Source organism: Helianthus annuus, chromosome 4 (genome assembly GCF_002127325.2).
Source record: "Helianthus annuus cultivar XRQ/B chromosome 4, HanXRQr2.0-SUNRISE, whole genome shotgun sequence".
NCBI classification, from domain to species: domain Eukaryota; kingdom Viridiplantae; phylum Streptophyta; class Magnoliopsida; order Asterales; family Asteraceae; genus Helianthus; species Helianthus annuus.
This window is the reverse complement of record NC_035436.2, coordinates 200988844-201060932: the sequence shown is the minus strand read 5'-3', so window position 1 is coordinate 201060932 and position 72089 is coordinate 200988844. Positions and strand designations below refer to the sequence as shown.

General features: G+C 36.0%; 6 protein-coding genes across 14 annotated transcripts in view; 2 read left to right on the top strand and 4 right to left on the bottom strand.

Moving 5' to 3' along the window:
• The window catches only part of LOC110937965 (nuclear pore complex protein NUP93A), a 7111-nt gene extending 2139 nt beyond the window's left edge, over positions 1-4972 (top strand). The window contains exons 4-15 of the mRNA XM_022180432.2: positions 53-112; positions 248-337; positions 415-684; positions 771-866; positions 990-1124; positions 1259-1312; positions 1396-1479; positions 2175-2261; positions 2343-3233; positions 4082-4263; positions 4357-4648; positions 4738-4972. Of these exons, the coding sequence (XP_022036124.1) occupies positions 53-112; positions 248-337; positions 415-684; positions 771-866; positions 990-1124; positions 1259-1312; positions 1396-1479; positions 2175-2261; positions 2343-3233; positions 4082-4263; positions 4357-4648; positions 4738-4815 (2319 nt within the window). The 3' untranslated portion in view covers positions 4816-4972. The remainder of the gene's footprint in view (positions 1-52; positions 113-247; positions 338-414; positions 685-770; positions 867-989; positions 1125-1258; positions 1313-1395; positions 1480-2174; positions 2262-2342; positions 3234-4081; positions 4264-4356; positions 4649-4737) is intronic.
• A 6425-nt stretch (positions 4973-11397) lies between these two features.
• Positions 11398-22603, top strand: LOC110937966 (E3 ubiquitin-protein ligase PRT6). Of its 6 annotated transcripts, none has more exons than XR_002591137.2 (19): positions 11398-11712; positions 12856-13941; positions 14452-15527; positions 15603-15743; positions 15926-16169; positions 16238-16948; positions 17461-17658; positions 17774-18417; positions 18921-18972; positions 19052-19661; positions 19750-19958; positions 20053-20576; positions 20661-20765; positions 20854-20920; positions 21009-21086; positions 21235-21303; positions 21481-21587; positions 21937-22035; positions 22331-22603. XR_002591137.2 is itself a non-coding variant. In XM_022180436.2 (19 exons), exons 1-18 carry the CDS (start codon positions 11635-11637, stop codon positions 21553-21555), a joined length of 5859 nt encoding a protein of 1952 aa, XP_022036128.1. In that variant the 5' UTR covers positions 11398-11634; the 3' UTR covers positions 21556-21587; positions 22331-22603. The 6 variants fall into 6 exon arrangements, 5 of the variants coding, with proteins under 5 accessions (XP_022036128.1, XP_035844685.1, XP_022036127.1 ...); XM_022180436.2 differs by lacking the exon at positions 21937-22035 and having other exon boundaries at positions 14452-14998; positions 15107-15527; XM_035988792.1 differs by lacking the exon at positions 21937-22035 and having other exon boundaries at positions 14452-15040; positions 15146-15527; positions 22335-22603.
• Positions 22604-28830: 6227 nt separating this feature from the next.
• On the bottom strand, positions 28831-29727 carry LOC110934190. Its single transcript, XM_022177375.1, has one exon. The coding sequence runs from the start codon at positions 29725-29727 to the stop codon at positions 28831-28833; it is 897 nt and encodes a 298-aa protein (XP_022033067.1).
• A 9681-nt stretch (positions 29728-39408) lies between these two features.
• LOC110937969 (probable glutathione S-transferase) lies at positions 39409-40338 on the bottom strand. The gene is made up of 2 exons (XM_022180439.2): positions 40027-40338; positions 39409-39753 (listed from the first exon to the last, which is right to left on the bottom strand). Exons 1-2 carry the CDS (start codon positions 40336-40338, stop codon positions 39409-39411), a joined length of 657 nt encoding a protein of 218 aa, XP_022036131.1.
• A 934-nt stretch (positions 40339-41272) lies between these two features.
• Positions 41273-45605, bottom strand: LOC110937967 (probable glutathione S-transferase). Its single transcript, XM_022180438.2, has 2 exons — positions 45233-45605; positions 41273-41861 (listed from the first exon to the last, which is right to left on the bottom strand). The coding sequence occupies exons 1-2, from the start codon at positions 45542-45544 to the stop codon at positions 41511-41513; spliced, it is 663 nt and encodes a 220-aa protein (XP_022036130.1). The 5' UTR covers positions 45545-45605; the 3' UTR covers positions 41273-41510.
• A 4050-nt stretch (positions 45606-49655) lies between these two features.
• LOC110937970 (probable glutathione S-transferase) lies at positions 49656-57250 on the bottom strand. Of its 4 annotated transcripts, XM_035988790.1 has the most exons (3): positions 56976-57240; positions 50332-50385; positions 49656-50224 (listed from the first exon to the last, which is right to left on the bottom strand). In XM_035988790.1, the coding sequence occupies exons 1-3, from the start codon at positions 57219-57221 to the stop codon at positions 49868-49870; spliced, it is 657 nt and encodes a 218-aa protein (XP_035844683.1). In that variant the 5' UTR covers positions 57222-57240; the 3' UTR covers positions 49656-49867. The 4 variants fall into 4 exon arrangements, with proteins under 4 accessions (XP_035844683.1, XP_022036133.1, XP_022036132.1 ...); XM_022180441.2 differs by lacking the exon at positions 56976-57240 and having other exon boundaries at positions 49656-50203; positions 50332-50727; XM_022180440.2 differs by lacking the exon at positions 56976-57240 and having other exon boundaries at positions 50332-50725.
• Between the last annotated feature and the right edge of the window lie 14839 nt (positions 57251-72089).

Here is a 72089-nt window from a genome sequence, read left to right as displayed (position 1 = left end):
GTTACTTATTCACTCATTCTTACTTTGTTAAATCTTGTAACTCTGTTTGTAGACTACTTTTGAGGATGTTTTTCCGGCTGAGGCTACAAGCGTTGAAGAATACTTGCAGCAGGTACTTAACACCTCTACTTCTGCAAATCATTGAACTAAATACGCAGTTACGCACGACTGTTTCACAGCCATGAATGAAATGACAAGCAACTGTTACTTAATTCTCAATATTCGTGTCACAATTTCATAATCTCAGGTTCATGAAATGGCAATGGTCTCCGCCGTTCAGGAAGCTCAGAAAGATAATCTCAGAAATTTTAGTGACTACATGATGACAGTTTTAGAGGTTAGTTTCTACAAGGAATATTTTGTATTATCGTTGATGAATTTATTTTAAATGACTTTTTGTTTTATATATTTTAGGATGACTGGCAAAAGGAAAAAAGGGATTTTCTTCACAGTATGAGCCGCATTTCAACGTTACCACGGACCAACGTAAACGAGTCAAGCTTCGGGGCTAGCCGTTCAGGACCGATATTATCTCTAACATCTAGCCCTCATGTTTCATCTGGTCCTTCTAGCATGGAGCTTGTACCAATAGCTGATAAGCCAGCCATAGATAAAAAGGCTGAAGCATACGCTGAGGTTGTTAGGACTCTCAATGATGCCCGACAACGTGGTTTAACATTTAAAGTAAGTTCGTGAATAATCTATCACTCAGTTTTTACGTTTGCGGATTCAATAAACAGTTTTAATGTGTAATATATTCTATTTGCCAGCCGGCTACCGCTTTCAAAAGTGCATATGAAAGTCTTGGTTTGGATTCTTCTAGCGGTAAATCTGTTACCATGGGTAAGATTTGGCATTTAGTTCAGGTACACACTTACTATGCAATCTTGTTCATACGACTTGTAATTTTATTATTGTAATTTGTAAATGCAGAAACATGTTATATAATCGTAACTCATGTATCTTCTCACAATAATATGCTATTTCAGACTTTGTTGGGCGAGAATTCAAGCGTTCCACGAAATGTTTCAAAGAAAATGTCACTAGTAATTGGCGCAAGGAGACATTTGGAATTGGGGCATGAGAAGTATATCATGGAAATGATACAAAGTCATCCCGCACAGGTAATATAGTTATATAGGATATTTTCACTTTGTTTTCTTTAGCTTAGTGTTTTCATTTAATCTCACATTTTTTGCTTTATGTTTTTCAATGTCTAATGTTTGATTTTTCTGGTCTTTTACTTTTCTTATTGTAGGCTGCTCTTGGTGGAGTAGTTGGAAACTTGCAGCGGATTCATGCTTTTCTTAGGGTTTGTGGTCACTCACTTTTATCGACATATTATATAATACTCAATGCGTCTCTATCTTTACTAACTCAATTTTTCTAATGCAGATCCGTTTAAGAGACTATGGTGTTCTCGATTTTGATGCAGGTGATGCTCGTAGGCAGCCTCCTGTTGATACCACGTGGCAGCAGGTGTATTTCGATCTACTTGTTATAACTATCTTAAACTCAAAGGTCGGTGGGGTTTCCCACCCACAAACTAACCCCCCAACTTTCACAATTAACATTCTAACCCCTAGACTACTACATCATTTAAAAGTTTTAGTTTTTTCACTTCACACCTTCAAACTTTTGACATGAAACAGTATTAACCCTCATCTTTAAGTAAGTTACACATTCACTTCTAACTTTTGGTAATTTACAACTTTGACCTGCCAACCTTTTCTACTTAATAACTTGACACCTCATTTCATTTAAATTAATTTTACGATTTTACACTGTAAAGTGCGACACAATCTTATACTTTTTTTTATCTATGCCTATCCACGTTAATGTCTAAATTACTTTTACGACTTTTTAACCTTTACGACTTTTTCACCGCTGTCTAAATTACTTTTACAACTTTACGCCGCAACGTCTGAGAAATTATACTATTTTTAATCTATGTCTAATGACGTTAATGTCACAAACGTAACGGTGTGTAACAAAGTCAAAAACGCGTAACGTCATGTGCGGCCACCACACGTGAATGTCATCATCGTTACGCGAGTAACGAAGTCACAAACGTGATGTTGCCACCGCAGCTCGCGACACGGGTCAAAATTCTTGTTATTTATTAACTTTCATTAGTTCATTAATCAAGTTACTAATGTTCGTTTCTGATACAGATCTATTTCTGCTTAAGAACTGGGTACTATGATGATGCAAGGGATGTTGCTTCACGCTCTCGTGTTTCTTACCAATTTGCATCACAGGTACTAAACTTGTGATCACATGGTATGTTATTTTTCAAGTCTTTAAATTAAACCGTTGTTAACTCATTCTTAATTTGACAGCTGGCAGAATGGATCACAAATGGAGGCATGGTATCAGTGGAGACGGCTTCTATCGCTGCAGAAGAATGTGAAAAAATGTTTAGAATGGGTGATCGAGCAGGCCGAGGTGCTTTCGACAAGAAAAAGTTACTTCTGTACGCACTCATATCCGGGTCCCGCCGACAGATCGATCGCTTACTTCGAGAACAGCCTACACTTTTCAACACCATAGAGGATTTCTTGTGGTTCAAGTTATGCGCCGTTCGAGACTCGACTTCCGTCGTTTTAAACGACGGCGTATCACCTTACAGCCTGGACGATTTGCAGGCTTATCTGAACAAGTTTGAACCATCGTACTATACAAAGAACGGAAAAGACCCATTAGTATATCCATACGTGTTACTATTGAGCATACAGTTGGTTCCAGCTGTCCTATATCTGTCAAAGGATATCGGAGATGAGGGGTATAACATCGATGCTGCTCATATCGCAATCGTGTTAGCAGACCACGGTGTGTTATCTGATGTTGGCGGGACCGGTCATAAAATAGGGGTGATGGATGCTTTTGCTGAGTCAGCTAGCATTATTAGACAGTACGGTTCACTTTACTTGAGGCACAATAATCTTTCTGTGGCGTTGGAATATTACGCGCAAGCTGCTGCTACGGTGGGCGGTGGACACCTGTCATGGTCTGGACGGGGAAACGTAGATCAGCAAAGGCAGCGGACGTTGATGATGCAGCAACTTCTTATGGAAGTATTGTTACGTGACGGTGGAATTCTTCTGTTACTTGGGCCGAGAGGTGCGGGTGAAGAAGGTGAGTTAGTGCGGTTTTTGAGTAATCAAAAAGATAGGCACCAGTTTTTGGTTGAAGCCGCTCGCCAGTGTCAGGAAGCCGGTCTTACCGACAAAGTAAACTTTCTTCTTTCTGCTTTAGCAATAACTAATCATCTTAATTACACTGTGTTCCCGAGTTTCATTAAATGAGAGAAAAGAAAAGATTTGGAAGGAAATAATTTTTAGTTGTGTTCCACAGTTTCATTAAAGGAGAGAAGAGAAAATGAGAGGTTTTTTGCCTAAATTTAATCTTTCCAATTTGGAAAGAAACGGAGAGAAGAGAAAAGAAAATGAGAGAATCATTTCTTTTCTCCCCTTAGCTGCAAACGAACTGAACAAACACGAACAAGATCTTGTTTGTTTGTTAAGAAATATATGTGTTCACGAACTATTCATGAACACTTACCAAACACGATTTTATGTTCGTGTTTGTTTGTTAAGGAAATGAACTTGTTCGTGTTCGTTTGTGTTTGTTTGTTAATTTTAGGCAATGAACGAAAACGAACGTTGATGAACACAAACTAATGTTCATGAACACAAATAGAAACAAACAAACACAAACAAACGCTCATGAACAAAATATATAATACACCGACACTTATTAAATATTTTATTTATCGGAATTTTGAAGTATTTAAATAAAATATAAAAACTAAAAACACGAATGAACTATCGAACACAAACGAACACGTTACTGGATGTTCACCAACATAAATGAACGAACGCGGCTTCTGTTCATACTCGTTCATTTAACTAAACAAACGTTCGTGCTCGTTTGTTTAATAAACGAACAAATACAAACACGAACTGATCGCCGAACGGTTCTCGAACTGGTCGCTGAACGTTTGGTTCTCAGCCCTAGTTTTAATCATTCTTAATCATTATTAATCACTGACTTCTGTAATGTTTGTCTTGATTTTCAGTCTATAGAAATTCAGAAGAGAATCGGGGCTTTTTCAGCAGCATTGGATATCATAAACAAGGGTCTCTCTGAAGCTATCTGTTCGTTATCACGCGGTAGACTGGACGGTGAGAGCCGAACAGCTGGGCTTGTTCATTCGGGAAACGAGTTGCTTGAGACGTTTAAATACTATCCGCATGTCAGGTCAGATCTTAACCTTAACTTCGGTCCTGAACTTCATCATTATAATTGTGATGATTTTAGTTTTATAAACTATTGCATAACCGAATTGTGCAGTCTGCAAGAGAGAGAATACGTGTTAGAGCAAGAAACATTGCTAAGACAACTTGAGACAATTTTGTCTATTCATAAATTAGCAAGACAAGAACATTATCTAGATGCTTTAAGGGAGGTCGCAAAGCTTCCGTTTCTTCCATTTGATCCCGTAGCACCTGACACGTCAGCAGACATGTTCCAAAATTTGTCTCCCTATGTTCAAGCATGTGTTCCGGATCTTCTTAAGGTTGCTCTTCAGTGTATAGACAATGTCAGGGATTCCGATGGGTCACTTCGTGCATTGAGGACCAAGGTATGCTTGTTGTCATAAATGTAAAAATATTACCCATTCGCTCTACACTTTATATAAAAGAGTTTAACTTATTTACATTTCTTGCGCAGATCGTCAATTTCCTTGCTAATAATTTGAATCGCAACTGGCCACGTGACTTGTATGAGAGAGTGGCGCGTACCTTGTGAAACCAAAGTTGCGAGATTTGTTTTGGTGAGTGAGTTAAGCAAGAAACTTAGTTTTATGCAACTATGAATGTATGGTTTATTATTAATATTGTAACGGTTCATATGATGATGCTATTGTAGTTTTGTTTTTTACCTGCAAGTGTCGGTTTCTAAAGCTCCTTTTGTGTTTGGGTTATGTTTTATTCATAAAGTAGTAGGTGAATACTTCTGCAGTTACTTTTTCTGTTGAGTCTGATATAAGCCATAGTTGAATCAGCAAGTATGTGTTGCATAGCTACATAGCTGGTCCCTTGTCTACAGTCCCTTATCACACGACTGTAGAAAACTTCACATATTTGTGTGCCACCATAATTTCGCAATGGCAGTATACGACACGATTATGTAGTTAAGTTACATATAGCAATGGCCCTCGGTGCATAGATTCTAAGGGGCTGTTTGGCAACTTCTGAATGGTTAAGTGTTTGAAGTAAGAGGTTTGAACTATTAAGAGCTAGTATAATGCTTAACCATTTAGAGGCAAATATCTGACCAATTCAGATTAGAGGTCTGAAACATTCAGACTCGGTATAATGCTTAAGCATTTAAAGGCAAATGTCTAAGGGGCTGTTTGGTAGCCTCTTAATTACCATTCAGATATTACCTCTTAATGGTTTAAAACCTCTGAATGAATAAGAGGTAACCTCAAGTCTGAATGGTTAAGAGGTAACATCTGAATGGTAAATCATCACATGTCACATTTTTCTATCTTCTCATTGGTAAAATTCTTAATGGTTCCATTAAGAGGTAGCCTCTTAATGACCATTCAAAGGCTACCAAACAGCCCCTAAACCATTTAGACATCTGCTCGTGAAACAAACAGTCTGAATCATTAAATGTTGAATCAGTAAGATGTCTGAACCATTAAGAGCTAAACAAACAACCTAACTCTTGATTTTACATAATATGACAAAATAATAACATAGAGTTGTGCCCTTCGAACCAAACATCAGATATTCTTCATAAAATATCCACAAACTTGTATTTTTTTTTAACTCAACTTATGAACTTTATAAATACTCATCATCATGAATTTCCTTAATAAATATCTTTATCAACTTCCAATATAATAACAATTTAAAATTTTATATCACATTTTGGAATATTACAACCATCCCCATTTAGGAGACTTCGGATTGGATTGTACAAAAGTGGGTGTGAAGTTGAAAAGGCTACAAATATGAATATACACATATATGTTCAACGCACTAGCATTTTGTTTATTGTAATGCTACTACAGGTGAGTTGAAGAGCTTAGAAGTGTGACTGTGGGGGAATTTTGGGGCTATAATGGTGCATGTAGACTTTAGCTCAAGCACCATAAAATTACGATGGTTTAACGTATCATTGCGATGAAAAGCTTGTTGTTCTTGTATTTGACGCTTAACTTTAGGTGTCTTTTTGTTAACCCAGTAAACCTACCGTGATCTTAAAACATGTTATTAATAAAAGAAGAATAAAATGATTTCAATTAGGTATAATCGGGCATTAGGAAGAATTGGGTAGGAACCAGAACCGGGTATAGATATTATATTAAAGCCCATTGGAATCGCTTCTGATAGGACCAAAATCCAGAACTTATCTGGATATAATTTTTATGTATTTTAACTAGCAAACACGTTTATTATTCATTTTTGTAAAACACTTTACAGTTTAAATAACACATAACAATTCTATAACTCCAAGATTGTAGCGTATTGATTTCTAATATCGCATTAAAAATTGGCTAAACTTGTTTTATTGAAATCATTAATTGCTTTATTCATCATCTGATGAATCTCAAACCAAGAAAAGCCATCGCCATCAAATCTTTCCCCTTGATGATCTTAAACACTATGTTCAACTGCTACCTAATCCCCACCTCATCAAGTTGGAAATTTTAGAGGGTTTTTTTTTCATGATACCAACAAAACACTAGAAGGTGAAACTCCATCACTTTTGTATATATCTAGAGATCATAGGGTTAGACGTTTGCGGAAGCCCTAATCGTTTTTTCTAAAGATCAGACGTACTCACATAGCACTATCTGCCACCAAAGTGGTCGTCTACATGTGACGGATGTGTGGGGGGTGAGCAGTGGTTTGTGGAGGTGGTTGTCGGATGTGTGCCAAAAAAAAGGAGATGGGTGTAAGATGAAATGAATGAGATGGGAGAGGGGGGGGGGGTGTTTAATTATATTTTTAATTTATTTAACAACTACGTTAGAACCTTGTGTATTATACGGGTTAAATAAATGCAATTTTATATACCAAATAGTAAAAAAATATATCTTTAAAACCTCGTTTATTACACGGGTTGAATAAATGCAATTTTATATACCAAATATAATAAAACAATAATATTTAAAAATCTCGTTTATTACATTGGTTGAATAAATGAAATTTTATATATTAAATAATAAAAAGTTATATTTTTAAGAACCCTATGTATTGTACGGGTTGAGTAAATTTAATTTTATATATTAAATAATAAAAAAAGTTACATTTTTAAGAACCTCGTGGAGCTGAGGAGCGAGACTAAGTTCGATCGTTAGAGAGACCAAAGCGGGAGGCTGTGTTATACAAGTTGAACACATGTAATTTTATATACCAAACAATAAAAAAGTTATATGTTTATAAATCCTATGTATTATATGTATTGAATAAATCTAATTTTATATACTACATAATAAAAAAGTTATATTTTTAAAACCCCGAGTATTACACGAGTTGTATAAATGTAATTTCGTATAGTAAAAAATAAAAATGTTATATCTTTAAAAAACCTAGTTTATTACACGGGTTGAATGAATCTAATAAAAATTTATATCTTAAAAAAAACTAACGGGTATACTCGATATACGATGGATGGGGTGATTGCGGTGATTGTTCTTATAAATGTCACGTAAACATAGTGATTACCGTATTTGAGTTGAGAATTGAACACGAAAATATAAGTATAGAACCAATAAACACCTTTTAAACATTTTCGAAATAGGTTCTACCTTTAACTATTTTAGTTTAATAAAATAAATAAATTATTTAAATTAACTGAGTTAGAGCTAAAGGACATAACTTGCAAGGGTTTGCAAACATGGAGTACGTTTTCTGTAATTATTGAAGACAAAGGACACAGTTTGCAATAAGTGACATACATAAAGGACGATTTTTGTAATTTACTCTATTTTAAAATATTATATATATTATCTCCTATATGAATATATTAAATTTATATTAAATTTAATTGTATAATTATCTTTTAATTTATACTAATTATCTATAAAAATGGATGACTTCAATGAATGACACGTGTCTAAAACTTGGTTTCTTTTATTATAGTAGACAGATTAAGTATTTTTATTTTATTTAAGTTATTTGTTTATTTTTCAAATATTGACGGTAGTTTGATAATTTCAACGACGTTAGCTGCTAAGGACCAACATAGTTACAAAATTCATAATACAAACATCATTAGGTAGGGTGGAGCACCCTTGTGGGTACAATGTCCGGGTTTGAACCCTCACTAGCACACCGCCACCACCTGCACGGTTGGCTAGGCGGGTTGAGTTTTAGGGCAAATGAACCCATGCGACATTTGTTGTTGATCGAGGTGAAGATGACCGTTAAGAAGAAATAAAAAATGTAATTAATTATTTAATCATTATAAATAACCACTCTCATTCTCCATTTTACACAAATCTCATACCATTTTCAATCAAATCTTTACAATTTTCACTCATATCATTACTTTTTCAATCTCATTTCTCAATGGCTAATTTCTCAAACGATGACTTGGGTATATTTTTATCACCCGAAGATTTCAAAGACGATTTTTTTGTCAAGCGGTAGTAGCTTAATTTTTTTCAAGGAAATGCTTGAGGAAGCCGAAGCGAAAGACACGAAAACGTCGTCGGGCATTCCTAAAAAAGTCGTCAAACGTGATCGCGTACAAGGTAACAAAAATCCTATGAACAATTATTTTGTTGATGATCCAAAGTATGATCATGAAACATTCCGCTCCCGGTTTCGTATGTCGAAACGGTTGTTTTTAATAGTTGTTGGTGACGCGGAAGCACAATATCCTTGATTTCAAGAGGGATATGACGGCAGGTTGAAAAAGAGTTTTACAACAATACAAAAGGTTACATCCGTCGTTAAACAACTTGTGAGTGGTAATACTCCCGACGAGAGCGACGAGTATTTACAGATGTCCGAATGGACTTCGCGGGAATGCCTACAATTTTTTTTTTTTTGTAACGTCGTGAAACAATTGTACTGTGATGAGTTCTTGCGTAGGCCGACAAGCAACGACGTAGTGATTTTGTACCAAAATCATGAAGAAAAACACCACATTCCTGGGATGTCAGGTAGCATCGATTGTATGCATCTTGTTTGGAGGATGTGTCCCAAAGAGTTACGAGGCCCATATATGAGAGGTGATCACGAATACCCAACGATCATGGTCGAAGCGGTTAAGATTTATGGTTTTGGCATGATTATTGTGGTCCGCCCGGTTTACTCATCAACATCAATGTTCTCCAACTATCTCCAATATATATCGCTGAACGGAATGGAACTACACCTATGTGTCCATTTTTAGTGAATGAACATACATACAAACGTGGATACTATCTAACCAACACGGTCTACCATACTTGGTCAACGTTTGTGAAAATGTTTCCATATCCTATCGATTCGAATGAGAAGAAGTTTAAGAAATTGCAAGAAGATGTAAGAAAAGATGTGGAACGTGCTTTTGGTGTGCTAAAGGTAAACGAGGCATAATTAGGAGATCCATGCGTACCATGACTATAGAAAAGATTATTAGCATGGCGTATACATGCATCATACTTCACAATATATGATCTTAAAGGATGACGGAAAAGTGTTCTCACCGGTCCACATCTGGGATCCTGTCGTCGAATCTATTTTCGACAATGATGCTCTTCACGAGTTGATGAACCGAGATACGCATTATCGACTAAAAACGATATTGTTGTTCATATTGCAACTTAAGATCTACCGTACCTCGAGGAGGAAGACGAGGAATAGTTTCGTTTTATATCTATGTTTTTTATGTGATTTTATTAGTTTGTATACTTCATATTGTTACTTAATGAAATTTAATTATTATTAAACTTAGTTGTTGAATTTATTTAAATTAAAAAAAAGATCAGAGGTACTTTGTAATGAAGTAAGATTACTCGCGCTATGCTGCGGGTTTTCAGTCACTATATATTATATAGTTAAGTATATAAACCAAAAGAAATACGGTCAAAAGAATATCTACACATGTTTTACATCCATCAAAAACTATAAATATTAAGTTAAATTAGACAACGGTACGAGCTGATTTTAAATTACTTGTAAAGGGAAACGTAAATGTAAACGTCATCTTAAATATAACTTTAATGAAAATTTACGTCTAAACGTAAACCAACTTGAATTTATACCGACACATGCATAAAAATAAGCATGTAAAAACTATTGTTTTTAAGTTAAAAAATGGTACGACGCGTTGCAGCGGTGTCGAAATGTAAAGTAACTCGAATTTATACCGTCTAATGAAAACATATTATATTTGATCTGAGTTGTTTCCGAACAAAACTTACGTCAAAACGTAGACCAATTGAAGATGTACATAAAAATAAGCACGAAAACGTATTATATTTGACCTCACTCATTCTCGAATTTTTTGAAGTCAAAACACGTAAACCAACTGAAAGCATACACAATAATAAGCATAGGAACATAATGTTGAAACGTAAATCAACTTGAATTTACGCTGAAACATACAAAATATAAACACGTAAAACTTGATTAAAAAGTCTTTTGAAATTTATGTGATTATAAGTGTCAATGCTAAAAGTTAAGGGGTAATATACAAGAAAACAATGTAAAAGACAAAATAAATAAATAAATAAAAAGGTTTTTTTTTAACGACCAACTAAATCACCAGATAAGTATCCTGAGATGCCCTCAATCGAACAAATGTATCCCTCCTCTATAACGATCAGAGTTGGATGATACCCAAGCCACCGGTCCCGAGAAAAAAACCCCTTCCTCCTTCCCTCCCTTAGATTGCGGGGAGTGGAGGGGCTTGGGGGTATTGCTCGACACGTGGCGAGTGTGAGATCCACAAGCTTATGGTGAAAAATGAGGGGTGTGGTGTGGCGTGACTTAGCTTGGCGTGGCCAACCATGGATTTTTTTTAATTAAAGTAGCCAACCCAAAACCAGCAATATTGAACCAACCAGCCAAAGCCAGCCAAGTCACCCTGCCCCCCGCCCCACGCCAAACAGAATACCCACACCAAAGAGACACCGCCCCAACCAACGCAACCCGTAGTAAAGCAGCTGACGTTGACTGGCCTCCCCGTCCCAACCAACGCCCCACTAGTGTAACTTAGATACACCGAATGTGGATAGATGAAAATGAAACCGGTGGTGTAAAAAGCGAAGGAAGGGTGTAAATTGCGAACCTACCAAACCTAGTGGCGGTGACCCAATTTAACTGCAGAAAAGCAAAAACAGGAAAAAATAAAAAAAAGCAACAACAAACAAACACTTCAAACGCAATCAGTCATTTGAGCCGTGGTTCTTTCTCGAGTGGAGAGAGAGAGAGAGAGAGATAGAGATAGACAGGCCGGTTTATTAATATCTTGTACTCCAAGATAAAACTCAACACACACACACACACACACACATCTGCAAAAAAAGGAGATTTTACGCATTTCTATTCAGCCCTGGGTCGTTACACTTGCGAAATCGGCAACTGTTTTTGCGCCGATTGGATTCTCCGCTACATGTTCAGGATGGAGATTGATTCCTCTTCATCTGAACTTCATACGCCTCTTCTTTCTCCCAAAGATCGTATACTCAAGGTACTTTTTCTTTGACCTAATTTTTCTACCCTAATTTCCGCATTGCTCCTACTTGTCATAATATTAGGGATGAATCTCTTCGTTATTGTTATCGGTTTGTAATTTGCTTTGTACGATTGTTTTTCACTGTTTATTTCACGATTTAGGGTTAGTTTTGGATAAATCTTCATTTTGTGAAATACAGGAGTTAGGTGATGTTTCTGTTGTGTAGGGAAGTGGATGTTAGATCTTTTTACTGTAAAAGTTTAATTTGAGAATCATGTTTATTTTCTGGAATTTAGGTTTTTAGGTTGAAGTTTAGTGATATTGAAGCTTGAAAGATAACTGATTTTGCTTGGTGGAATTTGTTGTTGGAGTGTTTGTTTTGTTTTGTTTTAGTGTTGTAGGTTGTGGTTACAGTGGTACTGGTATGTGTCGAATTGGTTTTCACCGGTTTTATCGTGTTAGTGAATAGATATCTAGTTTGAGTTTTAGGGCAAAACATGATATTATGATTATATTTCTAAGTATAAACTTTAAATCTATGGGTATCTGGGTAAGGAGATTGAAGAAGGGTACCATATGATCATGGCTTTTAAAAACGGTTGAGGCGTGCACCTCGAGGCGAAGCGTCCAAAAAACGATTCTGAGGTGTGCCTCAGGGGTTTCTATTGTATGTGCGCCTCAGAGGGTCTGAGGTGCTAAAAAGGCTACGCCTCAGGTACGCCTTAGGGGTTTCTGACATTTGTTTTTGATGTTTTTGACTTTTTGTGTCAATTTCAAGCAATTTACGTCTTTTTTATGTGTGTTTTTTGATGATTTTGATGATAAATTTAGTTAGTATTATTATTTTTATCAGATATATAATTCAATATCTATTTTTTATTTCTGCCTCGGGCTTACGCCGTTCGCCTCGAGGCTTACGCCTCGTGAGGCAAAGGGAAAACGCCTCGAACCTCGTTTCCGTTTTTTAAGCCTTGCAAATGATTGAGGACAAAATTTTAGGTGAAAGTTTGACAAACTTGTCTGATAGAGGGATTTCACTATACAAGGAACTGAAAAATAGATTATTGAATGATTCTCTAGTGAAAAGTTGGCATGCTTTCTATCTTAATGTTCAATGGTGACATAATGTTAATCATGTTGACATTTTTTTTGTATCAGAGGCTATCACTAATAGATGTTCCTGAAGAGAACCTTGAGCATCCGTCTGGAATAATCACATTTGTTAGAAGAAACCACTCGCGATTACAAGAAATATTCAATGCGATTTTACCAACAGATGATGAGATGGAGGCTGCAATGAAAGCAGAGTCAGACCCCAACATTGAAGATTTACTACACGAAAGCATGGTCTGGTTGCAGTGGTTGATGTTTGATGGTGATCCTGCTGAAATGCTACAACGACTGGCTTTGATGAATGCTGGGAAACGTGGCGTTTGTGGGTCTGTGTGGGGACACAATGACATAGCATACCGATGTAGAACATGCGAACATGATCCCACATGTGCGATTTGTGTCCCATGTTTCAAAAATGGTAACCATAAGGACCATGATTATTCAATCATATACACAGGTGGTGGATGCTGTGATTGTGGAGATGTGACGGCATGGAAACGTAGTGGATTTTGTTCTAAACATAAAGGAGCAGAACAGATACAGCCACTTCAAGAAGATATTGCAAAGACTTTAGGTCCTGTTTTGGATTATCTTCTTCTTTACTGGAAAAGAAAACTAAAAATTGCTGAGAGTAACCACCAAAACAGGCCTACTGTTGATGATAATGCTACAGAACCTAAAAAGGCCACAGATGTGCTGACATCAGCGGTGGTGGGGATGCTTTTGGATTTTTGTAAGTGCAGTGAAAGTTTGCTTAGTTTTGTTTCTGGAAGATTATGCTCGGAAGTCGATCTGCTGGATGTTGTTGTAAGGGCAGAAATGTTTTTAAGCACGGAAGTTGTCCGGAAGCTTCATGAATTACTTTTGAAGTTGCTCAGTGATCCTTTTTTTAAATATGAATTTGCAAAGGCTTTTCTAAAGTATTATCCCAAGGTTGTTAATGAAGCTGTGAAGGAGTGTAAAGATTCTGTTTTTAGAAAATATCTACTACTACCGACATTTTCTGTTCAAATTTTTACTGTCCCTACTTTGACCCCACGCCTCGTTAAGGAAATGGATCTTTTAACCATGCTTTTGGAATGTTTAACCAACATATTCAGTTCTTGTTCTCGAGAGGATCATCGACTACAGGTAAAGTTGTCTTCTATATATATATTTATTTTTATTTTTAAAGAGTAAAATGCCATTTTCGTCCTTGAGGTTTGGCCAGTTTTGCGACTTTCGTCTATAGGTTTGTTTTTCCGCATTTGGATCCAAAAGGTTTGAAATCTTGCCATTTTCATCCGGCTCGTTAACTCCATCCATTTTTCTCCGTTAAGTCAGGGGTGTTTTCGTCTGTTTTGCCAACTTAAAGGGCAATTCGGTCTTTTTCACTTTATGTGAAAAGACCGATTACCCCTGAAAAAGACTGAATTGCCCTTTAAGTTAACAAAAACAGACAGAAATACCCCTGAATTAACGGAGAAAAATGGATGGAGTTAACGAGCCGAATGAAAATGGCAAGATTTCGAACCTTTTGGACCCAGATGCGGAAAAACAAACCTTTGGACGAAAGTCGCAAAACTGGTCAAACTTCATGGACGAAAATGGCACTTTACTCGATTTTCAATTTCCGTGTTTTAATAATGATTTTTTTTTCAGGTATCCAAGTGGGGAAATTTGTATGAAACAACACACCGTGTCGTTGAAGATATTAGATTTGTCATGAGCCATTCGACAATACCAAAATACATGACATGTGACAGGCGTGACCTATCAAGGACATGGATGAAATTGTTGGCTTTTGTGCAGGGAATTAGCCCTCAAAAAAGAGAAACCAATATTCACATAGAAGAAGAAAATGAAAACATGCATTTGCCTTTTGTTTTAGGTCACTCCATTGCAAATATTCATGCTTTATTAGTGGCTGGTGCATTTTCCACTGAAGATGAATCAGTGTCCACTACAAATAAGCAGGATGTTGATGAACAAGACATTTTACGACATGCAAAAGTTGGGAGACTTTCACAGGAAAGCTCTGTATCTAGTGTGACTGCAAGGGGCACATCGATGGATTGTGATTCGGAAGCTGTTGGAGGGAATGCTGAAAGTATACCTGTTTTGACTTCAATTTCATGGTTAATGTTCGAGTGTTTACGGGCCATTGAAAATTGGTTGAAATCCGACAATACTGCGAATACGTCAGGAGGTCATCTCACTCTCTTAACTTCAAGAACAAGCAATGCTTCTGGTAGTAATTTCTTTCAATTAAAGAGAACACTATCTAAGTTTAGAAAAGGAAAAACTATTTCTGCAGGTCTTGGTGCTCATCAACCGCGTGACACCATTTCTGCAGGTTTCGGAGATCGTGTGGTGGATGGAGATTATACAAATGAATTAGAGGCTTTGAGTTTAGCAGACTGGCCTGAAATTGAATACGATGTTAGTTCACAGGAGATATCAGTACACATACCGTTGCATCGTTTGCTCTCGTTGGTTTTACAGAGAGCATTGAAGAGGTGTTATGGTGAATCTGAATCATCTGCTGACTCATCAGTTGAATTTGGTGATTTTTTCGGCCATGTGCTTGGTGGCTGCCACCCGTACGGGTTCTCTGCTTTTGTAATGGAACATCCTCTGCGTATTAGGGTTTTCTGTAGTGAAGTTCATGCTGGAATGTGGAGGAAGAATGGGGATGCTGCGATATTATCTTATGAGTGGTATCGCTCGGTTCGCTGGTAGGAAAAAATCAGTTAATTATCTGGTGAAAAGTTTCTTATGAAACTGATTTATCGTTCTTTTTTTTAATGCAGGTCTGAGCAGGGTTTGGAACTTGATTTATTTCTTCTACAATGTTGTGCTGCATTAGCTCCAGCAGATCTGTATATTTCTAGAATCATAAAACGATTTGGTCTATCAGCTTATCTTAATTTGGATTTGGAAAGAGCAAATGAGTATGTATATTTTCTAAAACTCATTAATCATGTATATTTTTATGTTACATGCTCGTTCTCTTCTTATATATGATGTCCTGTTTTGTTATTATCATTAACGTACTTCTCGGAAGAAGGATCACAATTAACGTCCCTAATTCCATAGATTATGATGTAACACAAATATTAACTGATATTTTCAGGTATGAAGCGGCTTTGGTACAGGAGATGCTAAATCTTATTATACAAATAGTAAAAGAAAGGCGATTTTGTGGATTAACTACAACTCAATGTCTTCAACGTGAGTTAATCTATAAGCTATCCACTGGAAATGCCACTCATAGTCAATTGGTCAAATCCCTTCCTCGTGACCTTTCTAAACTTGACCAGTTTCAACAAATTTTGGATACCGTAGCTGAGTACTCTTATCCATCTGGAATCAAACAGGTAATGGTTCTTAAAATATACATCTTTCTAATTCCATTTACTTATTACAATAGTATTATGTGTTTTAGGGTATGTACAAATTACGCTTAGAGTACTGGAAAGAACTAGATTTGTATCATCCTCGTTGGAATTCGCGGGACTTACAAGTTGCGGAAGAACGATACTTGCGGTTTTGCAATGTTTCTGCATTAACCAATCAGCTTCCAAAATGGTCAAAGGTTTATCCTCCTCTTAATGGGTTAGCCAAAGTAGCTACATGCAAAACAATTCTACAAATCATTCGAGCCGTTCTTTTTTATGCGCTTTTTACCGATAAATTGATGCCATCACGCGCTCCTGATGGAGTTCTTATAACAGCATTGCACTTGCTATCACTAGCATTAGATATTTCTCAAGCGCAGATCCAATCCGGTGATGCGGATAATTCTATTCCGCTTTTAGCCTTTGCTGGTGAAGAAATATCGACGGGTGTAAATGATGGATATGATAATCAAAGCTTGTTATCACTTCTTGTGTCGTTAATGAGGATAAATCAAAAAGAAAATGTGTACAGTTTGGTGGAATCTGGTGGATTTGACCTTTCTTCTTTGATCAAGAATCTCCTTCAGAAATTTGCTGAGCTGGATCCTGGATGCCTCAATAAATTGCAAAGATTAGCGCCTGAAGTTGTTAATCAGCTCCCTCATTCTACGCCTAGCGGTGATGCAAATAACAGTGCTTCCATGTCTGATAGTGAGAAACGGAAGGCAAAAGCACGTGAGAGACAAGCTGCTATAATGGTCAGTTCACATTCATGTACAGTTTTTTATTTGTTTTTGAGTAAAATGCCATTTTCGTCCTTGAGGTTTGGCCAGTTTTGCGACTTTCGTCTAAAGGTTTATTTTTTTGAATCTGGATCCAAAAGGTTTAAAATCTTGCAATTTTCATCCGGCTTGTTAACTCCATCCATTTTCTCTGTTAAGTCAGGGGTATTTCCGTCCTTTTTGTTAACTTTTAAGGGCAATTCGGTCCTTTCCAGGGGTATTCGGTCTTTTTACAAAAAGTGAAAAAGACTGAATAGCCCTTTAAGTTAGCAAAAAAGACGGAAATACCCCTGACTTAACGGAGAAAAATGAATGGGAGTTAACGAGCCGGATGAAAATGGCAAGATTTCAAACCTTTTGGATCCGGATGCGGAAAAATAAACATTTGGATGAAAGTCGCAAAACTGGCCAAACCTCAGGGACGAAAATGACATTTTACTCCTGTTTTTTTAAAGCTCAGAGTTTGAGTTCAACTATGTTATACACAGAAAAAAATGAAGGCACAGCAGTCAAAATTCATGGAGAACATAAGTTCATCAGCAGAAAGTGGCTTAAATGATTCAAACGATGCTGAAGAAAGTATTTCTGAAGTTGCAAATGATCCAGATGGACATGAACAGGTAGTCTGTTCTCTCTGTCATGACGCAAGTTCCAAGTCTCCTGTGTCGTTTTTAGTTCTTCTCCAGGTTCGCAAGTCGCAACCCTATTTTTAATTTCTTGTTTTTGTTTAATTTACATGTTATTATAATATTATATTAGTATTGACTTTTCAAATGGTATGATCTGGATTTCTGTCTAAAGAAATCTAGGGTTGTGAGTTTGCTCGATAAAGGTCCTCCATCATTGGAAAAAGAAATTCAAAGATCTGGGAAGGAGCAAGTTTCATATAGCGATGAAGATTTAAACACTCAAACTTCAAGCAGTTCAGAAACAATGATATCATCTGAATTAATGAACTTATTTCAGAATACAATTAATGAATTTTCTTCTACTGGTCAACCACAAGAGGTTGATGCTTTTCTGGAGTTCATAAAAATCCGCTTCCCATCATTAAAGGATATTCATTTTCCCCAAACGTCACATGATAATAGTAGTCAACCAACCACATCTTCGGGTGATGCATTTGAAGAAAATATGTACACACAGATTCTGGACGTTATGGAAAATGATGTTATGAAGGATGCGGATTTTTCATCAGCTGAATGTAGTTCAAATGAATCTTTTTTACTTGGGAAGTACATCGCATCTTTATCTAATGAACTGTTAAATAATTCGTCACCCTCTGTTGGTGGGTCGCGTAGCAAGGCACAACCAAGTTCAGTGACTTCATGTCTGACATATGAAGGTTTTGGACCGTCAGATTGCAATGGAATTTATGTTTCTTCATGTGGGCATGCAGTGCATCAGGATTGCCTTGATCGTTATCTACGGTCGCTGAAGGAAAGGTATAAATTAACAATATTTTAATTGTTATTAGAGTAAAATGCCATTTTGTCCCTGAGGTTTGCTCAGTTTTGCGAATTTTCTGCATCTGGATCCAAAAGGTTTGAAATCTTGTCATTTTCATCCAACCCGTTAACTCCATCCATTTTTAATGTTAAGTCAGGGATATTTTTGTCTTTTTACTCATTTGTTTTGTTTTTATATTTGTATGTATAGTATTTTCGAACCAACAGAGGTTGATCTTTATTTCTTGTAGTGTTTTTTAGCTTAATAAAAAAATTTCTATAAAGGCGGAAATACCCCCGACTTAACGGAGAAACAAGGATGGGGTTAACGAGTCAGATGAGAATGGCAACATTTTAAACCTTTTGGATCCAAATGCAAAAAAAAAAAAAAAACAAACCTTTGGATGAAAGTCGCAAAACTGACCAGACATGAGGGACGAAAATGACATTTTTCTCATGTTAGTATAAGAGAACTTTAATGTACAATGCTATTGCTGCAGATATACGAGAAGAATTGATTTCGAAGGAGGTCATATTGTGGATCCAGATCAGGTGTGTTTTGTTTATTTCTTTTTTAGTTTATGTATGCAAGTAAGTTCTTATTTCTTTATATATTTTGTATGATGTTTAGGGGGAGTTTTTATGTCCTGTTTGTCGAGGACTTGCAAATTCCGTGTTACCTGATTTACCTAAAGAAGGAACCAAGGACAACGGGCAATTAAAAAGTCAAATTTTGTTCTCTTCAGATGCTAATGACGTTTTTCTCCTTAAACAATCACTTTCTCTTTTGCAAGCTGCAGCTGATGTTTCTAGCAGGAGTGAATTTCTCAAATCATTTCCAGTGTTACACAAACGAGGAACAATCACAAATCTTGAATCCGTAATTCGTTTACTTCATGAAATGTATTTCCCAGGAGACGATAAACTTTCCGGATCAAATCGGTTAAGTGACTCCATGATCATGTGGGACACCCTCAAATATTCACTTACATCTATAGAAATCGCTGCTAGATCTGAAAGGACTTCCTCAGCTACCAATTTTAGCGTTGATGCTTTATATGAGGAGTTAAGGTCTTCTAGTGGGTTTATTTTGTCATTGCTGCTTAAAATTGTTCACCGTACCCGAGTTCAAAGCTCACTTGACGTTCTCTTAAGATTAATGTGTATTAAAAAGTTCGCAAAGTCGATCTGCTGTGCTGATACTCTAAACGAACCACCCAGTGACACCTACAGAGTTGAAGGTAATATTATCATTAGTTACACAAATTTTAGTGGGCTCCGGTTACCTTGTATTGTTTCAATATTAATCATGTAAAAAATGTTTTTCAGAAAGTGTGATGAGTATGTTGGAAAATGCTGATATGGGCAAACGATACCCAGATATTCAGTTTTGTGCAATGGCATCGTACCCTGTTCTCGCATCGGATGCTTTCTCGACTTTAATGTGGATCCTATTTTGTCTTCCGGTGCCTTCTATGACATCTGAAAAAACATTTTTTCCTCTTGTTCATATGTGCTATGTTGTCTCCATAACTCAGGTTGATTGAACATTTGAACAATTTATTTTTAGCTATTTTAGTTTCGTCTATATCTTGCTAACATTTTGTTTCTTGTTTCATTTCTCTTTTGTAGGCTGCATTAACATGCTTTGGATTAAACGAGTCTATGAATGATTTGAGTCACAATGATTCTCTTATCACCGACATTTTTAAGTTTGTGGGTGAACATAGATTTTTAAGCCAATATTTTGTTTCCAACTATATGGACAACTGTCGTGATCTTACCGAGTCAATTCGTAGCCTGAGTTTTCCATTTCTCCGAAGGTGTGCAGTGTTGTGGAAATTAATGAACTCTTCGGCTTCAACACCATTTAGTGGGGCCCTTAGACCATCACAAACATTTGGAGATAGAATGGATTACTCTTTTGGCACGCCAGAAGAATCTATTGAAATTGATGAGTTGGAGAAGATGTTTAATATTCCAGCGTTGGACAACATAGTTAATGATGAAGTGGCACGATCTTTGGTTAAAAAATGGTTGCAACACATTGCAAAGGAATTCGGAGTTAGTAATCCTTCACGGGTTTTGCACTTAACCCCTGTCGTCCCATTTAAGTTGATGGTTTTGCCACACCTATACCAGGATCTGTTGCAAAGGTTCTTATTATTTTTTTATAATTTTACAAGATTTTTTCATTCCATGATTTTCATCTTTATTTAGTAGTGATTTTATATATTTAGGTACATAAAACAGAAGTGTGTTGACTGTGGAGCTGTTCAGGATGAACCCGCGTTATGCTTGTTGTGTGGTAAATTGTGCTCGCCAAGCTGGAAGACATGCTGCAGGTGTTTTTGTTTGTTATTATATAACAATCTATAAATAAATTCTCAGTTCTGAATATGAACTTGTATTTGACATGAGTTGTTGCCTTAGGAATAACAAGTGCCAAACTCATGCGATGTCTTGTGGGGCCGGCACTGGCGTATTTCTGTTGATTAGGGTAAGTCTTCACACATTTTTACTTTTGAAGCATCATTTTTTCTGCATAAGAAAATTGTGCATTTGTTCATTAACAAATTCGTGTGTAGAAAACTACAATATTACTTCAAAGATCTGCACGTCAGGCACGCTGGCCATCTCCTTACCTGGATGCATTTGGTGAAGAGGTAACACAAAGTTCCACTCTTTATGTTTTTTTTTTTTTTTTTTTTTTTTTTTTGAAATTGTTTATGCTTGTTTTATACTTTTATCATTTCTTTAAATGGACATTGTGTAAAAGTATCTATCAGTAATTCATTATTATTACTTATGCAGGACATTGAAATGCATAGGGGAAAGCCATTATATTTGAATGAGGAACGTTATGCAGCTTTAAGTCATATGGTATCATGAGTTATTCTTTGTACATATATAATTTTTTGGACATAAAAGTAATAAATTACATAATTACAGTCCCGCTAATGTTAGTATGTTAAACTACTTAATTACAGTCCCACTAATGTTATGTTGACTGCTACTATGCAACAAACTCGTGTCATTTATATTGTTTTTTCTTGCCAGGTGGCTTCTCATGGACTTGATCGGAGTTCAAAAGTGCTGCATCAAACATCAATTGGTGCTTTCCTAATGCTTTAGACTGGATTCATTGTAGCTGAACTCTACCCAAGGTCTGTTCCCCACACACTGCTCTTGTATCTTCATATTCTTTTCTTCTCATATGAAGTTCGTAATTTTGCTAGCTCTGCGTTTTATATTTAAACCCTCTAAACGAATGTATTTAGAATTAGCTTTTGCTATTTTGCTAGACATTTAGTTCAGAAGTAACAAAAGGAACTCCCTTGATAATTAAGAACTTCCGTTGTTGTGATTTAAGTACATGTTTTGTGTCGAACTATGAGATTTAGCTTTTTTTTTTCTCCAAAGTTTTCATTTTGGTTTTGTTCATTGCTTTTATACGTTTTATTGATATTTTGGTGTGGTGGTGATGGTGGATCATGGCGCGTTGCTATACGTCAGTCGGTAGTAAGCGTGGTGATGGATTGTCGGCAGGTGGTGGCGGCGACGGCAGTGACTGGTCGATAGGTGGCTATAGATTCCGGGTAGTTGCTTTGGTGGGTAAGTGGCAAATCCAACATTCTTTCTTGACTCGGTTCTTCAGTGGGGTCTGACCTGTTGATAACCTGTTCAGAGTTTACAAAGGCATCTAGATTCATTCATTCTACCCATTGATTTATGTCTTGCCCAAACCAAGCCATAGAGATCATAGTTTGACCCCGCTTCCGATAATATTAGAATGATGGAAACATCCTAAAGCATTTTAAAATATAATTATGTGCTAGATTCATATTATTTGATTTGATTAGAATGATTGCGATTTGATATTTTGTAGCATTTAATCTTTTTTGGGCAGGCAGCTGATTTGACACAAAGGAGGGAGGGATTTTTCATCATATGCAAGACGGACCGGACCTTGCGACATGCTTTCTATCCACCAGAGCTTTTATGTACAGTTATTGTAAATACCTATGAAATACTTGTGCCCAAAATCGTTGCCTTCAACTATGAAACGGAACGGAACCGAATCGATATATAGTGAGTGACCACAATAACCTATGGTGGTGTAAGCATTTGCAAATATTTGATGTTTTCTCTATATGTTGCAGTGCTGATTTCTCTTTGGTCATGTGTTTGAAATAGCATATCTCGCAATTTTGCATTACAAACAATATTACATGTTGATGGTGAAATTTATGGATTTGTGTTCGAACCACAATAAGCATCTTGTTATCTTTTTAGTAGTAAAAGGTAAAACGGTTGTAAATTTGGATTGTGGGATTATGGCAATAGATATTGTAGTTGAGCCAATGATCTCTAGATCTGGTGTGAGGCTTGCATTTCTCTTGGGAGATGGGTTCGACTTTCACTTGGTGTAGAGTGAGACACTGGTGGGCAATGATAGGAGACCTAGGGAAATCTGTTTCCCTGGGTTTGATCCTCGCGCCAAACGGGTTTTATCGGTCATTCCACCGTCATGCCTACATGCAGGTGGGTTACCGGGTTTTCCCCGGAATTGGTGGTGGACTCAGATTATTCTCGGAGTATTCCGTTTGGTCCAGTGGGTGCCCTAAGAATGCTTAGGATTGATTCTATTGGTCGTTCAAAAAAAATATTGTAGTAGAGGTTTTGTAAGTAACGTTCACAAAATTAATCAACTAGCGGAATCTCAACACCCACAAACACAAGTTATAGTAGGGTCCGGGGAGGGTAGAACCAGAACCTTGATATGTATAGTATCGTAAAACATAAAGTGTGGCAAAAGGTAGGCTTTGAAGAGGTTATGGGGTAGATCTTTCCTCTTATCACGGATATGAGACTCTTGTTGAGAAAATATGGTTTTACATCCTAAATATTAAAAGATGAATTTAAAAAATATATACAACATATGAAACATTTGAAGATGTACTAGAACCACGAGAATTGCATTATGCATTTGTACATAATGCATAAATATCATCAGAAGTATGGGGAGCGAGAAACATAGGCGGTTTCATAATTGTTTTATGTATCACACTCAAAACAATAGATAGAAATGTATTATGCAGTTCTTACGGTTCTATATTAATTTTATTTTTCTTCAAGAATCCCCAAGTTTTTACATTCTCTCATTGTTTTCTTCTCTAACCTATCTATCTCCGTAAACTTGAAGGCAACAACCAACCGATGATGATGAAGGTGGACAACGATGACGTGGAAGGTGTCGTCATCTCAAACCATCTTTTAGTAGTTGCGATGTCATCTAAAGATTACCTATTTACCCATGCCTGATGTCTGTGACACCAACTAATGGTTACCTTGGTTGTTACATACGAAATCCCATGTCAGTAGTCCCTTGACGATCATCGTAGGACCAAAGACGAAGAGCACAACCCATGAAGTAGGGAATATCACTGACGAATTATGGAGGCTCTACGAATGCAAAATTGTTCGTTGTCTTTGTTGACTATTTTCTAATGTATTGTCCCTTGATAATTTAACATTTTAGGCGCATTTCGGTGAAAACAATTTTCTGACAAACTACTCCTTGGTAGTCCGTTTCTATTTATATTTGTAACATTTAAGATAAGATTTTTGCACATGCTCTAAAGATGTTGTGGGAATATTTTTCTAACAGGCTACTCGGTAATCACGGGAGGACATAGTTAAGTAATAGGGGTAACATTTGCTACCCCTCAACTTTTACGACGTAGTGCAATTTATTTATTTTTCATTTTTTATATTATGTTACCCCTGGGAAAAAAATTTATGTTACCCCTAAGATTGTTTTAGGCTAACCATAAAAGAAAATTGGGTTTTTATTGAAAGCCTAACCGCAAATTTATGATTAAAAAACCCAATAATAAACGGGTAAAAATTAAAACTCAATAACCCAGATAACTAAAACATACAAGCCTACATGGTTGGTTAAAACCTAAAAGCCCAAATGATTTGGGTTTGATTTTGAATGGAACAAATAACAGCGACACACAACGCTCAACATTATCAAGTTAGCGACCTCACCTCTGGCAACCTCCCACCTCGGCTACTCCGCCTCCCACTGCCGATTACCAAACGCCGCCACTCCACTTCCCACCGACCCACTGTTGATTGTCGACCACCTCCAAATCTCCAATGTAAGAGGGTATGTGCAATTGATTATGCGTAAAAATCTACTTTTAAATTCTAATTAATTATGTGCAAATTGCAATTGTTTATGGTGTACATTGAATCATTGATGGTTTATAATTTTATATGGAATTGATAGGGTTTTATGTGCAATTGGTTTTAAATTTTCTAAAGTTTATATCATTATAATATTATATTGTTCACTTATAAATTGTTTCTAATTTTATTTTGTTCACTTGTGATTTCAGGGTTTATGTGCGGCAATTGTTTGGAAGATGAAACCATATTCTAAACATGCTCCTGTTAACAATTTATTTAAAAGAAAAGCCCTAGAAAATGATAATATTGGTCCAACTCCAAGTCCAAATATTGTTAATAATGATACGCAACAGAATAAAAATTGCTTACATCGTAGTAAATTACGGTATTTTTTTAAACGTTACCCTTGCAATTTTGGTCTAGATCCGCTATTGTTGGTAATCCATCACTAATTACAAAGACAATATTTCGGATAAGAATCCCGCATAGGATTTTTAGATGTTTGTCGGTGGGAATAACTTTTTGATGGCAACTGCTTTGTTTTGCTCTATATCTCTGAACAAGTTACTATAAATAAAAACCAGTCATCAACTGCTTTCAAATGAATATTTCGCTCTAGACCTCTAAACATCGTTGAAGTTTATCTGTTTTCACAAATGTACTTGTTTTTACAGAGATTAACGAACCTCTTTGTTTGGTTGTGACTAGTTTGTTTGTGACAACCGAGAACTTTTAGGTTAACTCCGTTAACACAAGTGTGTTATCTTTAACATTATCATAGATATTCATTATTTCATTACACTCGATTAAGGTTGATTTAGTGTATTTGTCAGTACACGAACACCCACATAACAGTACTTCGGTGAATTAACCGAATTACCGAACCGCACACGAGCCTAACCCCAAACGTTGGTAGAACATGGGAATAATATCTCGAACATAAAAAATATTAATGTAATTTTGTGGACTTATATGTTACTTGACTTAATGGTTAGTTGTTTCTCGTAATTGCGAGAGAATGTGCGTTTTTGTGTGATCTAGCATTTATAAAATTGAAGTTTACTCTAATTTTTATAAACAAATTAGTGCGTTTTTGTGTGATCTACAATAACCTGCACATACCGATGCCAAATAGGACCATTCTTGAGTCTAGGATCATCTACTGGATGTGTAGACGATCCACACAAATTTCTTAATTTTTCATGAACCCTAACTTTGTTTTTGCAAATTTTAATGTAGATGGGTAAAGCCGAGTTTTCTGATCAGAAAATAAGGTCTATTATGAAGACTATAACTTGATCAATTTTGGGATCTAGGACATGAAATTTTTACAACAGGTACTCCTAAGAGTTTATGAGACATTCCAATTGGCCTTGCATTAATTGAAGGGACGTAGATTTTTTTTATAAATTTAATGATAAACTGTCACCAGAAAACGACGCTTTTGACCTTTATGTAATGTTGAATTTTAATTTTCTATAAACCTTTAGACCTCAAGAAAATTGCACAAACCCACATGGACTATTTGGCATATCCCATAATATAATCGTAAATTTTCTGCATCATTTAATATTTTAAGTAAAATGTACAAACTGACTCAAAAACTGAAGTTGTAGTATGTTTGCTCAAAACTTTTTGTTAACACTAGAGTTTACTTCTGTTTGACTATGCAAAGGGTAATTAGGAGGTGAAACTTAAACAAATGTCATCATACATGTTATTTGATGTGTTCTATAGCTTTACTTGATTTCATGAATATGAATTAACGTTAAGTCACTTAATAAATCACCAACGAGTCGTCGAGTCAACTTGTGCTAAGTTAGTCAAACATGCGAGTCTTTTCTAAAATATTAAAACAACGACATTGTTTGGATTACTTAGGTTTTGAGAACCAACACGAACATACACTAACAGACATTACATGTTATAGTGGTTAACTGGACACCTACTCTTTGTCTTTTGCATTTTCGGATTTCTTTGTAAACAATGAGTTTCACTACTATTTGCTTATATGTTTTCTGGAAGAAACAAGAGCACTGCTTAGTTAATGTATTTCTTTTATATCACTTATGTACTAAATGCACATAATATCACGAAAGTCCTTACACACTGATCCATTAATATGGGATGACAAGGTAATATTTGGTAGTACTACTGGGCTCGACAAACCCCACACGGTGCTGGGAACCAGATGTGAAACATTGACCTAACTCAAGTACCATGTTTGTGATAGACGTGGTGGAAGGCACCAAAACACAACAGTCAGCTTCGGTTCACTTGTTTAGTAATTTGCAAACAGGCTATCTACCTATTGATATATCAGAATTATATATTTTCTAAAAACAATCCTTAAGATTTAAAACTTATGAACTCACCAACTTTGTGTGCAGGACCGTCCCTGAGAATGATATAAAAGTTTTGGGCCTCGTGCGAGACAAAAAAATTGGGCCCCCTCCCTATAATATAAACTCATCAATCATATATCAAAAAAACCATAATACGACGCTAATTGTGATAAAATAAACAAAACAAAAATAGTATAACAAAATGGTCAAACTTACTTGTTTAAACAAATCGTGACACTCCTAGCGTTTTTGGAAGTAAAGCTCTCGATCAAGTATTTATAATCCATACCGATTCTTTTTTATATTTCAATGTATCATAATTATCCATATTCATAAAGTCAAATTAGCATTGATTAAAAACAAGAAATCCTAGTTTTATCTTACAAATAAATTGATACACCTAACATTAGTTTCAACACTCTTTGGACAAGCAAAAATAACTAACATTTGAATCTTCTTTAGCAAAAAGAATTGTAATATATGTGTAAACATATCCAAATTAGTTTGGCAACACGAACCTTGTCATACAAATAAAATAAATAGAACTAGATATTGAGTTCTTCTAAGTTTATATTGTAAATGGTTAAATGAGAAACGAGAAATAAAAAACCTACAAATTTAAACACGTAAACATGTAAAGTTTGTTTTGTAAATTGTTAAATAGAAGAAAAAAAATCAAAGAACATACAAATTTATGAAGACCTAAATTTAAAATTGAAAAATCAAAATCAAAATTAAAACTAAAACTAAAAAGTACGAGTTTGCGTCACAAAATTAAACCTAAAACAAAAAAGTATGAGTTTCTTCCGGTTAATAAAAATTAGCCTAGAAAACAAAAGAAATTTGAAAAACTTAGAACACAAAAGACTTATCGTGGGATTCGAACCCGGAATAATCAGTTCAACACATAATTTCGGCATCCATTAAGAGAGAGAATTTATTTATTATGTTTCTACATCGAATTTATATATTAAAAACATATATATTTTTAAATAATTTTGGGCCTCTAGATGCTTTGGGCCCTGCGCGGTGGCACCTCTCGCACAGGCCCAAAGCCGGCCCTGTTTGTGTGACATACTTTAGTATGTTCTTCCATAGGTCGCTAAGGCATGATATTTGGATCATCGCATCTTATGCACATTGGAGCATCATTCTTATCTATTTAAACTATTTTTTTCCTACAATATTCAGATAACTGTTGGTTTTGTCATGTCTGGATTTTGATACTTTTGCTTACATTGTCAAACTTAAACTTATGTTACTTTCATTTTGAAATTGTTAAAACATTATCACTATTCGTGTTGAATGTGGTATTTAAGTATTTTTTTTTAATTATTTATGAATGGTTCAACATGATTAGCGGCTGGATCTTGGTTTGTCACACGCCTCGCGGTAAAACCACGCACGTAAAATTTGAGGGTGTGACATTGTTGGTATCCCACATGTGGTCTTTGAAACCTCGTGGCCTCGTCTATGCAAGGGGCAACCGTGTGTTTGATGATCCAGTTTTCTACATTTGCGCACAGACTATGTGGAATTTATTTAGAATTTACAAGAAAGGTGTTTTTTTTTTCAAAAGTTATCGGAACCGTGCATAACATGGTTTTGTAAAATTTACAACCAAAGTAGTGTTACAATAAATTTCTTCCAAGTGCATACATATATAATATCTCTGTGTTAAAATTTATCGTGCGAAAAAAACACCTTACATTATATGGATGTGTGCATATCATGGTTTTGTAAAATTTACAACTTAAGTTTTTTTGAACGGCCGACACAATTTTTATTCATTGTAGCAAGGAGCTACCACCAAATATACAACGTTTAAACCAAGAACCATTACACAACACCAAATGCTATTACATTAGATCAAAGTGCTTAAATTAAAATGACTCCAATCCTCCCAAGATAACGACTCCACTTTTGACCTGCTTTTGACCCATAAAAACGTCATCGATTTGATCTCGTCCAAATTCCTCGTCGTGTTTGGATTGAGTTGCCGAAAAACGACTTCATTTCTAGACTTCCAAATGCTCCAAAAAGTCACCAAAACGAGAGCATGTATTACTTTCCTTCTTTTCCTCGAGCCCGAGCTTGAAACATGTAGTGTGAGCAAATCATTTATTCCAAATGCAATGATCGGTGGGATCATACACCATGCCGCCAAATTCTGCCATATTGTTTGCGCATAATGACACGAGACAAAGACGTGATCACATGTTTCTTCATAATCACCACAGAAAACGCAGAAAAGATTCTGAACCGGGATATTTCGTCTAACCAAAGCACACTTCGTCGGCAACCTTTCCATCTCCGCTCGCCATGCTACTATTCCGACCTTTTTGGGTACCCAGTTATTCCACTCAAAAACACGTTCGGGGCTGATACGATTAACAGAACTAAGCAGTTTCTTTATACTTGAAACAGAGAACTTACCATCCTTTTCATGTTTCCACTTCCATATATCTGGGCCGGTTGAACTAACCCACCCATCGAGCATAATTATCAGCTGCTGAAGCTGATTTGCAGCTTCTGGATCAAGTACAGGCCGAGCCCAGGCCCAGCTTAAAGTCAGCCCAGAACTTCCACGACCGCACCGATCGGCTACCAAGCATTGTTTTACCGATTCCTCCTTGAATAGGGCTGGGAATTTAGCATATAACGGCAATTGATCCAACCATATATCCAGCCAAAAAAATACATTTTTTCCGCTGCACACTTCCGCTACAAAGTCCTGGTGTAGATCGATATTTGCATCCATTAATGACTGCCTTACACTGTGAATACTCTTCCACGGCCCCGGCACCGAAACCTTCACCGGGATGTCGTTCCATACCCTTGACCTATGATGGATTGCCCAAACAATCCGTCATCACAACCCTTTTTTTTCTGTTTTAAAACGCCACCACCACTTCGCCAGCATAGCCAAGTTTGCATCCCTAAGAGAGCCAAAACCCAACCCCCCATATTCCACTGGGGCGATCGTTTTATCCCAAGCAACCCAGTTCATTTTCGCCTTTTCTTCCGACCCGCCCCAAAAAAAGACCCGTCTAATCTTGTCTAACGCATCAAGAACTTAATTGGTGCTTTAAACAAAGAGAAATAATAGGTTGGTAGTGAGTTTAACACCGATTTTATAAGTGTTATTCTCCCACCATAGGAAAGCGTTTTAGCTTTCCATATTGATAGTCTACTCTTGAATGTATCAAGCACCGGTTTCCAATTTCGAGCCAGATTCATATTCGCTCCTACCATTAAACCAAGGTGTTTAAATGGAAACGTACCTTGTCTACATCTAAGAAAGAGGGCCGCATCTTGAACCTCCTCTTCTCCAACTCCCACTCCAAATATGCTGCATTTAGCTAAGTTTACTTTCAACCCAGAAGCTAGGTAGAAGCATCTCATAATCCGTCTTAAATTGACAGCATTTGCCCTCGACCATTCGCCAACAAACATCACATCGTCTGCATATATCAAATGAGATAGAACTGGCCCCTCACTAGAGATGTTAATCCCTTTGAACAGCCCAATAGACACTGCTCTTTTCATTATTCCGGTGAGGGCCTCCATAACAATGACAAATAAGAAAGGTGAGAGTGGATCACCCTGACGTAGACCCCTAGAACAGTCAAACTCTCTCGTTGGTGACCCATTTACCAGAACAGAGGCTCTGGCAGAATACAGCGTGGCCATAACCCATCCCCTCCACCTACTTGGAAAGTTCATTTGCGCCATAATCGAATCAAGAAAGCTCCAGTTAACAGAGTCATACGCCTTATTAAAGTCCACTTTAAAGAACATCCCGTTTCTCTTTGTCTTTTTTAACCAACTGAGCACCTCATTGAGAATAAGTGGACCATCCATGATATTCCTTCCGGCCATAAACGCTGATTGTTGCTCCGAAATCAATTTTCCCAGTAACCCTTTTAGCCGATTCACAAGAACCTTTGATATCACTTTGTTTATCACACCAATTAGACTAATTGGCCTAAAATCCGCCGGGCTCAACGGATCTTTGACCTTGGGGATCAACGCTATGAAGGATGAGGTACAGCTTTTATTCAGAGAACCTGTTTCATAAAATTGGTTAAATAGTTTCACGAAATCCTCTCGGAATCCCGACCAACACCTTTTAATAAACTTAAAATTGAAACCATCCGGTCCTGGTGCTCGATCCCCTTCACACTCCCATATTGCATCTTTAATTTCCTCCACAGAAAAAGGGCATTCCAACATAGCTGCCTCATTGTCCGAAATGGTAGCCAGATTTGGACATACCAATCCCGGTCTATTAGGCATTGGTTCCTTGAACTGATGATCAAAGAATTCAAACAACGCTTCCTTGATAGCCAAAGGGTTCGTAACCCATACCCCATCAATCAACAATCCATTCAATCTATTTGTAGAGATATTCGCGTTAATGATGTGATGGAAATAGGCAGAATTTTCATCACCATCTATGGCCCACTTGGACCTAGATTTTTGCCTCAAATCAAGTTGCTTTAAACGGTCGAATTCAACCACATAGTTTTTACACTCGGCTCTTTCCGCCAACTCTTCTTCCAGGAGCAATCTTTCCTCCGCCAAATTTTCGATGCTAACCAATCTCCTCTTTTTCCTACCATAAATGCCCTCCCGAACTTCCTTTTCCTCCTTTAGCCAGGCCTTGATTTTATTTTTTAACCACCTCAACTTAATTGCAAGAGCAAGTTCCTCCGGGCCCGAAAAAGAGAAATCACTGCAAATCTGTACGGCGTAGCTAGCAAAACCCGGGTACTCAAACCAAGAGTTAAAGAACCTGAATGGTATATGACCGAAATCAGACTGAACAGTTGACAGGACGATTGGCCGATGATCCGACGCACCTCTGTCTAAAGCTAGAACTGTTGCATTAGGCCACTGCTCTCTAAACCCCAAACACACCAGGAAACGATCCAGCTTACTAAGCTTTTGCCCATTGTCTGATATGTATGTGAAATTGCCCCCACCCATGTTAAATTCAACCAACCCAGCGGAGAGGATAAACTGATTGAAAGCTTCAGCGTTTACTTCAGAGAATTCAGAATTCATACGCTCACTAGCGTCCCGCACTTCGTTAAAATCACCCATCACAACCCATAAACCTTGTAGTGCGTTTTTTACACCCAAAATTTCTGACCACACTGACCGCCTACTTGCAGCATCATTGGGAGCATACACATTCATGTAATTAATTCTACACCCTGAGGGCATCAAATGACAAGAAATCACAATAAAGAATCTATTTCGGACTATATCAACACACCTGAATAAAGACGGACACCATAAACAAGCCAAACCACCTGATCTACCTTGTGAGTTAACCGCAGCTAGATGAAACTCGGACCTACCCCAGAACTGATTGAACATGAACGAATCAGAATCCTGCAGCTTCGTTTCCTGAATAGCAATAAAATGTAACCCATGACTAGTTTTGAGACCCCGAATCCACTCCGACTTCCGACTGTTCCTGACCCCCCTAATATTGATTGAAAGACAATTCATCGAGAACCATTTTGAACACCTTCATCAACAACAAGCATCTCTGTCGCAGCCTCGAAACCATTAAGATCCACACCAATGAGAGCCCCAACCCTAATTGTGTCCTCTACCTCTTCATCGACATCCTGGTTCGGAACCGGTATCCTCGTATCTTCATCCTGCCCGTCTCCCAAAAAGTTGCCCTCTGTCTCCATGTTACCTGTTTGAACTACTGGGGTACCAGTACCCTCTTTGGGGATCGGAGGCGTTGCACTGTTAATACCCGAATACTCCCGAACAGGAGTATTAAGATCCAAAGGTTCTCTGTCATTCATACCAGAGTGATTAAAAATACGCTGTGAAGGACCCTGTGTTGATCCGATGGAGGGTGGGCTTCTTTCACCTCTGTTTCTTTTACCCAAGTTTATTGCCGACATTGGGCCCAATTCATCTAGCCCATCATTTGAGCCATTGCAGTGAATATCAACTCCAGCGACAAAAGGCCCATTATTTTGCATACCCAAATTAACCTCACTTGGCCCACCACAATCCTCTTTGTTTGACTGATCTGACACTGGCGCGTGTGACTCATCATTATTCCGCACGTGCGCCGCCCCCAGCTCTTCCCCATGCACGTCATGAATACCCACGTCTGCATTAACACCCCCAGTCCCTTGGGCTTCCAACGACTCTTGATTTCCAACTGTTTGATCTCCGATTACCGGAGCATCTTCCGGCCGATCATTCCTCCGATCAACATCCTGACTCCGATCTACGTTCTCCATTCCTTGCCTTAGCTCTCCCTCCTCCAAATCCTCCATATCTTCTAACTCCACTTCTTCCGACTCCATGTCTGAATCCGAGTTTGACTCACAACCATTATCCTGGGAATCCAACACTGAATCATCATCCCTAACTGGTTGCCATTGGTCAGTAGACTCCACTACCCAGATTGCGGTTGTTCTATTATTCCACTTAATGACCACAGCTTCATCGATCTTGGACGCTTGGGACGTAATTACCTTAACCGAAGCCAGGGAGTTATCCTCCTTCTGCCACGAAAAGGATGATTTTTCTACTACTTCCCCAAATAAACCCCCTATGTTATCGAACAGGGTGTTATCTCGGATCATGAACGGTACACCAGTGATGTTAAGGGTCGCCATCCTGCTAAAAGGGATATCCTCCCCCAACCATAAGTGGTATTTTGAGAACATCTTTTTGAAAAAACTGACGTATAACTCCATGCACATATTGGCCATTGCTTTATCCCTGAAAGTTAGCAAATAAGTCACTCCACCAGCGAACGATAATCCAACTTCCGTCATACCTTCATCCTCCATTGCCTGTTTCATTTCTCTTATTGTCATAACATCTTTGGCATACCCGAGCACTGACCTCCCAACACAATGAAGGGGATATAATGAACCCTTCCCTTGTACAGTAATAACTTTAGTCCCATGACTTTCTACTACAGGTTTTTCTTTGAACAAGTCAGCAAAAGACCTCCCCTCGTGAATACCCGGTGCATGTTTAAGGCCTTGATCAGATGACTGTTGAGGATTTTGGGGACCTCCTGCATACTTATTTACTCCCGAGTTGTTCTCGTTCCTTTGTTTCCCATTTTTCGGCCTCCATTCACCCCGACCCAACATGTCAGGGGTATAGTTAATCTTCTTGTGCTCTTTATCATACTTAGCCAACGAAACTGTAACCTTCATATCAAACATCCTAACTGTATTCATAGACACCAGTGTTTCCTTCATATTCGCCACGCCAACGTATCGTACAAATCCAAAGCACCTACCTCTGGAGTCTCTTTTCCGAGCCACGTATACATCCGATACAAATCCAAACGGTCGGAATGCCCTCCACATAACGTTTCTTGTAACTTTATCCGAGATATTCTGCACTAGAAAGGTCCATTCCACACCATCTCCCCTACTCCGGTTACTCTTCCGGTTCTGAACATCATGCCACGGACCACCATAATCATGTTCTCCACCACCATCTTCCGGCAAAGCCATTTTGTGATACCACCACACCCGACAGTACAGAATCACTCCCCTAACACCTCCAAAAAAGCAAACGAAACAGTGGCAACTCAACCCTAAGGGTGTTAATGGGATTCGAATCGATCTAGCTCAACTATACTCAGATAGCCGCGATCAATATCAGACCCGCTAAGCCCCGAAGAGATTCAGAAACCACTGTGGGAAGAGAGGGTAGAGGAGGATTACCACGTGTTCAGAGGGATGGAAGACGACCGAGTGAAAGAGATGCAAAGTCAAGATAGAATGCAAGGTACAAACCGAACCTACCGGGACCTCGCACGCTATTTCGACGGGCAAACTCCGATAGCACTCCGGCGACTCTTCGGTTTCTCAGGAGAGTTAGTGTTACAACTTTACATGCATATGTTGCTTCAAAATTAGAAAATACTACGCAATTAATTACAACGATACGTCTAAACCATTACCTATAGTGCGTCTAAACCTACCTTTTATTTAACATACACATATACCCTCATCATAAAACACTCTGTGTAAATCACCATAATAGAATGCGAATCAGAATATGCCTTTTTCTGTATGGTTGATATGGAAAGCTTTAAACAAAAAAAAAAAAAAAAAAAAAAAAAAATCAAAGAATACCAGCCAAGAGGAGCTTAATAATTATGAGAGCAAAGAAGGTTATGTATCTTGACATTTAAAAAACCTATTATACATTACCTTTTTTCTATACGTTATAGTTTGTATAGAACACCACTAAACATTATAAATAGTTGGTTTGTTGTTCTAAACTACATATTTGAAAGGTCATTTGCACATTGCATTCTAAATTCTTTCAGAAGAATGTCGTCTCCTACGAATGATTTTTTTATGAACCCTAGTCGATTGAAGAAACATATGTGTGTTCTTGATTTGAATGAATCCGTAAGACTTCTTGTTTTGTTTTTTTTTTCTACGTTTAATATGCACATTTTATTTTCATTTCATTTCATTGCTAACAATATCATTTCAGTTGTTTAATAATTAACTGTGACCTTATTTTTGGTTTTAGCCACCAATGGTATCATATGAGAAAGACCATATGTTGAGTGATCATGTTATTCCAAAAATCTCTTCAAATTGTTCGAATGGACTAAAAGCAAGTGTCAACATGGTTGAGGTATCTTCTACAAATTTAATGTTGTTTTAAATTTTAGGCACGATTTTTTAGATTCTTTTGATGACATTGTATTATTTAGAGAAACACCAAATGTAACAATTTAAAACACAATGAAATGTATTCTATGCATGAAATTTAAAACACACTGATTAACTTTCTTGGTATTGTGTTTTAACTTTCATGCCTATAATACATTTCATTATGTTTTAAATTGCTACGTTTTGTGTTTTTCTATGTAATACCATGCAAAAATAAATAAATAAATAAATAAAAAAAAATCTAAAACAACATTCATAAAAATTAAAACACAATGCATATATAGACTTCTTACACTTTTTAGGAGTTTTGTACTTTGTAGCTAACTCCTAGCCTATGCATGGGGTAAGCAAATGGTCACTACTTAAGAGGGCATGTTATGTTATGTTTGCATGCGTATATTAGATGCAACTATACGTAATCGCTTACCCATACAACATCGCTCCTTGCTACAAAGACACACATGTTTAAGACCTTGAGTGCCTTTATATATATGTTTTAATACTTTGTTGGTTATAATTGATAAACAAGGAAGCATTAGCAACCATCCCATTATCATTCAAGAGGCAAGAGACATCAAAGAGTATCTTGGTTGTAGAGAAGGTAAGCATAATTAATTTACAGTTTGGATATCAATTTGTACTAGTTTGATAAAATTTACTATTTCAACTTCTAGAATTTAATGTCTTATTACTTAATAGACACACATATATAGAGCAAAAGGGCACTTTTAGTTAAGAAAAATTACCTAATTTAGTTCTAAAAGTCATCTTTGATTGATAGGGGATACTAACGTTAGTTCAACATCAAGAACATGATGAAGGACATGTTGAACGTCCAAAAGGAATGCATAAAAGAGGCCTAAGAACATCGTGGACCGAACATTTTGTTGATGGACACTTTGACCTTCCAACTGAATGTGTCAACTATATTCTCCTAAGGGACAAGGTAACCTTTTTTTTTTCTTTTTCAAACTGGTCGTTTGGTTCGCATAATTTTTCAGAATATAAAATAACAATGTTTTAATGAAATTGTGATTTGATGGAATTGGAATGTAATGAATTCTAAGGGAACTTGTAGTTTCCATCAAGAAGTAAAGTGACATTCCTACAAGAATTGTTTAGGTATTAAGTAGGGTTGACTACTGATAACCTGTATAAGACACGATTAGACATGTTTACTGTACACCATGCAATTTTTTTTTTTACTTTCTCAAGAATAATTAGAATTAGAAGGTCTTTGTTGGCACATAAAACATATAACTGTGTTATAGACATTGGATATAAAATAGTTAAATGAGTCGTATTCATGTTTAGAACTTGTCTTGTTCGCGTTGTCATAGACATGTTAAATCTGCTAAGACACGATTTGCCAGCCCTAGTATTAAGCCATGTATTTTGTACAGTATCGTCAACGACTACCAAGATTTGTTGGTAAAAGGCTCTCAAAAACTGATACTCGAAGATGTCATTTATCCGTGTATAATCGACTGGAGGGCTGGAGAGTCGAGACCAGAAAAAGGCCCAACAAAACTCATGACAAGGTTTGGTATTACTCGCTTCATTATTTACAAAGAACATATATATACATCTATAACAAACTGAAACCATTTGAATGCAGTTCTACCATCATAGATCATCTGGAAGGATGTTTCGATCACTGGTCGAGGTAGAGAAGTTCATCAAATACGAGATGTACCCGCCTAAACCACTTCGACTCAACAAGAAACGCACCAAAAGCACAAATTAATTGTAACGCGATTTTTAGCATTAATCTTTGACATTTAGAAGAGAACGTTTCGGTTAATATGAATTTTATGTGAAACTATAAGAAACATGGATTGTTTTTTAGTACTGAGCTTTTATAGCATTAAATCATGCACAAATTGATATTTGATTAATGGTTCACAACTTATTAGTCTTATTAAGAATTTTAAATGTATTGTAATGTACTTTGTCGTTTGTTTCAAATGAGATATTCATTAATATATATTTCTCAAACGAGTTCATTCACTTGTGATGGAGCTTCTTAAGATTGACCTACTAAAAACTTAAATGGCTGAGCTTAAATGAGTTCAAGCCTTAACCTGAGCCCAAAACTAGAGTCTGTTGGCTTAAGTTTACATACCAAACTTGACTACACTTGCAGCATAAATAAGCCTATGATTTAAGTATACAAATATAATAATTTTTATTTTATCTATAAAAAGTATATAATAAAATACTTAATAATATTATATATAAAACTATGATAAAAGTATCTAAATAACATAGCTTACTACATACACGAAAAGTTATATGTACATGTTAAATAATTAAATATTTTGATAAATAATAAACAAGCCAAACTTATAATAAGCTTAAAAAGATATCTAAAAGCTCAAGCTTTGAAGGTATAAATGAGTTGATCACGAGCTCTAATTAGGATCAACTCATTTACACCCGTCCTTAGCTTAGTACGTGTAAACAGAAGATAGTATTGTGCCTTGTATGGATCGATCTTGTAAACATGTTAAATAGAAGATAGTCATTATCATAATCAACATCATACTAAGGTAGAGTCTGAGGAGGGTAAGATGTAGACAGTCTTATCTCTACGGCTCTACCCGTAGGAACACAGAGGCTGCTTCCAGTGAGACCCCCCCGGCTCGCACTACTAGAAATCTGGCAATTTCTGACCAAAATTTTCGACAAAACAAATTTGGTCGGAAAATTCCGACCAGTTTCCGACAGAATACCAACAAAAAGAAAAACAAATTTTAGCGGCTATTTTCCGACAATTTACCGACCAAAAAAATATAGTCCGAAATTTGAAGGAAAGTTTCGACGAAGTTCTGACCAAAAAAACAATAAAAGAAAAAATATGTGGTCAGAAAATGGTCGGCAAACTTAAATAAATAAAAAATAGAAAAACGTTTGTTATAGTTTTGTTTTCTAATTATTGTATATATTGTGTGAGAATGTGTGCACTTGTATCTATGTGTCTATATGTACGTCAGTGTATACACAAACACACACATGTATAGTGATACAAGCAAGTTTTAAATAATCGATCCCGATAGTACACACAGGCGTCCGTATATGTATAATACATATAAGTTGGTAAAATAAAAAAACATTTCATGTATAGTTATGGAGCGCAAATAGGGGAACCGAAAAAATAACGTTTAAAACTCTAAAACGAAAATAAAAAAAAATGGTCGAAACTAGTCGGAAATAGTCATCGGAATGTTGTCGGAAAAATGTAGTCAGAATTTACTCGGAATTTTGTCGGAACTTTTAACATCTTTTTTTGTTGGAAATATGTAGGAAATGGTCATCAGAACGTTGTCGGAAAAGCTTACCGACTAGATTTTTCCGAGAAAAGCCAGTTTGTCGGAAATAGGCGTGTTTTTTAGTAGTGTCGATAATGGTTTGTATCAAGCCTTGGACATAAGGACATAACGCTCGGCAATTGAGACAAACGCAGTGTATGTATCCCCATTGTCATTCGACTATCAATGTTACCACATGATGCATGATTAACCATCCTCTCTTTTAACGTTATTTTTATGAAATTAGTAAAATAACGTTAAAATTTGTGCACTTTCACTTTTGCCCCCCGAGCGCCCACACATATACACATTATATGCGCATGCCGTAAGCGGGACGTTTAAATAGAAGATAGTATTTTCCTTATTATGATCAGTACAACATCAGGTTTTTAGATAACAAAAAATATAATGAACATAAAACGACTAGATCTTCCCAAATCGATTCTTGTAGTAGGCAAGCATGATGGCTCTTGGAGGCAACATCTCCTTGACAACTTGACAATTGACAAACCCCTCAGCCCATTCGGTTATTTTTGGAAACTTGCTTCTTGTCACAAGTTTCATTTCGGTTGCTTCTTCCAATAGTTGAAGCCAGTAGGCTATAAAATCAGCAGCAATATCAACCAGGTTGATGTTATCACCTCCAAAGAACTTCTTGCCTTTGAGTTCGAGTTCATCCTCTAATATTTGCAACTGCTCACAAGCTTCTGTAATAACCTGCTCCTCCTCACCTTTGCTGCTAAAAACCTTGTATAATGCAGGAATACACTGCAGAAACCATATCATTATTTTATGTAAGAGTTAAATAATTATTTTAAAACAAGTTTCTGACAAGCAGAAAATAATATAAAAAATAGTTTAGTGACTTTTTTCGTTTATTTTAAGTCCACCAATGGACTTTAATATTTATGAGAAGTTGATCCAAGAGTGGGCAGACTCTTATATGGACTAGCTCGACAAGAAAAAGAGTATTAGAAAATATATATTGCTTTTTCATGGTATTAACTCTTTCTAACAAATTCATTCGGGAAAAATTAGTACCTTATCATCAATAAATTTCGCCCAGAATCGAGCGGCAGCCTTCTCATAAGGATCCTGAGGCAAAATGGGAACCCGTTCCCAGACATTGTCTAAGTACTCAACGATCACTAAAGACTCCAAGATCGGATTTCCGTTGTGCACCAACACAGGTACTTTTTTATGTACAGGATTGTAGTTGAGAAGGGCGCCACTCTTGTTTTGGAGATCTTCTTCCATGTTTTTGTATTTGATTCCCTTCATATTTAAAGCAATTTTCACGCGGCAAACAAAAGGACTTCGTCCATCTGCATACAACGTCACTTCATCCGCCATTTCTGATGATCTCATTCTATCAGCAACGCATATAAGCGTAAATTAGGGATGTACGATTCATATAAATACTATAGACTACCAACGAGGGAATGTGTCGTGTGGAATTGTCAATGAAATATTCAAAGACGAATACAAGTTGGATTCAAATTTGATAATTCTAGTGCCATGTTGGAGTTATTTTAAAGAAATTGAAAGGTAAAAAAGTTAAAAAAATTAAGGCCAAGTCATGCTAATGGAATTAATAGGAGTCTTGTGAATTTAGGGGTGCAAACGAGCCGAGCTGCTCGCGAGCTACTCGAGCTCGGCTCGAAAAAAAGCTCGAACGAGCCAAGCTTAAACGAGCTCGAGCCCGAGCCTAAAACAAGCTCGTTTAGTAAACGAGCCCGAGCCCAAGCTTCGCTTATCAAGCTCGAGCCGGCTCGCGAGCCTGATCGAGCTTTCTGTTTATATATTTCTTTTATTAATATATAAAACGTATATGTATATAATAATACTTACCATTTATATAAATATAAAAAATAACTAAATTATATGTATAATAATAATTATAACTAATATAAAATAATTAATAAATACTAAAGGAGTCGAGTCCGAGCCGAGCTCGATTTTGAAAAATTACCTTCGAGCCGAGCTCGAGCTTTAGAAATAGAGCTCGAATCGAGCCGAGCTCGAGCTTTCATATGTTAAACGAGCTCAAGCCTGGTCGAGCTTGGGCTCGGCTCGGCTCGTTTGCACCCCTACTTGTGATACAAATTTAAGTTTATTCTTGTTTTAACGTCGATGATTTACGAAGTAAAACCAAAACATAAAAATATTTATTAGGTAATTCTTATTCAATGTTAATTACAATGATGTATTCCATCTAGAAGAGGCTGAACTCAGGAATAGTGGTGGACTCATAAACTTTTTTCACGGGGTATGGAAATTTTTAAGATATCTTCAAAGATCAATCCTCCTTTATTTGCTTAAAGTCTTAAACAAAGAGAACACCTTACAATCTTACATATTACAAGTAACACAATATCGAATATAGAAACTATCACACGCTAAATAAAACAATACTTATCATAAGAGCTTCTAATTGCAACATCAACAGATGTTGTACACATAAACTGCAACTTCATATATCATAATAAAACACAATTAAATATTTATAACCGTAAGATATATCGTTACGCCTTGTTCCTTGCCTCATGGCGCTTCTTAAAATATGCAAGCAATTGTGCCCTTGGAGGTAAAGTTTCCTGGACAACTTGACAATTGAGGAAGTTATCAGCCCATTCAGATACTTTGGGGAACTTGTCTCTAGTAAAAAACTTTATTCCCTTAGCTTCTTCAACTATTTCAGGCCAATAAGCTATATAAACAGCAGCAATATCAACCAAGTTAATGTTGTCACCTCCAAAGAACTTCTGACCACTGACCCTGAGCTTGTTTTCTAGTATTTGCAGTTTCTCGTTGGCTTCTAGAACCGCTTGCTCGTTCCCATAGCTACGATGAACTTCGTATATTGCAGGATTGCACTAAACAAAAATATAAAATTAGAATCAGTTCTACCTACAAGTGGGAAACAAGATTCGAAGGAGTATACGTTTGAGTATCCTATATATAAGCTTACATAATGTTTGTTTTGTGGTAGTAAGATTTACAATAGATTACAATATGGAAAATCAAAACCGTCTTTCAAGTTTCAGTGTCTCTTTTTCATTCTTGTATTGTATTCGAATAATAATAATAACTCTAAAGGAAAAAAAATGAATTTGAATTGTTTTTGACCAAGTTTTTACGGTTTTTTCATTCGTTTTCTCACGGTTCTCGCAATATTTAGCGTTCTCATTTAAACACTCCCCTATATATATATTTATATAGGGTACGGATACTAAGAGAAGTCTACCCTATTTGAGAAACTTAAGAAACATTCTAGACCACACATTCTCCTTAAGCTTTTCGTATTATACACGTTTAAAATTGACTATATGCATGGTCCGGAATAATTCTCAAGTTTCTCAATTAGTTTAGTGTTTCTCACACAATCCTAATTATATATATATATATATATCCATATTTAGACAAGAGATTATTTCCTAAGTTGGTATATTTTTGTCCTTTAAGGGTACTTTACAAGGTCGGGGGTATGGTATACCGCCCCTGACCACATCATCGTCGTTAGTGTCCTATGGCGCCCCACACCCATCCCCTGCCCGCCATAAAGGGGGCGCTATCCAAGCTTCGTCATTGAAGTAATGATCGTTAAAGGGAAAAGCAGGTGGGACCATTCTTTTCAACCAATCAAATCTTTTTCTCTTTATTTTTTTTTTGTATTTTGTTTAATAGGGGGCTTTAAACCATTGCATGCAAGTTAAAGGGAGCGGCTTTAAAGCCACCTATGTGACATGGCGCTGATGTGGATCTGACGTGGCGTAGTAAAGCCCCTAGGTGCTTTAAACCACACCCTTAGCCTAATAGTCGGTTTGACCAGTCAACGAGAACAGTATATTATTTTTTTTTCGAACGGCAAACTTTTCTTTTTATTCTTGTTCACTGTGGGACTTGACCTTAAGGCCTTCTCCTCACAAGATGTTTAAAAGCTTTATCTTCGCCAATATATTATGAAGCTAAGTGTATGACGATTAATTAATAGCCGCCGAAGCAAAGTTTGGGCAAGATTCAAACAATATAGTATGAAGCTGTATTTTGGATGTATTGTTAGTAACAAATAGCGTATATGATATTACATCAAAAACATATAATTAAATGTCAGTCTTTTTTTATTGGGATATGATGGTAACACCATTACATCAAAAACATATAATTAAATGTCAGTCTTTTTTTATTGGGATGTGATGGTAACACCGTGGTTATATTCTCAAATATCCTACTTAAAAAAATAACACGTCAGCTGAGTGATTGATTGTCAAATCTTTTTTATTTGATTATCTTTATTCAAACATAGCTTAATTTTATTCAGTAACATGTTACTGTTCTTTCTTATTTTATGCAGAAAATAATAAATCATTTTGAATAAGCTGTCGGCATAGGAATTGAACAAAAAGTGTTTGAATGACAAATATCAAAACATGTAGAAATAAAGTAAATCTAAATATTGAGACGACATAACGAATGTTCTCACAGTTTACGTAGAGGAGCGGAACCAATGGAGGGTTGAGAGGGTTCGCTGACTTCAGGTCATTGAAACTTGTTGGTTTTTTCTATATATAAAAGTTAAGTTTTTCTTTTCTTTTCTTTTCTTTTAGGCTGTAGAAAATAGATCCCTCATTCCCCCTCCCCAAGTAAGAAGTTACAGTTCTGTAGCTATTTATGTGAACCATATATACTTACTCGTTGTGTTATAATCAGTCGAAAAAACTCAAAAACTAACTAAAAAAGCCTAAAAAACAGACCAATTTTTTTTGCATACCAATTTTCGCTATTTAAATTATATAAAAAAAACTTTTTTTTAAAAAAAAAAATTTGTTGTGCACATGTGTATGTGTATTACACATGTGTACTACAAAAAAAAATTTAATTTTTTTTATATAAAAAAGGCCTACGATTTAAAAAAAATTGAAAAAAATAAAAAAAAAATCTTTTGTGTGTTTTTAGGCTTTTTTAGTTAGTTTTTGAGTTTTCGCGATAAAAGTGGTTTTCATTTGAACCATCCCCTATATATATATTAGAGAATAATAAAATATTGTGAGACCAAAAAGAAAAAAAAACTAAATTGCTTATTTTTTTTAGTTACTGGTTTATATTTAAAAAAAATAACTTCTTAAATGCATATGTTATATATATATATATATATATATATATATATATATATATATATATATATATAATATCATTAAACTAATTTGTTTATAGGTATTTTAAACTGTAATTATTTATCTACACAAATGTAGATTATGTGTAGATAATATAACAATCATATGACTTTCATATGTGTAGGTTCCATGCATGGATCAAAATTGTTTAAGTTAATTTTAAATTTTCTTGAGAGATAATAAACATTACAGTTTAATTATTATTTTGTTGCATTCTGAAAAGCTTTAAATAAAAAACAAATAATTTATTTTGTTTTCACAATATAGTGTTCATAAATTATTGTTCGGTATATATATATACACACACACTATATTTCATATTTAAATACAATGAGATAAACTACTATTAATTTCAATAATATTGTATGCCACCCATATTTTTAAGAAGTTTGAAAAGTTTGTTTGATTGTTGTCTTTCTTGTGTTAGACTAGCACTAGTGGTCACGTATGTTTAAAAGAAAGTGTTGTCACATAAGTAAAGTTTTAGCACCACCAAAACAAAAGAGAAACTACACCCACAGTCTCACATGATTGAAAGAACATAGTGATCATGTGCATTTATAGCATTTTGTAATAATTACCTGGTTATCATTTATAAATATATAAATATATTTTGTTGATCTCTTGATGGATGAGGACATGGCTTCACTCACATGGTTGTACCACACTCTATCAGAAGTTTTAACTTTTAACCACACAATACTTGCGGCCACAATCACGCCTTTACTTCCACGCCCCATGAGGGGAAGTGTAGAACGCCGAAACGGGCTAATATCGTGGCATGCCTCACGCTCACATTCCATTACCATAACACATGGTCTTATTTTCAGGAAAAACAAAAGATATATTTATTTTATTGTCATTTGGGGAACTTTATGGTAATTAGTTTATTTTATAGAAATAAACTCATATATTACATAGGTTGAATAAAATGATATACTAAGATGATATATAATTACATTTTTTAATTAACGTTTTTAAATTGAGCAATAAAATACGAAAGAGTGAGTTAAAATAAACGATAAAAAGAATTTTGGGCTCACAGACACTTAAATTTAGCGTATAAGAATTACCGTATCAGCTATGAATTTAGCCCAAAATCGAGCATCAGCCTTCTCGTACGGATCGCAAGGCAAAATCGGAACCCCTTTCCACACGTTGTCGATATACTCAATGATCACAAGAGACTCCGAGATGGGATTACCATTGTGCACCAGCACGGGTACCTTCTTATAAACCGGATTGTACTTGAGAAGGTCCGCACTCTTGTTACTTAGATCTTCTACCACGCTTTCGTACTTGACTCCCTTCAGATGCAAAGCAAGTTTCACTCTCGACACGTATGGACTCCGTCCATCCTCGTACAACTTCACTTCATCTGCCATTTTCGACGTAACACCTGGTTTTAGGTTTGGTTTTGGGAAAGTAGGTTTGATAAGTATGTCGATAAAGGGTTCATATATATATAATGCAGAATCATGTGTTGAGAGTTTAATATGGCGTGATTAGTTCCTAGAGCAATTATTGAGACTTATGCCATGAAGACTTGTATACCATGCAGATAAGTTGTACCTTGTTATATTTTAGTTTTCATTATTTAACTACTTTTAAATTTTTAATTGTTGGGGTTCTGATTTGAGTTGGTTCGTATGTTTTTTTGAAAAGGCGACTTTAGTTAAAGTTTTATTGTTAGTTGTTATACTTTATTTGTAAGAAAGTATTAGTGGTACACATTTTATTAGTTATTAACTATTACCTTAACATAACCAAGGGTTGTTTGTTTAGCTTTTAATGAGACTCTTAATGATTCAAATCTCATACTGGTTCAGCACTTAATGGTTCAGACTGTTTGTTTCGTAAGTAGATGTCTGAATGGTTAAGACAATTGTCTCTGAATGGTTAAGTATTATACTAAGGGATGTTTGGTAGCCTCTTAATGACCATTCAGATGCTACATCTTAATGGTTTAAAACCTCTGAATGAATAAGAGGTAACCTCAAGTCTGAATGGTTAAGAGGTAACCTCTGAATGGTAAATCATCACATGTCACATTCTTCTACCTTCTCATTGGTAAAATTCTTAGTGGTTCCATTAAGAGGTAGCCTCTTAATGACCATTCAGAGGCTACCAAACAGCCCCTAAGTCTGAATGGTTACGACCTCTAATCTGAATTGGTCAGACATTTGCCTCTGAACGGTTAAGTATTCTACTGACTCTTAATGGACCTCTTACTGGTTTAACACTTAATGATTTAGACCTCTTACAGCTAGTTCAACACTTAACCATTCCGAAGTTGTCATACAGCCTCTAAGTACTAGCTCAACTGGTTATTATTTGTATTGGCCTTAAAGTTTAAGTGTAACGAAAATAAAACTAAGAAGTATATATAGGATTCGAACGAGGCTTTCACTAAAGGATCCAACAAAATGACTTTTGTTATTTTTGTCACACAAACTATCTATATGGGCAATCGAGACCTACATGATGATTCAAGTTTCGATATTACATATAAATAAATAGGGGTTCAATACAACTTGTAATATGTTTGACGTCATTATATATTATATATACATAACAAATTGTATCTTTTGAAAGATATTATAACGAATCTAAATAACGTTTTTGGAGGCACTAAACCAACTATAAAGACGGGCCTTTGAATTAGTATAAAGAAAACATCAGTTTTGTTTCAAAGTATAAATTAGGGATATAGGACAAACAACGATTGAGTGAATCGGAATATATAGAGATTACTATAAAAAAATAGACGTTCACCAACCGCATTATCCTGCGGCACCATAATTTCTCCTAGTTTAGCCTCTAATTTCTCCCCAATCCGTGACTCCATTGAGCGGGATGAGCATGTGTGACGTTATAGTTAGCGAGAATGACGATGTCGGCCTAAATTAAATATGAATTGCAAATTGCATTGAGTTGGAATTGGACCTCTTTTATTTTAAAATTGGTTCTTTAGTTGAACCTTACAATAAATATTATTTTTGTTTTGTTTATTTGGGCCTAATTCAACAATACACAAATACTATATAAAAATTGTTAAAAAAAAATTCAAAGCCCTATTTTTTTGAAACCCTAGGGCATTACCTAGATTTAAAAGCATCTAGATCTGGCCATAATTTAAATAATAAGTGACTATTGATCTTATCCATATATATTAAAGTTGAAGAACATGGTTCATGCTAACTAAAAGAAAAAAACAAAACGAATCATAATCATAATTACAACTAAAAGAAAAAAACAAACACTTAACGAATCATAATTATAATAAGTTAAGTACATTATAAAATATAAATCACGTGGTTGTTACCAGCCGACAGGTTGATTTATACATGGTTATCCGTTACTTTAATATAAAAGGGATAGTGACTAATTAATTTATCACTGGCTAATTTTGTTAGATTCTTTTGACAAACACAAAAATGGGAGTAATGGATTTAAAAAAAAAAAAATACAATATCTAAAACCTGAGAGATATAACAAGGGGTTGAAGACTCGATGCCATTGAGGTGCAATATCCACTTATTAGATTACACGGTGTGAGCGTTTACAAGCCGTGTGAAAACTTGTCAACACTGTACACATCAGCCGGGACACGGCGTGGGTCATTTGGCGTTGAGACCAAATTTGCGTTGACGTGACACGTTTCAATTGGCGGTGGAAAGATTCGAGATGGTGCAGACCGTGGTGGAAAACGCGGGTAACGACCTTAGGGAGGACGACATCATACAAGTCGCTCTCATAAACTTCAGGCACGAACACAACCGTGAATTCCGTCAGGTTTCGGCTTGGCATGTTATTAGATTTTTTTATGTCATGTGTTTTTTTAATTATGTAATGGTTTTTCTTTTTAAATACGTAATGTTTAAATATAAACATTATTTGTTTAATTACTATTATTGTATTTTTATAAATTAAGTAGATTTTATAGAATTTTTAAATATAATTTAACAATAAAAAAATGTGTCACGTGTCAATAACGCCACTCTTCCACGCCCCCTTTCTAGCGCAAGCTGACGTGTCCTCCACGTGTCAGATAACACCCATTTTTCACGAGTAAAAAGACGATCACAATTCACAAGAAAAGAGAAACTCGTTGAGATAGTTGTGGTCATTGTGGTATAAACGGTGAGAATCATCAAACTAGTCACTAGTCTTTTAAAATCAGTTCAATCGTTCTAACTTAACTATCTTAATGATCATTTTAATGAAACCTTAGCTTATCTTTTTCTATAATGACAACAATAATTATATACATAAGGCTTATATGAGCCATATATTAGTGGTGATAATCATGCCAGGTTAACGTTTTGAACTGTTAAAACGGCCCTAATACGACTCAAATATTTATTCATGCCGTGTCATGTCATACACGTACACTTAAAATAATGTTGTGTTTCGGTCGACTTATTTAATGTTTATTTGGGAATATGAGTAAATACATAGTGACGTGGTAACAATTTTAAATAACAAAATTACTTGGGCTTAAATGAAAATGGCTGAAGATTGGTTAGCTAAAACTAACGAATAAAGTTATGTGAAATAAAGAGGTGATAAAAAGGTCGGGTAATGTGTGACTGTATTGATGGGCTAATCCAAGTTTGAAGAATAAGGGCCAATGTGTTTAGGCTCAAGTCGTCTAACCAGGTTTTAACTTTGAGTTGTGTTTGATTTTTAATGTACCTTTCCTTATTGGAAATGATTGGGCCGATCTCCTGATGTGCAAAAGAGAATAGATAAAAGTGAGACTCTAAAAATTGGCCGGTAGAGGAAGAATCCTCTATTTCCAGCTACAAAAGTGTGACGGCTCCATCTTGTTTGCCCTAATAATGAGGTGAACACCTTTTTATATAGGAGACATGGGTCTCACCTAACCTCAATGGGCCAAGCCCAGTTAGTGTTATCTCTACAAGTCCCCAGCCCATTGTAGCATAAAGTACATCGTGGGCCTCGCGTTGGGTTAGTAAGCAATAATGATATATATCATTATAAAATACAATAAGTAATGGAAATGTCCGATCGTTCGGATCGGATCCAATACCATACTCCATCAGATACCATTTTATTTTGTATTGAAATAGAATTTTGGCCTTGATTAACTTGATAATTACAATGAAAGAAAAAACAATATATTGGAGAATAGTTGGCGTATGGCTGGAATTAGGCCTTGATTTAATTTGGGAAGGATGATGGACTTGATCTGGTCCTATAATTTCTCGTTGATTTGTTCTTACCTTTTAACAAACCCTGGTTGAAACCGGATTCGAACTTGAGACCTTTAGCCTAAAACCCAAATCTTCGTTTCTCCTTTAATGCCACTTGAGCTGTAGCTCATTGGCCTCTTAATACTATTTTTTAAAGTCGAAACTTCTATATAAATATAGAAAAAGCACAGACCAACAAGCAACTGAGACCCGACAATTACAAAATTACAATGCGTATATCTTAGCCATAAAAAATAATAAGAAGTAGAAGAAAATAAGACTTGAAAAGGATATTGTTTATTTCCTTGACTACAACATTATGCCATATTGTCAAACTTGCATACCACTTGTACCAAATGTTCAACATATTGTCAAACTCTAAACAAACTCTTACAAAGTCAGCAACTCAGCATACAACCACAAACAACTTCTCACTGCAACAGATGTTAACCACAAAAACTTATTCTTCTTCATTAGCACACATACTCATTACGAATCACCAAACCGCTGCTTGAAAAATGCAAGCAGTTGCGCCTTTGGAGGTATTACTCTCGGAGGCAAGACGTCCTTCACAACTTCAACTTTAAGAAAGTTATCAGCCCATTCGGTTATTTTTGGAAACTTGTCTTTCGGGACAAACTTTATTCCAGTACCTTCTTCGAGCATTCCAAGCCAATACGCGATGAAACTGGCAGCAATATCAATCAAATTAATATTGTCACCTCCGAAGAACTTGTTACCTTCAACCGCGAGTTTATTTTCTACTACTTGCAACTGCTTATGCGCTTCTGCAATCGCATGCTCCGCTCCATTGCTTCCAAAAACCTTGAGTATCGCAAGAATACACTGGCGAAAGTTAACATGCTCAAATGAAACCGAATCATTCATCAAAAATTGCACAAACAAAAGAAAAATAAAGATTATCATAGAATTACAGACGGCATACTCATTACCGTAGAATCTATAAATTTAGCCCAGAATCGAACAACAGACTTTTCGTAAGGATCCTGTGGCAAGATTGGATACCCTTTCCAGACATCGTCGATGTACTCAATGATAACAAGAGACTCTGGAATCGGATTCCCATTGTGTACAAGCACCGGAACTTGCTTATAAACAGGATTATATTTGAGAAGGTCAGCACTCTTGTTTTTGATATTTTCTTCGACAGTCTTGTAGGTGACTCCCTTGAGAATAAAAGCAAGTTCCACTCTGAAAACGAATGGGCTTCCTGAAGCTGCGTACAACTTCAGTTCATCCGCCATGTTTCAATGGGCTGAATATTCAGTCTCCAGCAGTACTTTCTTTCAAGTATGGTGGGCTGGCTTCTATAGAGGACTATATTTATACAATTTAACGTTACTTGTTGCGTAATGCATGACTTCATTTCATAACCTATGACTTTATTATTTTTCTATTATGGCCAGCATTCCCCGTTTTCCACACATCACCATCCATTTTTCTTTCTATTATTCTTTGAAAAACAAATAAGCTTTCTTTTATACATAAACGTTATTTTTTTTTATAGAACAAAGTTTATTTTTTTTAATAATGTCATGAACTCTACAACAACTACACCCGGTACAGTTTCATCCATAGCTAAGCTCTTGACGGAGTCTAAAGAGAGTGAGATATAGACAAATTATACCTCTGCACCGAATGACCGAATGATAGAGAGGTTGCTTTTCAGAGAGAGAGAGAGCAAAGCCGGCCCTGGGGGTGGGCGGGGAGGACCACCGGCCAGGGCCCGATATCTCGAGGGGCACATTTTTTTATGAAAAAAACCCGATATGTATATGTAAAATATTGTTTTAATAGGGTACACGCATACAAACACCAACATAGGCCCTCTTAAAAAACTATTCTTATGGTTTAGATTAGTTATTAACCCATTTGGCATTAGATTTAGACCTTTAGTAAGCCCAATACCCAATTTCGTTAAGGCCTAAGGGCACATTTCTTCGAGCTTGAACAGGGTATACGAATTCTCAGGGCCGGCCCTGAGAGAGAGAGACTCACAACTCTAAAGCCATATCCAACCATAAAAGTCAAATAAAACATACATAACTACTACAAAATATGCATGTAAAAAAACATAGAGTATAAAAACGCATAATAGGGATTAATAACTAATAACACACCATATTGAAACACAGAGCAGTGATAATATGCAGGGTCACCTAAATAAGCTGAAAAGCTAAGCTTCTAAGACAAGAACCTAAAAAAAGGGTAGTTGCACGGTATCTCTAACCGCGGAAGGGATCTTCCTTCCCAGTTCATCACCCGACAAGGATCCCTGGCGGCAAATACCCATAGCCATCAAAGAGGGGTAAGAAACATGTTTCAAACCCGAGACCTCAAGTGTCCTCGGTTCGGCTTTAAAGCGGGTGTCGGTGGCCACCAAAGTGGCACTAATGGGAATTGAACTTGGGTCTCCATTGGAGAACCCAAGTCACTCCACCACTAGGCCACTTGTGGTGGTTTAAGACAAGAACCTAAAACCAAGCTAAACCATCATTCTAAAAATTCTTAATGTCTTCACGAACTCTTGTACTTAGACCATGTTAAACAAAATAATGCCCCCATCATGGGGCATTATTCGACACGTGGCAGTCCAGTCAGCATGGGGCGTTATTGCAAAAGTGGCGTAGTGGGAACAATGCCTGATAATGCCCCTTCCAATCATTAAACAAAAAAAAAAACTATTTTCTCATTGGTGGGTCAAACCCAGTCAACCATTCCACAAACCATGTTAGGCGTTTTATATATAATGCCCCACCAATTTTTTTTTTTCAAAAGTAATGCCCTATAATGCCCTATGTAATGGGGAGGGGGCGTTTTTTTGGCCATATAATGCCCTATAATGCCCCACTACACATGGTCTTATACTTGACCAATCGTCTCAAATTAGTTTGGATCTACCTTTACTCCTCCGCTAATTTTCCCCTAAAAATGTCATGAAATCTATAACTATTTATTCTAGCAAAGACCAGTATTTTTCTCATTCTTTGGTATTTGATAATAATGAAAATAATAACAACAATAATAATAACTAATAATAATACATGGCATATTTATATGTATAACATAGTTTATAACTACATGTAAACCTCGCGGGTTTCGTGTTGTGTAATTTCAAACCATAACATTAACGACATCAAAACACTGTATTAAATTGATTATAATCAAGATAAATAAAATTGTAAAGCTCTCAACACAACGTACATGGATTAAGTTTAACGGTGATTGAGCAACTTATGGAAAAAATGCATTTTGGACACTAGTGTTTATAGATTGTATTCACTTTTTTACATGTGATTTATTTTTTTTTATTATACCAATATGTGATTGTTTTTACATTGTTTTTGTTTTTTAGGATATTTGGCTAATTAGTATTTTTATAAAGGGAATTTAAACAATTTATATACTTAAGGAAAATGATATATTATTAGTACCATTGCTTAAATCGTATAACTGGTTGACAAATTTTATAAAAAAGTTGATTGGTTTGTAATGGATATGGGAATACCAATGGCCTCGTCGCAACACAGTTGTTTGCGACAATCTCGAGTCCATTTTCGTTTTTTCTTATATGAACTTCAATATTGGGGTTCATGGTGACATTTTGACATTATTTTTACATAGTGTTATGCCCCTGTCGAAACATGGTGTCCTAATACTAGTTTTGATTAAATTACAAATATTCATAAGCTTTTTGAGAAGGCAATAAATTTAAGAATAAAAGATACGTCAACACAAAATCTTAGATAGTTTTGTGTTTTTAAAAACTTAAGTCATGTTCGTGTATAAGATATTTCACTACAAGAAAACAGGGTAATAGCAGCGACAGATGTCGCCGCTAAAGACTATGATATGTGCCGCTATTGTTAATAGCGGTGACGTGTCGTCGCTAAAGGGTCGCCGCTATTGCTAAATATTCTTGTAGTGTTTAGATAGTTTTGTGTTTTTAAAAAATTAAGTCATGTTCGTGTATAAGATATAACTCATGTGATAACTTATATGTGTGTTTTAATGCATTGATAGTTTTAATATAAAACATTAATACCACCTTCAAAAATATATTATGACTATTTTATATAACCTGAAATTATTATATATATCAAACTATAACATATTATTATATATGTTAATCACTAGGTTATAACTCGTAAATTTCCTAAACAATAAAAAATAATTTACAATAAGGGCAAGCGGGGTGGGAGGAGAATTCCTCCGTGATGGATTTCTTCACGCGTGATAACAACGAACACACTACCCCCACCCCTTAATTTCCACGCGTTAAACTTAATTTGCATGATAAACTTCACGCGTGATGTGATGAGTTGAAAAGGTTGTAAGTGTTGTGAGTGATGGGTATTGTTGGGTGTTGTGAGTGATGACCATTTTCACTAAAAAGGATTGTGAGTGATGGAATAATGGTTGATGACATGACGGAACTTGATTGGATGTTGTGAGTGATGAGTGAGAGATTACCACCCCCTCCCCCTAATGGACAATGTACTATAAAATAAATAATCTTAAAGTGAAATACCTACATTACTAATGACAATTAAGAATACAATAAAAAATACACAGACCTATAATACTAATGTTATTAAGCATCTTTATGTATGTGTATTTAATATACTATGTATATGTATTCAATATACTAATTACATTTGTACGTGGTAACAACACTTTTATTACTCTAGATTAGAGGTGTACAAAAAACCGGTTTTAGAATCGGAACCGGGAAAAAAACCGAAACCGGTTTTTTTTAACCGGTTTTAGAACAGAACCGAGACCGGATAGGGATATTTATCTTCGAAACCGGTTATAAAAAAACCTGTTTAAACTGGTAAAAAACCGTTTTTTAATAAACCGGTTAAAAACCGACCCTAACCGGTTGGACCGGTTATTGTTTTGAGTAAAAAAAAAACCGGTTAGTAACCGAAACCGGTTATAAAAAAACCGGTTTTTGTTTTTGATGAAAAAAACCGGTTCGATTAATAACCGGAACCGGTTTTTGATAAATACCGATTTGTACACCTCTACTCTAGATGTGCCATTTGATTAAATATTTTAATAATAATAATAATAATGAAAGAAATAAAATTTCATATTATACAACTTTGACATTATCTGCGTCAAATCACAAATCAATACTATACAATCAAATCTATATCTATACTTATATAATAAAAAAACCAATAAATGGACACTTGTCATTATTCTAAACCATCATTAATCTATACTATATAATTATTATTTAATATTTTATTTAAATTATTAAATTTAATATGTTTCAAAACAGATAAAATTTTATAAAATATTTTATTATTTATTTATATTAACTAGGTTGACCCTTTGACCGTTTTCATGTAAAAGAATTACACTGATTAGTATTACATAATCATCTATTATAATAAATATATAAATAAATTAATATTTTAATATTCATCAATTTACTTAGCAACTATTTCTTCATCCTAAAAGAACGAGTTTTAAAAGTACGTGCATTTCAAGTCGATATTACAAAATTATCTATCTTAGGTTTGTGTTATATTAAAAGAATAATTAAGTCGATCTCTGATTTGTGCGTTGCGACATACCTATCAAACGGTGAAAATAGACGTACTGCGACGAGCCTGTCAAACGTGGAAAAATAGATGAAAAAACGTTGAACCCCACGCGTACGTTGCGGCGTGTTAACTCGGAAAATTTAAAACGAAACGTTAAACGGAAAACTTGCGCCAAAATGAAAAGTATAAGAGACCAAAGTTGAAAGTAAAAAGTGTTGGGGTTAAATTGCAAAAGATGAAATCTTTGGGTTAAAAGTAAAAAAAAATAACCAAAGAGGTTAAATTGGAAAAGATGGAAAATTGGAAAATTTAAATTGAGAGTGAAAAATCAAAATAATTAAAGGGGTTAAATTTTCAAGTATTGAAACTTTAGACTTAAATTGTCAAAGATTGAAACTTTAGATATAAAAAGGAATAATCCAATTTTTTTTTAAAAAAAAAAAACCTCACAAAGCTAAGAGTACAACAACCATAAGCACATTTATGTTGCTTATTTATAGTTTTTAATTTTTAATTACTAGGTTGGAAATTATATCTTAATTCCTTAATTGTAAATAATTATTATTTAATTTAAATTATTAAATTTAATATATGTTTAAAATGCAAGAAAAATAATAACTACATCTATCATAGTAATAAATTTAAATTTTAAAGTTATATAATTTAATAATTACCGATAAATTATACTTATCTAATTAATTTAAATTTAAATATTATTTTTTCGATATAATTTTATCTAATTGGCTAATTCCTATATGCATAATCTGAACATTTCAACATTTGATGGTTCAAATGTTTTCATATTTATAAACTTGACAAACATCACAAGTTTTGATCATACATGGCACAAAATTTTGTTTGGATATTAGAAAAACGTCTTAAAAATATCGTTTTATAATTGTTAAATCTTCGTTATTAATTATTTGATTTTTTATTTACTTAACCCGTGTAATACACGGGGTTATAGCCTAGTTTAGCATATACATTACTCGACTACAATATTCAAAAGCCTAGTATATCGTCTAAACGCATCTTTTCAGTTTTAACCTAGTGGTGGATTCAGTAACTTTTTTCATCGGGTTCCTTTTGGTAGATTTTCACCAATTATCAATATCTTTTTTCCAAATCATACAAGGGTTCCACTAATTTTTCATTTTTTCCCGAACAGAGGGGGTTCCCAGAAACCCCCAAAACACCATTGGATCCGCCCTTTTTTTAACCATAGCACCAAAAGTCTAGGAGACTAATGAATTAATGATACATAACCACAAATCAAGCAATTGGTCAAGAAGATATAATAGCTTGATTGAAAGCCCCTAAAATACAAAATATGATGTTAATAAAACACTCTCAGCATACCACATGAGTCATGTACAAGTGCTCAACATTGTCAAAGTCTATATGCTTACAAAACACTGTCAGCATACAACCACAAACAGCTTCTTACTGCAACATTGATGGATGTTAATAAAAAAAAAACTTCTTCTTCATTAGCACACATACTAATCACCGACGCGTAGCTCATTATGAATCACCAAACTTCTGCTTGAAAAAGGCAAGCACTTGTGCTTTTGGAGGTATTACTCTCGGGGGCAAGACGTCCTTCACAACTTCAACTTTAAGAAAGTTATCAGCCCATTCGGTTATTCTTGGAAACTAGTCTTTCGTAACAAACTTTATTTCAGTGGCTTCTTCAAGCGTTCCAAGCCAATACGCGATGAAACTGGCCGCAATATCAATCAGATTAATATTGTCACCTCCAAAGAACTTGTTACCTTCAACCGCGAGTTTATTTTCTACTACTTGCAGCTGCTCACAAGCTTTTGCAATCGCCTGCACCGCTCCATTGCTGCCAAAAACCTTGAATATTGCAGGAATACACTAGAGAAATATGCACAAACAACAGAAAAATAAGGATTGTTATATATTATATATAGAAGTATATACGACAAAATCATTACCGTAGAATCTATAAATTTAGCCCAGAATCGAACAACAGACTTTTCGTAAGGATCCTGAGGCAAGATTGGATACCCTTTCCAGACATCATCGATAACAAGAGACTCTGATATCGGATTCCCGTTGTGTACAAGCACAGGAACTTGCTTATGAACAGGATTATATTTGAGAAGGTCAGCACTCTTGTTTTTTGTATTTTCTTCAACGATTTTGTAGTTGATTCCCTTGAGAATCAAAGCAAGTTCCACTCTAAAAGCGAATGTGCTTCCTGGAGTGGTGTACAGCTTCAGTTCATCCGCCATGTTTCAATGATCTGATCTGATCCAGTCTTCAGCAGTTTCAAGTTTGGTGGGCTTCCATAGAGGACTATATTTATAAAATATGTTACTTGTTGCGTAATGCATGACCTCATTTCATAAGCTAACAACTTTTTTTGTTTTTTATTACTTATACCATTTCCAACCCATATTTATTCCTTGCTTGTTATTTGTTAAGTTCTTGGATAAGAATCGATATGGTGGACTTCTCGTTAGTTAAGTGATCGGTTAAGTTATATTTGTAATTATTTTAGTGTGTAGCAATCTGCAAAAGAACAAGAAAAACTAGAAATTGATATGTTGAGTGCTAACAATTGATCATCAAGGTAGGGTTCAAAAAAAGAAATTAGGGGTTCAAAAAAAGGTGAGGTAACTTTAATTATTAGCAAATATGGATCCGATGATACCTTGTTTCATGACTTGATTTGGTTGAGGTAACTTCCGAACATCCTTGGATTGTTTGTTCCTAACAATGTTTTAGGTCATTGTATATTCGGTTATTTTTGTTTCCATTTTAGTTGTGGATTGTTCTCACAATATCTATGATTGCTCATGTTGTATGCGCACAAGAGATCTGATTTTATTCGCTATATCCAGATCTACCCATAGTTCTGATTAAGAGGTACGCCGCTCCCTACTCATAGTTCAGATCACTAAGAAGTTCATAATCTTATATTTTCTCCAATATAATATGCTAGAAGCATATTCGTCATATGTGATCGAGGGTTTGAGTGAAAATGTGACACGTCCATTGGTCTACCTATAGTTTTTTTTTTTCTATAAATAGTAGAGATAACTAATGTAACTGTTAAGGTAATGGTCTCGTTAAGATAGAGAGCACATCTTCCACAAACCCATCGTCCATCATCCATTTACCCCATAGCTTGTGGGCGTCAACCTCAAGCCCAAGTTTCTCCACATTTGCCACCGGGTTTGGTTGGGCCGTGGAGTGTTGTTGGACCATCGGAGTGTTATTAGAGTTTTGGGTTTTGCTTTAGTGTTTAGTTTTTACCTTTTAGGGTTTAGTCTTTAGGGGTTTAACTTTGGAGTATGGCTCCCATACAACAGATTGAATCATGTACGAAGCTTACTTGACTTTTTGGGCCATTGATCATCCAAGATCAATGGCTCAAAACTAGCCAATGACATTTACTTAATATTAAGGTTCAAACAATTGAAGAACCAAATAGAGGAATGGTATTCTAGTATTTTCTCACTTAAACTCCTCTCCCCCCCCCCCCCTATTTTCAAACGGTTATAATTTTTTCATATGTTAATATTTTTTTTTAAATTATGCCGTATTAACGAGCATTTCATTTTGTTTAATTCGAGCAGCCTATTGCTGTAGTTTTCTTAAAAAAATTACATGATTTTGAATACCCATTAGTCCATTACGTGATTATGTGATTGTGAATACCCAACACATGACATGATTTTGGATACTCATTACGTGATTACATGATTTCATTATAGTATGTGAAACCACACTAAGTGATTGCGTAATTACGTATCAATAGATGACTATGTATTATTACGTGACTACGTGATTTTGAAATACCGTATATTAGAAATTTAATCACGTAATAAAACATAAACAATTAAGTTCTTATTATTGAATGTGTAATCACGTAATGAAATTATGCTGCATGTGTAATCACGTAATGATTTATGTTGAATGTGTAATCACATAATGGATATTCAAAATCACGTAGTCATGTGCTGAATATTAAAAATCACGTAATCACGTAATGGACTAATGGGTATTCAAAATCCTGTAGTTTTTTTAAGAAAACTATAGCAATAGGCTGCCCGAATTAAAGAAAACGAAATGCTCGTTAATACGGTGCAATATTTTTTAAAAAAAAAATCCTAACGTATGAAAAACTTATATCCGTTTGAAAATCAATGGGGGAGGTTGTTTAAGTGATAAATGACTAAATTGCATTTCAAGCCAATGCCACTTGTCCTCATCTCTTATGGTATGTTTGCCATGAAGCTTTTAGGAGCTTGTATTTTTAAGCTTTTAAGAAAAAACTTCTGCTCAATAAAAAGCCTTGTTTGGTTGAAGGCGCTTGAAGCTTTTAGGTTAGGAGCTTGAAGCTTTTGGTTGAACGCTCCTACTAGTAGCGTTTAGAATGAGCTACAAGCTTTTAGAGAAAAATGACTATTTTAACCTCTAAGGATAATGAACTTTTTAATGCACAAACTTTTAAATTTTTAGTTATGTCCATTTTGGTCATTTTATACATTTTATTAAAAGATTCAGCTACTCTGTCAAACACCAAATATATCTAAAAAGCTACAGCTACCAACTTCCAGCCACCAGCTACTTTTGTCAAACATAACATACCCTTAGTCACGTATGCTTCGTACATTTTTTGTCATGTACATGATCCAACATCTTTACTTTGAGGGTTTAGGGTTTAGTTTTTTGGGGTTTAGGGTTGCTACTTAGCACGGTGTTTAATGGTCACATTTGATCCCTTAAGTTTTTTTACCTCTCGACTTTTTAATATGCGTCGATATTGAGGAATAATGCCTATTTTATCTTTTGTGGGTTTATCCTTTATGTTTATGTTTTTTTTTTCTTTTTCTTTTGGTGAACTTTAATGTTTTTCATTTTTATTAGAAAACTTTAATTTTTATAATCTTCTCCATAGTTAAATGAGTGACTTTTTGAGCAAAAATTTTGAAAAAAAAAATTCTATAAATGAAAATGTTGAATGAAGTCCTAAATATAGCAAGTCCTACCAAAATGTATTCATAAAAGTTTGTGATGTATACAATGATGTAACAAGGTCTAGAAGTTCGAGTAACTCGCCGCATAATTACTATAAGATAGGTTGTCGAGATGATTTTGTCAACTTCGCGTAAATACTTACTCAGAATCGATCAAATACGATCAACCTCGGCAAGAATCGGATCTAGTTGGTCAACTCGGTCCAAGTTTGACTTATAAGAAATATAATTTCTATGTGTATCAGTTTTCAAGGAATTAATATCAATTTTTGAAATATTTAATTATTTGAACATGCATTTTTTATTTATATTGATATTCACATATTTTGTTATAAATATTAGTGAATATATAATATTTGACACATATATAATTTTCTAAAAACTAATTTCTTTATAATTTAACATGTCTGAGTACTTTCTACCTAGGCTGAGTACTCGCAACTTCCTAGTCGACCGACCTGGAAGAGCCTAGTGACTTCTTCAACCATGAACATATATCACCAGACAACAACAAAGCATAAATTCAACGGTATATACTTAATGTAAGATAATGTAATGCAATATAACATCGTAATATCACATAATATAAATTCTTATTTGTAATACTATATATTTATAGTCTTTATTTATTATCAAAGAGAGCTGACCATTTCAGATATTCTATTCAAATTAATCCACTTTATTAATTTCAGTAATCGATGATAGAAGCATTTCTTACCAAACTGGTCACACAACAGCATTTGGAAAACCAAGGGTTAACTTATTCTAAAAAACTCCTAAAAATAAGAAGTATAGAAAGACACAATGGATGACATAAGATGATACAATTTCAAGCAAAATATAACACAATGTCAAAAAATATAACACAATATCGAGGAAAAAGTACACAATGATAAATAAAAGACACAATGATAATAAACAAAAATTCTAAAATCTACAACCTATAAATCTAAAAATGAAAACCTAAAATCTCGCATCGTAGAGTTCGATGAGACGGTTCCAATGCCGCTTGAATGAGGCCAATCGGAGTCCGTTTGATACCCTTTGTAATTTCAAAATAAAAATATTTTCATACCCTTTAATGTGAGTTTTCATGTGTCATATTCTCATTCGCTCATTATATATGGATATATGATTAGTATATATTGTATATATGTGTGGGCCCTGGTGGGGGCAAAAGTGAAACTGCACTAGTTTTAACGTTATTTTACTAATTTTATAAAAATAACCTTAAAAGCAGCAGACGGTTAATCATGCATCTTGTGGTGGCGTTGATAGTTGAAAGAGAAAGGGGTACATGCATTGATCGGCCTTTGTCCCAATTGCTGAGTGTTACGTGTCTTATGTCCAAGGCTTAATACAAAATTACTATCGAGTCGGGGGGTCACTGTAAACAACCTCTCTATTCCTACGGAGTAGAGATAAGACTGTCTACATCTTACCCTCCTGAGACCCTATCTTAGCTTTGTTATTGGGGTGATTTACTGAGTATAACAATGATGATATGATTAGCACAACATTTGCAACTATGAATAGGAAATAAACGAACATAACTAATATATTGTTGATTATTTGAATTTTAATTGAACCTAAAAGAAAGAGTAAACTAGTTGTTCTAGTTACATTCATACTCACATTGACATAATGAAAGACCACTTCTAGGGATTTTTTCACACCATCCAGTCTTAGCAGATCTATCCTTACATTTCTGCTCGCAACAATCATTATAACACTTAACGGAACATGGCCCTATTGTTACAAAACACATGTCACTTGGATGCCCCTCACTTTTGCGATCCGTTCCATTTGCCCCTGCATCATTATTATTATTTTTCATTTCAACAATTAAATCATGTCACTAGTTATTCTCTCATTTTTGTGGTGTTTAACATCTACAAAAGAAAATCACTTTGCCGAATTTTGTAAATGATGTACACCTTTGTATGTTGTTATATTTATGTTAAAAGAAGACAAAGAGGTGAAAGCCGTTACACTATATATAGGCGGAACCAGAGCGGGGTCAATACTCAATAGGGTCTATTGACCCTCTGGTCACCAAAATTTGTTAGATTTTTACATATAAAATCCGAGGTTTTTAAACAAAAAATATGATTTGGGCCCCCCTGATTGTAAACAGTAGAGAAAAGAACCTTGCGACAACCGAGCGGCTAAAAAGTTCTGGTTACGCCACCGGTATCAAATAAGAAGAGTTACAATCATGATATTTCATGTATTTTTTTTCTATTGTGAATTAATACACAGAAACTTGTAATAATTAAAAAAAGTTTTTGTTTTTCATTTTATCTTCATAATTTTTAATTTTCATAAAAATTAAAGTGACTTTTAAAACTTGATGCATAACAATTTCAAATACACCGAAAAAAAAAATCATTCTCATGCTCTCATGATAAGAAAACATTTAAGTTCTTTCATGGTAAGAATTGATCGAGTTTCTATTGGTTTTTTAAACCAAATAAACAAAAATAATAGGCAATCTCATGTTTATGTTGTCAAATAAATAGCACAATTCTAAAGAACGCAAAGGTTTATATCAAATAAGACCTTAGTTTTTCCTTGAAGATACGTATGTCTTAAAGTCTTAAGGTAAGAATAGTATAATAGTTGTATTATTTTAAAAATTCAAACAAAAATGATGACTACTTTTCAACAATTATATTCATTTTTTAGCATATTTTGTTTGTTGAAAATTATAATCGTTATTTTTGATACACTCATAATTGAGATATTACATTCAATACATATATAATATATAAATTTCATAACTACGAATGTAATATTAAAAGCATTACCGGATATGATAAGAAGAACAAAAATGATGTGAAATATGATCATAACTTTAGCCATAGCAATGATAATCACTTGAGGACTATGCTTTAGAACTACAATGGTGAAAAGAATATGATGTATGTAACATACTTATAATGGTTAGAAATTCATAAAAGCTTAGTAGCAATAAAGAAAGCATTTAAGTATCTTTGTCTTAGTTGTTTAATGTGAGTGGGTGGTTTTAATTGCAGGTTGTTTAACAAGAGATATTTTGGGTAGTGGTGGAGTTTGAACGAAACTAGGCGGGGTTAGACTCTTAAAATTTAAATCGGTGGAGAGCAAACTTTTGAAAATCTAATATTTTACACTACAAAAACAAATTTAAATTTCGGTGGGGTCAGGACACCTCCCGACCCCAATAAAGCTTCGCCATTGATTTTGGGTATCATGTCACAATAATAACTAGTTTTATACCCGTCTAAGGGTGTAAGGGGTGCTCACCTAATAGGTGAGTCCCCCTCTTACACGTAACGAACCAGAATAAGCCACGTCAACTCCCCTCTAACACTCCCCTAATACCCCTTTTTGATGGCGGCACTCCCCTCTTAGGTGAATTGTTTTTTTTAAAAAAAAAAAAAAAAAAAAAAAAAAGCTGTGATTGGACGCCGCCTTCTCTCTCCTCCCTCTCTCTTCGGTGAGCCGCCACCTAATTCTCCCCCTCTCTCTTGGTCACCGCAGTGATGGCGGTGCATCCCCGCTCGGGATTTTGGGTCACCGATGACACCCCGTATACCCTAATAGCCGGGTATTTCAATGCCATAATGATTAGTTGGGCACTGTAATGTTATAAAATGCAAACAATCCAACCATTTAATAAAACTTAGTGTATCTATAAAAAATGCAAACAATCCAACCATTTAATATATATAAATTTAGTTTACAATAATGTATCTATATAATGGTGAGGATAGTGTAAAAAGTGATATAGTAATGTTTAAACCGTACACTATTGCTAAAACACTTGAAAACTTAGTTTATTTTAGAGTGAAAGACAGTGAGATATAACAAGGATATGAAAAACAAACATTGTTATCTATCTTAAATATCAAATTTGCCCCCATCAAATATACCACCTCTTTTTCACTTTCTAAAAACTTTATGATGTCACTTTCATTCCTCGAGTTTCTAACGTTTTAAATTTACTCCCTGTGTTTTCATTATTTAACTTAAAAAACACAATTTCTTTCACATATTTATTTTTATATGCGTGTCGGTCTAAATTTACATTTCGATGTAAACGGTATAAATTCATGTTTCGATGTTAATTTCTTTTTGGAAACGAGTCAGGTCATATATTTTCATGCTTTGTGGGGGATAAATTCACGTTTCGACGTGAATGGTATAGATTCACGTTTCGACGTAATTTTTTTCCAAAAACGAGTCGGCTCTATTATAAAACGTTTTCATGTTTTTTATGTATGTTTCAGTTGATCTACTTTTTGACGTAAATTTTGTTCGGAAAAAGAGATGGGTCATATATAATATGTTTTCATTCAACGGAATAAATTCGAGTTACTGTACGTTTCAATGGCACTAAGTCTTATGCAAAGGTAAGGGTGATTTAGTGGTTAGTGGTTCGGTGGGACCCCGCTAAACGAACCAACCCTGGTTCAATTCCATCTCTTTTGTACGGTATAAATTCGATTTAATCTACGTTTTAATCCAACCGCAATGCTTATATATGTTACATTGAGTTAGATCACATACATCAAAACACGCGTTTCCATTTGGTTAATGCATCACATAACGCTTGAACTAATCCATTTGATTGTTTTCAACAGGCACGCGACGTATCGTCTGCGAGTCATATTACTAGTTTACTATAAAATGAAAAATGTGATTGTATGTATGTATGTATGTATATACGTACGTAGGTATGTATGCGTATATCTCACCATTGTTAATGGCAACCAAGGGCGGTTCTTAGTAAGTATATGGCAGGGCCACGGCCCGGGCAAGTTTTTCGTGGTAGTGCTAATTTTCCGCATTTCGATCGAATTTTTTTATATATACTATGTTCGGCCCGGGCTTGCCCGGGCTTTTTTTAGTGCCCGCGTCTTTCGGCTCTGGCACGTTCAACGGGCAAGATCCGCCACTGATGGCAACACAGACGTGATTAAAGGCTTGGATAATTGATGTTGTGCACTCTACATGCCTTATAACATCACTCAAGAGTAAAACATTAGTATCTAATTATCTCTTCTAACAACTGGGGTTTGTGGCCTAGTGGCAGACGTCGAGTCTTTAGAAGCACCATTTATGGGAAGGTATATAATTGTTATAAAAATGTAACTCTCTATCCAAATTTCTTGAATATGTTTATTAGTGGACTGCCATCTTTACAAATGATCTGAATAATAATTGTCAAACCAAGCAATTGTAATGGTAAAAAAAGGACGAGGCCATCCTTTAATTGGAATGGAAAAAGGAATGAAATGGATGATTATCATTCTATGGTATTGTTGGGTTACCATGTGAGAATGAAATGAATCAAACTTTATGTTGTTTGGTAGGCAGAAAAAAATGAAGGAATAAAACTGGTGATGGGTGGCGACGGTGGTCGAAGTAGGTGGCAACGACCATGACGGGTGGCAGTCATTTGCGACGATGTTGGGTAGCCGTCATTTGCGGCGGTGTTGGGTGGCGGTGGTGGGGGTGGTAGCGGCGGCGATCGGTGGTAGTGGAGGGTGGGGGCGGTGGCGGTGGTGGGTAGTGGGTGGCATGTGCGGCGGTGGGTGGTAGCGGCGGCATCGGTTGGTAGCGGTGGTCCACGGTGGCACCGGTGGTCGACGGTGGCGCCGGTAGTCGGTGGTTGGTGGTGGCAGTGACAACGGGTCGTGGTGGTGATGAAAAGTGAGAGATTGAACGGAATGAAAAAAAAACAAGGTGGGTGGATTGAATGAATTTGAGGTTTTTAGAGGGAATGGAACGCCTCTAGTAACGGGTGATTCCGTTACCTTGACCAGCCAAACACATTTTTTTCATTCCATCACAATAGTCCATTCCATTCCGCATCTCCTTCCTACATACTGTAAATATGTGAACTCTCTCTTAATGATTGAGAGATTGAGATTGCATTATATAGAATATTACAAAGTAACTATATACGGAAATAATGGAATACAAATAAATACAAATCAATCACAATAAAGAGAGGAGATATTAATGGAGAATAATCAGTGAGTTAGTTGAGCTTTGATTGATTCTTGAGATATTATCTTTTATCCCCCTGCAAGCGAAACGGTGGTGATTGAACCCGAAGAATGTCACGAAAAAATGCAAACTGAGGTCGTGGCAGGCTCTTTGTAAAGATATCACCAAGTTGAAGCTTGGTAGGAACAAATTTAGTGTGTAGCTTCCCTGACATAACCAATTCCCTAACGAAGTGATAATCCAGGTCGATGTGTTTCGCATGTTTGTGAGAGACCGGATTTTGACTCATAAACAAAGCACTTTTGTTGTCACATAACAAAGTAGGACGCGTGGACGAAAGAGCTTGTAATTCTTTTAATAAGTGAGTGATCCAAACAATCTCAGCCGCAACATTCGCCATTGCACGATATTCAGATTTACAGCTGGATCGTGAGACAGTTGGTTGCTTCTTCGCACTCCATGAGACTAAATAACCCCTAAAAAATTGAGTAACCATATGTTGATCTCCTTGTTTCAATACACCTAGCCCAGTCGGCATCCGAGTACCCAAGAATAGTAGATGAAGTGGGACGGGTGAAGACAAGGCCATGAGAGATGGTACCCTTAACATACCTGAGAATGCGTTTGACTAACTGGAAATGCTTTGCAGTGGGTGCATGAAGGTGTTGACAAGTTTGGTTAACTGCATAGGATAGGTCGGGGCGGGTGATGGTTAAGTATTGAAGTGCCCCGACAAGAGACCGATAATGAGTAGGATCCGAGTAAGGTGTACCATCGGTGATGGAGGTGTTGGGGGTGGAAAGAGGCGTGGGAGCAGGTTTAGCATTGGTTAGACTAGCACGTTCGAGAATGTCATTTGCATATTTGTTTTGAGTAAGAAATAGGCCCTCATTATTTTTAATGACTTCGAGACCGAGAAAGTAATTTAAGGAGCCTAGGTCATCCACATAGACAAATAGGTACATAATGGAATTGTAATGATGAAAGACGAACAAAGATGGGTCGGCACGGCTGCAATGAAACCTGTAGGAGATGAGGAAAGCAATGAGGCGCTGAAACCAAGCCCGAGGAGCTTGTTTAAGGCCATAAAGGGCCTTCTTAAGTTTGCACACATGATCGGGAAATCGTTGATCTACAAAACCCGATGGTTGCTCCATAAACACGGTTTCAGTTAGAAGCCCATTGAGAAAAGCGTTGTTCACATCCAGTTGGTGAAGAGACCATTTATTGATAACAGCTAAGGATAGAACAACCCGAATTATGGATACTTTGATGACGGGACTGAAAGTGTGTTGGAAATCAAGGCCCGGGATTTGTGTGAAACCTTGCGCCACAAGGCGAGCCTCGTGACGATCCAAAGTCCCATCTGAGTGAAATTTGGTGCGAAAGCCCCATTTAGAACCAACCACATTGGTGGACGAAGGTCTAGGAACAAGGGTCTATGTTTTGTTATGGTTTAGAGCAAGGAGTTCATCATGCATTGCCTTCATCCAATGAGGGTGTTTGGAGGCACTCCAAAAGCCTTTCGGATCTGTGTTGGAAAAAAGAGCAGCGTGAAGGCACGAGCTCATGACTTGAACAAGATAAGAAGTGTGTTTGGGATTCGGTTTGAAGGTACCAACCTTGGAGACCATTGGGTGAGTTGGGGTATTTCACATTTACCTTTAGTCGAATTCTCATGCAACAACAGTTATCACTCTAGCATTCAAAAGACACCATTTGAGGCATTATATGGAAGAAAATGTCGATCGCCTATTGTATGGCAAGAGATCAGAGATGCCCAAATTACCGGTCTTAAGTTATTGCAAGAAACGACTGACAAGATCCTCCAAATACGAGACAATCTCTTGAAAGCTCGGAGTCGTCAAAAGAGTTACGCCGATAAACGCCGCAAGCCCATTGAGTTCGAAGTTGACGATCACGTACTCCTAAAGGTTTCACCTTGGAAGGGGTGATCCGATTCGACAAGAAAGGAAAGCTCGCGCCTCGATACGTTGGACCCTTTAAGATTCTGGAAAGAATTGGCAAAGTGGCCTACAGACTCGAATTACCGGAGGAACTCAGCAACATACATCCAAATTTCCACGTCTCGAACCTCAAAAATTGTCTGGCCGAGCAGAATTTACATGTTCCTCTTGAGGATCTTCAAGTGGACGAAACATTACACTTCGTGGAAAAGCCAGTCGAGATCATGGACCGAGAGACTAAGAAACTTCGATGCTCACGCATTCCTATAGTGAAGGTTCGCTGGGAAGGCAAACGCGGCGCCGAGTTCACTTGGGAACTCGAAAGTGACATGAAGGCTAAATATCCACATCTCTTTGTTACGCCTGCGCCTTAATTTTGGGACGAAATTCCCTAAAGTAGGGGAGGCTGTAACAACCCGACTTTTAAAGTCAAATAACAAGTCAAAGTCAAAGTCAAGACATGTCAGCATTCAGATCTGTCATTTCATACTTAATTATTGCTTGTACTCTCGAGATTCGATAAACGATATAGTGATAACGTTTTTAAACGATATTTTGACCCCTACAACACATTTTATAACGCTTGTACTAAACATAGTTAACGCAATTACAATGCTATTTATCGCATTGTTACTCCCCGCTATCACATCGCAATCATATCGCAAACTACTGGTATTGTTCTATGTGTGTGTCATTATATGCTTTACTTGTGTGTGTGTGCCTTGTACGTATTTTGGGATGATTATTCGCAAACGCAATCGCAACTCTATCGCAACGCAATCTCATCGCAAACTCTAAACGCAAATTTACTTATTTTTATGCTGTTATGTGTTAGTTATGTTATTTGTGTAACTATTGTTTAATACTATCGCATCGCTTACTCGCAACTCGCTTAAACGCAACGCAACGCTCAATGCACGAAACAAACGTCGGAAAACTAACTCGCACATCGAATGGACATCCGACCGGATGACCAACCGATCGAATGGACATCCGACCGGATGACCATCCGATTGGATGGCCATTCGATCGAGCGGCCGTCCGACCCGTTCACTCTACACCGCCTTTCTCACCCTTCACCTATAAATACCCCACCTGTCACATCAACTGTTCATTGATGTGACAGCTTCGTCCGACCCACACACTCTCAAGCCCTCTTCTCTCGATTCCTAGCGATTCTTATAAGTTTTCGCTCTAAATCTATGTACTTCCATCATCAACACACACTTTCTCATCATCTTCTCCATCAAATCTTACATTTTCACCGTGAAATCACCTGATTTGGGCTGTTTTAGGGGGGACGTCACCACGGGTTCTTATGAACACCGAAGTGTGACCTCGTCTCATCGAGAACGGTCCAGATCTAAAGGATTTCCACATCATTTTTACACTAATTTCAACAAAACTCCATCTGTTTCAAACTTTTCTTCAACATCTTTCACTTTTTACTCAAAACCGTTAGAATCTAGGCTTGTTCAGGTTCTCTACTCATTCTCTAGTGGAGAACCGGTCTGAGAATGGATTTCTACCAAAGAGACGACTGATTCACGGGTTGAACATGACATTTCACCTTGAACAGTTGAGTCTGATCGAATGGGGTGATTCCCGTCCGATCGACTGAGTTGGACTTGGTACGGTTTCCGATTATCTAACACGCCATTCCATCGTCTCGGTTAAACCGCAAAACTTTTCAACTTAGCTGATTTTACAAAGGTTGCAAAACATCAGATCACCGATCGAATTGCCGTCCGATCAGAACGACTATTCGACCAGGTGATCTGTAGGTTCAAACACTTAAACAATTATCCAAAACTTCAAAGAATATCGGCTTTCAATTGAATAGCCATCCGATCAAACGGCCATCCGTCCGAATGACCATCCGATAGAATGACTTTATTCATACTACAACGAAAACTTCAAAAGTTCAAACATTCTACAAATACACTTCCTCAGTCGAATGACCAACCGATCGAATGATCATCCGACTGGATGACCATCCGTCTGGACGGTCATCCGATCGAACCAACATTTGATCACTCAACTCACCTAATGCACTGTTACACGCTGTTCAACGCTCACGCTATCGTTCGGTGATCAGGCTAATCTCCCACGCGCTCCCTTCAATCCAAGATCGTGTTTATTTACTAAACATAGACAGTGAGTATACTCGATCCCTTTTTGCTTAACACACTTTTGGGTGTTACATACGTTACCTATATCAAATCACACCAACACACAACGCAAACACTTTTATACGCTAACCGCTCTGCATGTTATACGTGGTTTCGATGAATGCTTGCATGTTATGTTTATACAGTGATTGTTGCCTGACACCTTAGCAACGATAGTACTACAGTTTGGACTTAGCACCTGTCATGGACAGGGGTTGTTAAGGGTTTTACTTCGCATGGTCACAGTGGTGATAATGTGTAGGGCATTCTACAACTCGCAGTCATGTCAGTTGCATATTTCATTGTCGATAGCTTACTTGCTTCACATTTCTACGTGTTACATGCTAGTTATGCGTAATTCGCTTTCGCTATACTACATGCTATTAAACTTGTATGCTCACCTTTACGCTCTGTGTATTGACTTTATTTTAACATATGTGACAGGTGTTTAGGATGCTTTGCTTGCTGGGATGAATCAAGGTAGGTGGTCTAGAAACCCACGAATAAAATCAAAGTTGTCGGAACTATTTAATTGTCTTTGAGAAACAATGTCTGTAATAACTATTTTTACTTTATACGTTTATGGTATGGGTCGTGACGTTAAATATATTGTCATTAATAGTGTTATGGATTCTCTTGGACAATCTGTTTCGCTTAGTGTCACGCCCCGATGATTCCGCCATTGGTTGGGGTGTGACATTAGGTTTACGTAGCCACTTATTTAAGTTGGGTCCTACATAGCACTTTTCTTCTCTCACAGTAAATCACCTGAAACGCGTTTTAAAAACATTTGGTTAGCGAAAAATACTGGTGAGTTCATTCAGTTGTACAAAAACACATTGTTATAATTACAGCATTAAGGGTTTTTACATTTGTTTATATCTTTCAATTACTCAATTCAGTATTTATCACTCAGTGGAAGTTCCTATGACTATGGTCATATCACTCATTGGCTAACTCGTTGTCCAATGGTGAAGATTATCAAGTAGTGTATACAAAACCCCACATACCGAGAGTAATTTTAGAATACAAAAACTTAATCATTTTAAGTATAACTGAAAAACAATTAGGGTTTTGAAAGCATTCAATAAAAAGAGAATGACTCGCTTTGCAGATTTAAGGTGTTTGTACTAGCCTACTAGTTTAATGCTTGTATTCCTAATTAAACACACAATTCTCACGTATTAGTGTATTAACTCAATTCAGCTTTAACGATAATCACGAGATCAAAACCCACAACGAATGACAAAATATAGTCGTATACAGACAACACTTAAACATCCGTTGGATCGGTTTCAATCGATCGGACAAAGTACCGTACCAGTGATTCGAGTTATTACTCTGATAACGGGCAGAGTTTCAGTGCTTCGGGTATAGTGGGTAGAATAGCAGAACTTGCGAGAAATAAAGAAAGTTGTGAGCGAATTCTAAAGTCTCATGCACGTTCAATTTATAGCCTGGATTTCACCTCGTCGCGTCGCGCGACCGGATTATCATAACACCTTTGTCACACCCCAACCGATGGCGGAAACATCGGGATGAGACGAACAAATTGCTCAAAACAACATAACACTAAGTGTGACAATATAGATTAAATCATTTTATTAAAACTAAAGAGTAATACATTGTTTCAAATAGTAAACATAAATTCAAACATTGTTTAATTGCTAAAATGGGTTTCTAGGTTCATCCTAGCTTGTTTTCTTGATCACTTCGCCTAACAACCTGCAACATGTATTAAAATAACATCAACAAAAATGTTGGCGAGTATACAAGTTTGGTATGTAGCATAATAGAATAAAATGTTTAACGTGCTCATATCCAACATGAATAAAATGATACATGTTACTACTTTGTCATTCAATATCGTTCAACATCGTTCAATCTCGTTCAACATCGTTCAACATCGTTCAACATCGTTCAACATCGTTCAACATCGTTCACATATCGTTCAACATCGCAATACCCCAAGACTC

Excerpts from the sequence above, each read along its gene's own strand:
- LOC110937966 (XM_022180434.2), top strand. The coding sequence starts at position 11,635 with ATGTTCAGGATGGAGATTGATTCCTCTTCATCTGAACTTCATACGCCT. Across the intron at positions 17,659-17,773 it reads CGTTTTTAGTTCTTCTCCAG|AAATCTAGGGTTGTGAGTTT; the intron begins GTTCGCAAGTCG and ends TTCTGTCTAAAG. Across the intron at positions 21,304-21,480 it reads ATGCAGCTTTAAGTCATATG|GTGGCTTCTCATGGACTTGA; the intron begins GTATCATGAGTT and ends TTTTCTTGCCAG.
- LOC110934190 (XM_022177375.1), bottom strand. The coding sequence starts at position 29,727 with ATGGATGCAAATATCGATCTACACCAGGACTTTGTAGCGGAAGTGTGC.
- LOC110937969 (XM_022180439.2), bottom strand. The coding sequence starts at position 40,338 with ATGGCGGATGAAGTGACGTTGTATGCAGATGGACGAAGTCCTTTTGTT. Across the intron at positions 39,754-40,026 it reads CGAAATTTATTGATGATAAG|TGTATTCCTGCATTATACAA; the intron begins GTACTAATTTTT and ends TGGTTTCTGCAG.
- LOC110937967 (XM_022180438.2), bottom strand. The coding sequence starts at position 45,544 with ATGGCAGATGAAGTGAAGTTGTACGAGGATGGACGGAGTCCATACGTG. Across the intron at positions 41,862-45,232 it reads CTAAATTCATAGCTGATACG|TGCAATCCTGCAATATACGA; the intron begins GTAATTCTTATA and ends ATTTTTGTTTAG.
- LOC110937970 (XM_022180440.2), bottom strand. The coding sequence starts at position 50,643 with ATGGCGGATGAACTGAAGTTGTACGCAGCTTCAGGAAGCCCATTCGTT. Across the intron at positions 50,225-50,331 it reads CTAAATTTATAGATTCTACG|TGTATTCTTGCGATACTCAA; the intron begins GTAATGAGTATG and ends AACTTTCGCCAG.